Source organism: Nothoprocta perdicaria, unplaced genomic scaffold (assembly GCF_003342845.1).
Source record: "Nothoprocta perdicaria isolate Ctin4 unplaced genomic scaffold, notPer1 scaffold_99, whole genome shotgun sequence".
Taxonomy (NCBI): domain Eukaryota; kingdom Metazoa; phylum Chordata; class Aves; order Tinamiformes; family Tinamidae; genus Nothoprocta; species Nothoprocta perdicaria.
In genome coordinates this window covers 494,532-560,111 of record NW_020456298.1, presented here as the reverse complement: position 1 = coordinate 560,111, position 65,580 = coordinate 494,532, and the positions used below count along the sequence as shown (strand labels likewise).

General features: G+C 41.7%; 2 protein-coding genes across 2 annotated transcripts; one reads left to right on the top strand and one right to left on the bottom strand.

Annotated features, from left to right (window-relative positions):
- Positions 1-4,991: 4,991 nt before the first annotated feature.
- On the bottom strand, positions 4,992-47,650 carry FAM120B (family with sequence similarity 120B). Its single transcript, XM_026053394.1, has 10 exons — positions 46,627-47,650; positions 43,608-43,788; positions 37,729-37,827; positions 31,881-32,053; positions 29,952-30,044; positions 15,426-15,632; positions 11,512-11,620; positions 9,650-9,763; positions 7,855-7,912; positions 4,992-6,170 (listed from the first exon to the last, which is right to left on the bottom strand). Exons 1-10 carry the CDS (start codon positions 47,644-47,646, stop codon positions 6,158-6,160), a joined length of 2,067 nt encoding a protein of 688 aa, XP_025909179.1. The 5' UTR covers positions 47,647-47,650; the 3' UTR covers positions 4,992-6,157.
- A 9,252-nt stretch (positions 47,651-56,902) lies between these two features.
- Positions 56,903-64,819, top strand: DLL1 (delta like canonical Notch ligand 1). Its single transcript, XM_026053410.1, has 11 exons — positions 56,903-57,020; positions 57,217-57,531; positions 57,766-57,826; positions 58,055-58,312; positions 60,787-60,847; positions 61,322-61,452; positions 61,597-61,766; positions 61,929-62,145; positions 62,925-63,717; positions 63,821-63,938; positions 64,471-64,819. Exons 1-11 carry the CDS (start codon positions 56,961-56,963, stop codon positions 64,474-64,476), a joined length of 2,190 nt encoding a protein of 729 aa, XP_025909195.1. The 5' UTR covers positions 56,903-56,960; the 3' UTR covers positions 64,477-64,819.
- The last annotated feature ends 761 nt before the right edge of the window (positions 64,820-65,580 follow it).

The window sequence follows — 65,580 nt, the reverse complement described above, 5'->3', positions numbered from 1 at the left end:
AAAAAAAAAAAAAAAAAAAAAGAATAGTGCCATAAGAAATTTGCAATACAATGCCCAAGCCTCCTTTGCACCCCACAGTAATTTGTTCTTATTCCTGTTATTATCCCCTCGGGCACTAATGGTCACTTTATTAATTAGTTGAAAATTGCATTCTAGGTCAAATGGCAGCTTTTTTTTCCCCTCCCATTGTTGCAAATTGCTAGTGGTATGGCCCAGTAAATGGCAGTGTTACTGCAAAATGGGAAAGATCCCTTGCTTTTCAAGATAAAGCGCATGCACCAGCTGCGCTTTCCAGGGCATTTCTAAGCACAGCATTTCCCCAGGCCTGCTTTTAAGCAGATAGAAATTAAACTCAACTCACTGTCATTGTTAAGATTTCTAATCATAGGCTGTTACTGTATTTGCTCTCGCTCTGCTCTCCCTTCCCCCCRAGCCCTGTATTTTTATTTTAACCAAGGCTGCTTTGTAAGGTGCATCTCTGCAGTGCTAAACCCATTTTTTTTTCAGGAAAGGAGGCAATGTTTTAGGTGCCTTCATTTCCCTCACTCTAATACAAAAACTTCAAGGGCATCTGCTTTAGCAAAAGAGGACAGACACTCAGCAGTTTCTGGGAAATAAGGCCCTGTTTGAGACATCTGAAGTCAGAGACTCRAAAAATCACAAATCACTCTTGAAAATATTTCTTGGCTAGTGAATGTAGAAATTAAGCAAACCACAGTCTCAGAAAACAAACTTGGAAACCTACAGATTTTGCAAAAGCTTTCCGCAAAGCCAACTCCTACAGAAGACAATAGGTGTCAAGCCTTTACACCAGAGGAAGAGCCCACCAGAAGCGAACATCAAAGCAGCCTATTTCCCATTAACTGCTACTGTGCTGGACGCAATCTGTCATGCAAGTTTGTGTTCCAGCAGCCAGGAAACCGATGAGAAGTCAGAAGGGCTGGGCTAATTCCCAGCACCATCRGGCTAACAAATCCAAAGGAAGCAGTTAATGTGAAGTAAGTCAGTTGTGCAAACTGTCCAAGGGAAAACATAGCCCTTAAGTTCTATTTTTTCAAGCAGTTCTGGCCTCCCAGGCTCTGAATTGTCTTTTGTAAAGTTACACACAAACTGCCTTATCTCCTTGCCCAGTGTACCCAGCTTAAAACCAGAATAGACCAGAGAGAAAAAACAAGTGAGAAAACATCAGCATGGGAAAAGCCGAAGCCTCTTGCCGAAGTGCTTCAAACCCTCCACCCTCACATACCCAGCAGTGCTTCCATGTCGTGCTGAAACGCTTCCCTCCCTAATGACAGCCCCACACTCAGCACGTGGAAGGGCAGGCGCGTCTTGGCCTGCCGCAGCCTGGACACGCGTCCTCCCAGCGAGGCGCTCCAGCCTGGCTCCAGTGAGCACTGCTGGGGATATTAACTGCCCTCGGTCGCTGCACTTGTGCAGCACAAGCATCAGAAGGYGATCGTTATTTTTCAGAAGGTGATCTTCATTTTTTCCTTTCAGATCCTAATTTCTAAACCATCAGCCTCGCTCACTTGGGCCAATACAATACAGGTGCTGTTCAACAGGGAGGGAGACAGGGAGGGAGAAGGCAGATCAAGCAACAAAATGTGAGTGTAAATAAACACATAAACACAAATTCAGGATTTCTTTCCTATTCACAACAAGTAAGTGTTAGGACACAGAAGCTGGCTTCTATTAGCACTTCATATTTTTTTTCTTTGATGCTATTTTTTAACTTGCTTAGAGCAAAAGCTTCTTGTAGCAGTATTTGCTGCCAGGAATTAATGTAATACACACGGATGCAAAGGAGTAAAAGAGGTCTGTCCTTAGAATAACAGGCTGATGAATTCAGCAATTATGAATGACTTATTTCAGGAAACAYTTCAAAATGTAAACTTCACCTAATGCATAAACCAAAGTAACCGACTAGACTTGGGGAATCACACTGAGTTGCAAAATCAGCCTGGATATGCAGGGAGTCATACTGTAGCCAYGATAGAAGTTCAGCACATTTCAGATGTTTTCTGAATTGTTGTCAACAGACAGAACTTTTGTTTGGGATGCACAGGCCTTCTTTTTAATACTGTGTGCTCCTGTGCATCAGCTATGTAGCTCCCCTCTCATTTCTGTTTGGAAGTGCAAAGTCACTAGTGGATTTCATGGAGCCTTGGCCATTTTTTTTTTTTTTTTTTTTTTTGTTCTCAAATCAGCAACTAGTCCCACAAGCCACATTTGCATTTACGCTGTTCATATTTACTATTGCACATAGAGCCAACCCCCCCGACTGTGCTGCCTGGACCTTAGGCTCCAGTGTCAGGGAGCAGCAAGGCTGGGCTGCACCGCAAGGGAAGGCAAGCCAGGAGCTGGGGGTGACACTGCAAGCGTGGCAGTGGCCTYGCTGACCCTCGTGCTGCCCCACAGCACCTGAACAAGGGCAGAGCAGGGCTTGYGAGGGCAACCAGGCTCAGACAACAACCCAGTGACCTCCTGAGAAGTCCATAGTGATGAGACACATCCAAGGTTAAGAGAGGAAGTAAGGACAGCAAAGCACAGGCAGGATCAGCAAAGCGTGAGGCTGGACCCAGGCATATCTGCACAGCTCGGGAAAGGACCACAGGCAAGGACTTGGGCTTGTATGAAACTCCTGAGCACAGCGGCCTCCTGCGAGGCTCCACAGCTCTCTCGCACAGCTAATTCTTACACACCAGCTGGAAACAAGGTCACCCAGCTGCAGGCTGCCAGCCCCCGGCGGCCGGGGCCAGCCCCCAGCGACACTCTCGCTCCGCAGCCACCCACGTGGCGCTCGGCCCCTCTGCACCTGGAGCTCCGGGACGCACTGCAGCTTGCACAGCTACCAGCACCCAGCCTGCCCCACGCAGTCTCAGCCACTCTCACTGACCTACATTCGGGAGCAGACCCCAGACCACCAGCACTTATCTAAGAGGGCGGCCACACCAGACTCTCGCGTATTGTCACAGCATCCCTATTTTCTCACAGGCATTGTGATATGCCTATGTGGTCAAACAAGGCAAGCTTTTCTCTTATTTGCTAAGCTGATCATACTCTTATATCACCAAAAGATGTTTCCTCAGAATGAACGTAGCTCTCTGTAATACAACAGCATCTGCGCTCTCTCCTCCCAAGCAAGCAAGGTATTCCAGCCTGCCTCCTACCTTAAATGAGAAGAAGGGACTCAATATTTAAATATGAACAACTAAACTTTTGATGTGATTCCCCAACATTTAATTAAAGGCTGCCTCTGCAAAATTACAGCATATTTGCTTATCCTTAAAGCTTTGCCCAGAAAACACGGTATATAACAATTTGCTTTAGCACTGCAGTTCCCTTCTGCCTGAGGGCAGCCCTTGTTAATGTAACAAAGCAATTGAAACTGTAATTCTCCATTTTCTAAAACATACATAATTCACACCTTTTGCTGTGTACACTGTCACAAGCATCATAATATTAACTCAACATCTTCTGCTGCCCTCAGATGTCCAGAATGATGGTATCACAATTGAGCAAAGTAATGTACGATATGAATCATACCTGAAGGTAAAAAGGGAGCACCAACAAATGTCTTCCCATGGGTTTCACTCCTAATGATCCAGTCACTATTTCTGTTAAAGACACAGTTGATTAAATTATTGATGTTAATGAAAGTTCATTAACCCCTTTCCTGAAAAGCAGCTGATAAATAACAGCACAATTTGCTGTGTCTAAAGGAGACAGTCAGCTGTAAAGACAAGCAGGAATATGAATGTTTTCCTTGCATTTTTCCCCTCACAAAATTAGGATCGTTCATGTCAAATCCATGTGTCTCTTTTTCCTCCTCTCTAATAGGATTTCCTTAATTTGTGGGCTACAGGGATATTTAGAATCCATACAAGACTGCAATATTCAAGGTCATTTTCTTATATGCAACTTACTTCTAGAGTCTGTAAGTTTAGTTGACTAACTTTGACTAACTTAAAAGTCCAACAGGACAGGAAAATAGCACCTCCATGTTTCAGTTTCATACTTCTGTGTTCACTCTCTGATTCCTGTCAGGAAACAAACAAACAAAAAAAAAAACGCTTTGGCTTGGAAATAACAGTAATAGCAGCTTCTGCTTATGATCTAGCATAATTATTACCAATAATTCACAACATACCACAACTACCATAGCAAAACTCCTACTCTAACTGTATTGAATTTTGGTTGTTCAGGTCAACAGAAATCTTTCCCCATATCAGAACCCAAACTGGGAATGACCAACAGATCTTGGCACAAAACTACATACTTTTAAAATGCACTATTACATATAATAAGATTCCTGAAACTAGAGAACTTTCATAAAACTCAGATCACATTATTCCAAAAGGGCTTGAAAAAAAAAGTTTGTACAGCCACAGTCAGTGACAAATCACTGGAAAAAGGAAGCAGGAGTGTCCCTATCATGAGCCGATCCCTAGAATGCAAATCAGATACTGTGTTCTGTAATAGTTTTGTCTATTTGATTTTTAATGGAATCAGAAATGCTGTGTTCTTGCCAGTTTATGTGATTAGCTGAATTACTGCTATATGCAGAGTAGGATAGAATATATTTATTGGGTCATAGACAAAATAATACATATTAAGAAATTAGAGTATCATGTAGTATGTACGATAATACAAATGTTCAATGTTCAACAACACTATTCACATTGATATAACATATAAACTAAATAGAAAAAGATCTATTGTCAATTGACTTAAGAGTTATCTGCATAACATTCAAGAAACAAAATTAACTAAACATGAATGGACTAATCCCAACAAAATTTAAATGACTTTACCAGCAGGATCAATTTAAGTTGTACAGTAGCTATAGTATTCCTTTTGAAAATAAATTTCAAAATTAGATCTAAACTTTCCCTGTGGGGCATAAAAATAACATGTATTCATGCTAATCACTTCTAAAAACAGATTTACTTTTGACTGTAAACATGTGCTATTCTAAAAATACACATATCTCCAAATTAAGACTGTGTGATGAGTAATACAATAGTGAAAATTAATGCAGGAAATATGTTACTACCTTACCCGTACACTGTGCATTTACTTCTATCTTTAAGACTATCTTACAAGTATAGAGTGAAATCATAATCCTACTAACATTTACGAATGATTCACCATTGATGTCAATGGAGAGAGGAAATAAAAGAAATCACCCTTGTGCTTCAAATAACTGCCATTAAAAAAAACGCTATCAAAATGCCTCCTAGTTTCCTCTTGATTTACAATTTCATCCAAAATTATACTGGTTAGAGGCTCATGTCAAAGCCTTTAGTTTGAGGCTAAAGACACATTTAAGGTCTGACATATATATTAAATGTTTAGGAAATGTCATATGGAGGGCAATTCTAGACGTTCTGAAAAAGGATTTGATTCAGCTTTGAATGTGAATGGCCCCTAACCTATTGAACATTACAACCGTAGCAGTTTTGTCAATAAAACAAAAAAAATCTGAAAATTTACTGAATGTTTTAGCTACACTTTTATCATTTTCTGAGGCTTATAATGGGGGAAATAGTAAACCTGAGGACATTTTTTTTTTTTGACCCTGAAGGAATGTGAACACTTAATGCAAACTGTACAATGTAATAGAAAAGTATCATTACATGTACAGGACAGATGGATATACACCCTCTCACAGCACAGGATGACCTTTAGGTTTACCAGAAGGTTCTTTTTTTTTTTTTTTAACCAACTTTCAGTAATAGAACCACATGACTTAATCGAATTTCTGTAGTTTTCTTTGACACACACAATTTCTCTCTTAATTTTGATCGTATTTATTTTATAATTGATTTTCCTAATTGTGTCAACAAGTTCTTTTGTAAAGGGCTCAAAACAAACATATCCAGAACTTTAACTAATCAGTAACTATTTCATAAAATTCCATACATTTATTTCTGTAAGCAATAGAATAGAAACAAAAAGGACACAAACTAAAATCTAATTAAAAACAGAGTCATTATAAGTTTCTGAGGAGTCTTCCCAGAACTGTTCTTAAAATACTGATGAAGTTTTTACGATCTTCAGCATACAGCACTTCATAAAAATATATCTTGTTTTCTTATTCATTTTCATTATCTTGTTTTCTTATTCATTTTCATTGACTTTCAGTAATGAGTAGTCATCTGGGCCATCTAAAACACAAAAAAAGCTGTGAGGAGCCAAATATGATGCACAAACATCACACAAAATTCTAGAAATAAAAAAACAATACTCAAATGCTTATGAAACCAAAGAAAATGTAATACTCTTGACATGCACCAATATCTTTTACAGTAATCATTAGCTAGAAATATGATGTATTTTACAATACCTGAAGTTTTGATATCATGAGTAGATACTCTTTTTCTGGAAGGGTCTACTTTAAACTGAAGTTATAGCCTGATGCAGGGTGAGATACTGTGGCCTGTGCTATGTTGACAGTTCAACAATCATAATGATGCGTATTGGATTTATTGATCTATATGCGAGTTCTGTAGAGCAACACTTATACTTGAAACCTTAAACAGGGAAAAATTTCTAGATTTTTATTTTAATGAAAGCATAAGTCCTATAGCAACTGCTATTTCTGTTAACAAGGGTCATGAAGTAGTTTTCATATAAGGATCTAATTTTCTAATGCTCATAAAAATAAATAATTTATCAGCAACACAATAAGAAACACAAGCCAGATATAGTTGTTGCATCAAGCGAATCTAATATGATAACTGCAAAAACTATATGGACAAGATACTAAACAGTGTCATTCAGAACAAAAAGAAAAATAACCCAGGACAGCTGACTTTCTAAGATAATAAACGTTATGACTATGGTGCAACTATTATATATGGGACAATTATTTTTCTCAATAACTAAAGATGTTTTTATGAAAATCTGCAAACTTTATCAGACTTAAAAACTGTATCTTAACATTTTTCCCCTTTCTTTGGATATCCCCTCATTTTTATCCTTGGGCTTTTTTTGTGTGTAGGAACAAGACATCATGCTTATTTTTAATTTTATCCCATACTTCCCGTAAAAAGAAAAGGGGTTATTATATAACTTAATGTACGGGAAAATGTTAAAGTACAAATCTAAAGATAGGACAATTCCAAAGCACATAAACAGACAAAAAACATCAGTTTTGTAAACATCCACTTGAGCCAACTCAATCCAAAGATTACTAGAAAGCTAAGAAAATCATGAAGGAAAGGCTGAAGATGATATAAATGGAGACAATTAGGTTGTTGAGATAGAGACCACTGAGGAGATAACCACAGTCCTAAGTGCGTCATCCATCTTCTAGGTGACCTAAGTGTTGTTGACACTTGATTTTTTTTTCTGGATGCAATTTATATACTTCACAATTTAAAATGGGACTTTTACAAAACAACTGCCTAACCTACTGTTTGAAGACAGCAATTAGGCCACCTTCCTCTAATTATTTTTAACAATGCATATGCAAAGAGAAGACGTTAAGAAAGAGGCTATAACCTCTAAAGCAAAGTTTCTTAAAAAAACCCACAAGTACTGTACAAGTGCAAAATGTATAAAATTATAAACTCAGGATTATATAATGATATGATACTCTGGACTTCCCAGTACCAATGGGACAATATAATCTTGTAGATACATACTATGCCGTATCTGGTTCCCTTAAGTTTTAGTGATTTTGATCTCATATCAAACATACTTCTAAAATGACAAGGGATTAATCAGCTAAATATGTGGCTCAGTTAGCAATGTTTCTGAGAAGTGGTTGTTAGAGACAAAAAAAATAATCTAAGTGGTAACTGTTCCATCATCTCAATTTGCTAGATCTACAGATATGTTCTTTACCGAGGAGGAAGCTCGAATCTTCTCCTCCGCCCTGGATGTCCCCATCTATATTCTCTACCTGGAGGGAATAGGATATTTTCAATTAACATTAAAACAAAAATATCAATTTAATCATGATAGCATACAAGATAAAATTCATTTATTTATGACAAATGATTATTGGTATATAACTAAGACTCTTATTTTGAAACATAGGAGGATGAAGTCCGTGATGGAGTTGCTCTTCTTAAAGTACTTGGGACATTTTAACACTTAATTCTAGTCCAACTGATGGCTTAAGACACTGAATCAGACAAGTCATACACCACAGTCACTAAATCAGGCTGTGTAAATTTGAGAAAGAAAAATAAACCATTTAGAACCTAATATAAGGTTAAGCAAACACATACTTTGTAGAGATTTAATTTTCTTAGATGGATTATATTTTTAATACTCTCAACCCCAAAACACAACAGCTCCTACATCAAAGTATAAAGCTGTCAAACACTTTTCTGTTTCCCCATTGCACTGTTTATGATCCTGACAGTAGATGACTTCTAGCAGAAATACCTCTAGCTCCCTGAGAGCTCTTACTCATTACGTCTTCACCCCTACTCTTTGTGTCCCTTGTACTTACAGTCCTGGTATCTACTTTATCACAGGAATATTAATAATGACATATCCTTGCCAATACCTTTTACTATTTCTAACATATTAAGATATCTATGATCTTAATCATCAATGCAGTCATTATAAGCAGTTCCATAAATTCTCTGCCACCTCCTTCCCTTATCTTCAGCTGACACAGTGCTCTTTTAGGTGGGTTTGCCAATGCCAGTATGAGAATCACTGCCCAAATCAGAGAAAAATTTATATAAAGTAGGACAATGCATAGCTAAGGTTAGACTTAGATATTTTTTATTTTCATTTTTTTTCTCTCTTTTGTACATTGGTTTAAATACACACAGTAATACATCTGATAACAAAAAGTCTCGATGAAACGAGTTACAGAAGAACATCTTTTTCAAAAATAACTTCTATAGTTCTTAGTGGTCAGTTTAGTTATTTGTGAACTGAAGTAACAATGTGATTCAAAACAACATCTGTGGTATCAAATGCTAATTATTGAAATTTCACCTAGGAATAGGCTATATAGCCCTATCTACACTGAGCAACAAAAGTATACCACTTAACCTGTGTTCAAACGTATTTTGAAATCAGTTTAGTTTGATTTGAAGGGAATTCAAACTGTGGTGAAAGCAGATTTTAAATACCATTTTACTTCCTAATTACTGTTTAAATATTGTTTAAAAACAATAAATTCAACAAAATACTGGATAAATATTCAATAAATTCAATTAAAAATATGTATAATCTTTGAATGATAACGATGATAGTCCTCAACATGGGCCAGCTGGGGAACATATCTAAGGCATACACTTACTCACTGTAACAACATGCAAACAATGTTTTGGAAGGTACACCTAATATGTGAAAAATGAAGTGGCCTTTCCACCATGCAGTATTTCCTCTTGATCTAAGTGAATGTTCTCAAGTCAACAGGCAGCACTTAACACTAGAATCCCTTACCTAACATTTTTAAAACGCGTTAAGCAGTAAGCTGGGATCGAAGTTTCTGCTAACAGCAGTACACAACTATAATGGACACAAAACAAGTTTTGCTTCTGAGTTCCGTGGCTACAGGATAACCTCATACATACAGATGGAAACTGCAGAAAGAAACAGAGCTACTGTGGGGCTGATATAAGCAATTCCAAAGGTATATGCATGTTCTTTTATTTATTTATTTTTTTACCTTGAGGTTGAGGGCCTCTCCATGTGAACCCCCTCATCTGATTAGGATACGGAGGAACAAAAGATGTCCTGTGTGTTTGCTGGAACCTGGGATTGAGCTCTCTTTGTTGTGTTCCTGAAAAAGAATATTTACTGACTCTGACCGTGTATAGGATAAAATGAAGAAAAAGAGCGGGAATTTTCTTCCTTGATAAACATCATTTCTTAGATTTATGCCAAAATACTTATGTGAAATTATGACTTCTACAAACTACAGCTTGCTTAATAAGTATGGTTCTTGTGCTCATTTCCATCTGTGCTCATCAGAAGTACAAGCTGTTAACAAATGTATTTAGAAACCAAATGGAAATCTTGTGACACAGATTTGGAGATTACAAGCATTTAAAAGAAATGGAAATCTTTGTCCAAATTTGAGCCACAAATCACAATGAAAAAGGTTAAGTATAGCTCTAAAGCAAATGCTAACAGGGTCTGGTACCATAAATCACCATTAGGTACTTCTAGGACTTGGCATGGCCTAGTACCACATCCAAAGTATTGCTGCCACGTGATGCACAGCACTGAATAAGCAGAAAATCATTCTGCCCGTTGTAATTTGCTCAAGTAATTCTGAGTGGGTAATTTTTATCTTGAAGGCTGCATAGCAGATCAAGTATTAAGCAGGCAATAAGCATAGAATCCATGCAAACACACTGCCATGTGACATTGAGCTAATTCACCCATAATGTAATCATCTGCTTACGCCTGAACCAGATCAAATTTGTAGTGTTAGGTGATCCTGTTGAGCACAGATCTGTAATTAACGAAGGCAGAACCAGAGGTTCGCTAATGGTAGAGAATTAAACTATACAACAATATAAACAAATAAAAGGGCCCATGGTCAGGCTACCTTATAGTCTTTCCTTTAAAAGTTACCAAAAACTTTCCCTTCTCATAAAAACAACATTCAGGTTTAAAAAGGGAGTTAGTGGTCCTTTCCATACACTTCTCTGCAAACACTAGCAAAAGCTGATAGCATCATTAAGTTTTTCTTAATAAAGAAAGTCCAGCAAACTACACCCGCATTTTCTTATCTATAGTTCAGTAACAAATAGGCAGGAAGTAGCAACAGCTTTTTAAAACAGTAATGATAGCATTTCAAAATCTATTAATTGTAATTAAAATGATGCCAATTTACAGCCTCTGAACTGAGATTCGATGTGAATTACTCCGAAGCCACAAAAGCCTCAAATGTCAGGCTGATATGTGAACGATGCTGCAAGCCTTTTAGAGGTCTTTTCCCTCAAAGTCAGGCTGAACTGGTGGGAAGACTAGGACCTTCAGAAAACCAACTGTTACTGTTGGAAAAAATAAGCAAGTCTTAAGCAAAAAGACCTTCTCTATCTTGCCTATATTTTCAACTGTATCAGTCATCCTTATAAAGAATCATAGAATCACAGACTCTCCCTTCAGTGCCTTACTCAGGCCTTAAACTACCATGGCTAAAACTGCTCCCCTGAGGGAAAGGAAAAAAAAAAAAAAACAGTCATCCATATGTCTGAGTCTGATACAGAATAACTTTAGTTACTAAATAAATAACAACAATGTATCTGTCAGTGCACAGCATTTTATTTACTGCACACATCTCAGTAAAAAGGTAGCTAGACAAAAAAAAAATATTTTATCCAAACTCGGGTAGTCGAAATCATGAAAATTCCTGAAAAATAATATATATTTTTTAGATCTCTCCTTTGGTTTCTTGGAGAAATATCTTACGATTTAAGTCAGCTTGACAATCTCCCTGGGGAAACGCTACTGCTGTTAAAGGATAATTGAACTCATCAATATTCTGGCTTTACTGAGGAAAATTACCATGATGCCAACCTGTGATAATTCCATTCCCTCTCCGTCTGCTCTGGATTATTCTGTTCTTCGCCTTGCAAGCCTTGCAAACAAGTGACTTGAGATTCTGGAAGGGTGCGTGCAATGACTCCTGCAGACAGTTAGGTTAGAATCAATGACTTTTTTGCCTTTCTCTCTTCAGGTGTAGCACAAATCAATCACATTTACAATTTAATACAAGAATGTTCTTAGCCCAGGCTCAAACATGCTTAAAAGTGCTAAATCTGGTTTGCATTTTTTAAGGAAACCAAACATTTTGTATCAAAAGAGGATTCTTGAAGGGGTGAATAGGTGTACAGAGGGAATGTATTTTGTGTTTCCCTCTTAGTGGTTTGCTTTTCTGCTCTGCTCACATCCACAAATCACTTGCTTCCCTGTTATATAACCTTGCATCTGCAGATATACCTAGCTAGACTTTTATCAGCAATACCTCAGGTAGAGATGGTTTAAGCCTTCAGACAAGGAGTGATGAACTGATGGAAAAAGCTCCAGTGAAAATCAAAGTATCTTAATTTCGTACATCACAAATGAACCTTAGCACACAATAGCAATAAATCAGCCATAATTCCAGGTATTTGTTGACTAATAAAGCATAACCTAGTCTAATGTCAGGTAGAAGAATTAAATAAAAATGTTTCTTGTATGAAGAAAAGTTCTACTTTTGTCAAAATGATAAGCTGAAGCTACTTAAAGATATTAAGAGATCTGGCAACATCCCCAAACTGCACTACTTTCAAGGAGCTTTGAATTTTTTTGAGCAGTGCCATAATACACAATTATCACAAAGTTGAACCAACTTTTACCACCATGTTAATACTTTTTTATAACCGAGACTTGGGAGAGAGGGAGAAAAGATTGCATAATATGGTAAAGGACGTACAGATGTCAAAACTGCAGCAAATAGACAGGTTTCTTAGATAGAAGTAAAGTCTGAATTCCTGAAACATTCATTAAATTTCCTAGTACAATTTTTGAGTTAACAAACTAACTTCCTTAGAGACAGGACTTTATGCAACTCATGGATGATTTTTCTTTTTCACACAAACTGAGTACAGTCTGTGACAAACTCCCACAAACACCAATGGGAAAATCCTTTCATTATATTTTTGTCAGAATAAATTCAGACTGTGTTTATGAAGACTGGAAGAAAGATACGATCAAAAAAGGGTAAAAACATGGCACCTATGCTTATCCTATTAAGTAATTTGTTTTTATTTTAAAAAATGGATCACGAACATACCCCATTAGTGAGAAGCACAATAAAAGGCTAATTAAGTGATAATATCATTGCCTCATTGCCTTATGAGACTATTATATCCAATTTGCTGTTTGGATAAACAAACTAATATGATTACTCTTATGGAAAACAGAGAACTAACATAATATGAGCTTAATACGTTAAAAAAGGCGAGATGCCTCTATTTTTGATGCTTATCTGAGGCCTTCCATTTTTTATCTTGAGTGACTGCTAGGGCTACGTGGAGCTGAGTTACACAAAAACTTGCTGACGAATACATCAACTGCACGTAATTCATATGTATCTTTTGGTACAAGGATCATTGTGAAATAAACCCTAAAATGATTTAATTGCTGGTATACATACAAGTATCTAACTATCTGAATATCTAAGTATCTCTACTATACTTTTCATAAAGATATTTAGCATATTTAAACCCATCATTATTAAAACAGTAATGATTCTGATATCTCCTGCATTCACTGACATAGTATATAACACTGTATAGATCCTATGCACATAGGGGAAAAATCTTAGAAGCCATCAGGAAACAGCGAAAGGAGCAACGTTTTTCTAATGTTTCTGATAACAGAACATCCCATATAGAACAACTTTGTTTTTCTGGATACACTACTGCAGCCATCAGCAGATTAGATTTATGATGCTCAAGAACAGATCATTAACAAAGAAGTGGTGAAAGATCTTGGCTTCCAGTGCTACGTTAAGCTCTGCCAATAACTATTAATTGTATTTATTAAAGTTGAACTTACAATAGTAGAAGCAACAAATTGCACATCCTTGTTGCTTTGACAGGTTCCAAAACAGATTCTTGCCTTTCAAACTGATAAGCTGGAAAGCTGTTTTATTAGTCTGGGAGCTCTCTCTGCCATGTATGTACCATAAACCATAACTAAAAAAGAAGAAATATTCAGCTACTCTAAAAATTCACAGGGCTAGACAGTATTTTTTCCACAGCAGAACAGTTTGTCTTGGGTTTGTTTAGACTGGAATATCAGGCTTTTTAAAATCCTAACTTAGATATATTAGCTGGTCAAGTAAATCTTCAGCCATGTTCCAGGGATCTAAGCATCTTCCTTCAACTCCCTTATAACACATGTTAAAAGGTAACTTTAACTTCACCATATGAAGATTTTCAAGTGTCAGCTAAAAAATGCTAGATAACATTTAAGAAAACCTCCTGGCCAATATCAATTTTATTCAGATACAGGCACATACTTTAGAAGTAATTCTCTAACCTGGATTCTACACTAATTGAAAAGAAGTAGCTGTTGCACATGGACATACACGGTTTTCTATTCTTCCATTTATTCTTTACACTGTCTATTATTCTGCTCAAGCCCTACATGAAAACCTGTATGAACCAATTGCCCAACCCAAAATCTAGAGAAATGAACAGAACGATCAATGGGAACTACAGAATTTGGGTAGGAGCTACGGTTCTAATCATGTGATTGACTCAATATGGAAAGGATTATCCTCCTCTTCCATGCTGGAAACACACACATTCCACCCACCCACATGCATTCCCCTCATCACTGATTCAGGATGGAATCCAATTGGACACAAAAGCAGAAAAGGAAATCATTATACAAAAATCGGTATTAAATGCATGAGATCAAAATCTTTCAAAAATAATAACATTGTTTTCTCTGTAATCACTACATTTGAACGTGAGGCGATATGTGTAACAAGTTGAAACATGTTTAAGGTAAATTCTTCAATAATTAAGCGGTGCAGAGTGCTGCCTTCAGGAGACTCACGAATCCAAGGCCTCACGCGCTTTCTACACGGCTGAGCACGGCACTACCCACACTCCTTTCAGCATGTCCTGTGCTGGTGAGGCACAAGCCTGCTCAGGAGGCTTCCCACATGTGTTAATCCCGACTTTGCATCCTGCCTCTGAGCTTGGATGTGACGCTGTCCTCATGCAGCTACCTCGTGTCCGGGCCAGACCTGGCTCTGGCCTAGAAAGACCCCGACAGTATCTGTCTGCCCTTGCCTGCACACGCGGGCTTTAATCACACTGATTTAAGTAATATAGGATACCGACTGTGCAAATTGCCAACTTCTGGAAAATTGCAGCCGAGTAAATACTAAAACACATGGAGAGATGCTCTATGAGATTTTAAAATATACCTATATATATATGTATATATATATGTATGTATACATGCTTCACTCTGATTTCCAGTTCCTCTTGGAATTCATTTATCTCAAACTTTAGGTTCCTTAATACACTTAAACACACACTCAAGCACTTTAAAATTTTCACTCAGGATGTTTGCTTAAAGAAATTCTTAAGATTTTGCCAAAAATTTTGTGGAAGAGAATTTCATTATCTTATTTATTCAGTATCTTCATATCAGAAAACTGTTATATTCACTGTATTTTTTGTAATGGACTGTTTAATATTTCCTTTTACTATTATTTTCAAAGTAGTGCAAATCAAAATAAAGGTAAAAAAATAACATCATAGTCTCAACTTTTTTGTTGGTTTTTTTTTTGTTATTTATTTTTCAGAGGGGGCTAGGAAAAATGAAATAGGAATAAGAAAGAGAAGAAAATGAAATAAAGTCTGTAACAGACAGGTATTTCTTTCCAAGAATACAAAAGTAGTTAGGGGGATATGATTACTCACATTGCCTTCCAAAAGCTCTTCCAAAGAGCACCCTCGGTGTGACTGCTGATACTTTTCTTGAAAAAGTTTCCCATCAAACATTTTCCATGGCATCAAATCCTCCATTCTGAAGGGAAAGCCGCAGGCACTATTGGCGAAGAGTAAAGTTGTAAGGCCACGAATCAAAACAGCGCCAAGATGCACAGCCCTCGAGTCCACTTGCGCCAGCTGTCAACACGAAAGAAGAAATCCACACCACAAATCAATGAATATAAGTGACCTTACCATGTTACTGAGTCATGCAGGGAACAGAACAAACACTAAACAGACCCRAAACAGTAAGAATGATGCTCACGGGGCATCTTGTATAGATGTCCTCTATTTCACAGCTCTAAAGCGCTTTGTAGAATCTGTCAATGGATTCTGTGCCAAATTTATTTATTAAAGTAATTACAAGTTTGTTTTAACAAATACRGCGCCACATTCAAATTTTTTAAGACAGATACACTTAGAATGAAAACTCAAAGACAAAAGGAAAACTTATTCTCTGTAATATTTCTCAAACATTAAATTAAGTTCACTACAAGGAATTCCGTTAGTGGAATGTAAAACATTAACTGGGAGTATAAAGTGTTATATATAAARCTATCCATTGACCTTCCACAGTTGCATAACTGGGAAATGTTACAGCACTTAGAGATCATTTAAATTGTAAGTTCTGACAGAACAAAGTTCATTGTGCCCAGGTTTCAGAAGTATTTTAGATATTCTAAATTTTTCCTTGACTGCAATCTAAAGGCCAAATTATTTCCCTTCAACATGGATTTCTTCAGAAGAAATACTGGAATGGTATGACAAAAGCCAGAAAATACAAAATGAGAATCTCAACAGGACAATTAAAACTTGCAGCCAAAATAAACTTGATGGGTGATTTAAAAATCCTGCTGTGACAGGATACGGCCAGCTATAAAACCCTGAATYCAGCGCAGTTGGTGTAAGCAGCACCCAGCTCCTCACGGGGGAATGCCTCGTCCACAGCCTGCACCCCTGCACTCTGTCAGGGCCAGAAGGACCTCCTTACACCACTGCCATCAACACAGTCATCTGTGGCAGCTGCTGCAAAGCTTTGCTTACAGCATGAATTATTTCAGAAGTGGAATGGCATCCAAAATAGTCCAGCATAGAAAGGGAAAAAAGATTTCTCAAGTTTGCTTTAGCCCTGGAGAGATGCATATTACTTATTAGGAATGCAAGAGAAACAGTYGGAAATATTTATTTCTTGTGTGATGAAAGGTTTCCCCTGAAACCCTTACAGGTATGCACATACAGGTACACACAGTTATGCACATACAGCATTGTTGCTGTATTTCATGGTAATAACATACAACATGAAATACTGTTCTAGTGGATCAGAACAACTTTTTTCCCCTTTGGTTCACATAAGAAAACCAGGAGAGCTTTCTTTCAGTTAGAACCTCTACAGTTCAGGACTTCATTTTCTTTCTCATTACACAACAATTAGGGGAAAGAAACTGGTTCCTGCGATAGGGTTCCCCTAACCACAGGCAAAGGGGAAGGGGAAACCTTGCCCCCCCACCATTTGAAACAAAAATACTTGCAGCACGGGGTCAGGCTAAGGGTTTTAGGAAGTTACTACTTCCTTTGAATGCAAATCATCATTTTACGCAGATTCAAAAATTCATTGCTCTAGCAAGTGGAGCAGGTTTTTATAAACTGTCACCTAATGATGCTGAAAAGTACTTAATTACAGAATGTGGTTTACGTGAAGCAGTATTATTTGTACCAGGGAGACTACCGGAGTGCACAGAACCAGTTATTATGTTGCAGCCGAGAGATACTTACACTGCATTTACTAGCTGGCTTCTGATCACTTCATCAAATGTCAGGCCCAGATAAGAAAACTCGCTCATGTCATTACAAGCTTTCAAATTAAATCTGCTTGCTTTGTGGTCTCGAGACTAAGGCTTTATGGGAGGAACTACCAAGAGTAAGTATTGACAGGAATATTCAGAACTGCCTTTTTTGTAAACTAATTCAGCTAAAGAATTCTTTCAGAGCTTATACACCCAGGTCTCCTTTGTAATGAGCAATTTGAACTTCAAGTATCTTCAATAAAATATCTCCCTGCACTCCGACAATTAAAAAAATCAAGCTAAATTTTGCTTTTAAGATATAAACTAAACAGAAATGTTGAACTAAAATTACCAGTAGAGTCCAAGAGTGAACATTGCATACCAACCTGCTAAGGAAAGCTTGCCAAAACTGGCATCAACGTGACCTCTACTACCAACATTCTTACACATCAGTCCAAAAAACAGAATGAAATTCTCAAAGTACAAAGTAGTATTGTCTCTCACTGAATTATCAGTTTGTACTAATAATGTTAAAGAATGTCATGGCTGAAAACAGACTTTCGTAAATAATAACTATAGCAGTTATTCTCAGCTGCTGAAAACAAAATAGTAATTGCTGTTCATCTGCATAAGCAATCTGCAACCTTCTAATTTAACTAACTGCTCCATTCAGTAATGACTACTGATTTATACCTTTCTGTCYTGCCCCGATAAAAATATACTGTTACTGTTTTTTTTTGTTGTTGTTGTTTTTTAATTGTTTAATCCCATTGATACCAATGATGTAAAACAACTGTTGGAACAGATTAATAATACTAGATGAAGGTCTGGATGCTATCTGGGCCACAAATCTTTACAGAGTTCTGTTCTTAAAGCTCTGTGCCTACCTCCAACACAAACATGTGCTTCATCCAATTTTTTCAACGATGTTACTCTTATTAGTGCAAAGCAAATGCATTGATATTTGCAGAACAAGAGTCTAAATGAAAATCTGAAGAATATTGCTTTTTTGCACAAAATAGCAAATACACAAGACAACCTTGAGGTTGCAATCTGAACACTCTTCAAGCTGGAGATCAGCGTAGTACCTTCACTATCGACGCTAACGCCTRCTGCTGCCTAAGTGAAATGAAAACTGAGCTACCAACACAATCCTAGTGTTACTCTTTCAACTATGGTGGTGACGAACTGTTTTAAAAGGCAAAAGAATGTTTTACAGCTATAAGGTCTCATTTTTTAGGAATAGTAATCTGGAAGTTAGTTGAGCAGCACATGAAGAAGTGAGAGGCTTGTGGATTTTTAATGGAAATCAATATTGGCTAGAGTGAGGCAAGAGCTATCAACAGCTACTTCTTTATTTTAATATGACAGGAAATAAATTCACTAAAGAGCAGTTTCTACTTTCCATGCCTGGCAATGATAAACAGAGAAAATGAAAGYACAGTGAGCCTGCAGCAAAGAGCCAGTGCACATGGCAAACCATGGACTTGCTCTGCCATGGGAATGCTCACAACTGCTTGGTGTCTGCAATGCAAAGATGTCACGATGAGGATAAATGGAAAATTCCCAAAGARAAGGCAGCCTGCCTTCCAGGGCATTACACCCTGGAGATTACTCCTTGTTGGAAACTGTATCTGGTCTTTTTCCTATTTTTATAAATTTGGGACCTAGTGAATCATGTGAGATACGTTCCTGTGATCCTGCTGCTGCTGCTGCTACCACCAGCTGATGACATTTGTACAAGGGAGGCAGGGAGTGCGTGAGAACTGCTCCTCCTGCACCAGCTGCTGGTACAGAGCTCCTGCCCACAGCAGCTTCCCACCCTCCCAGGCTTTGGGAAAAAAGATTACTTGTCCTATCTGACAACATTAGCTGGAGATGAGAACTCCGAAGTTCATGGTCCCCTACAATCATTATGAGGGAGGTTGCTGATATGGTCYTTAGAAGGCCTGAGTTGAACTGGGTAACCGTACTTGGGACAGCAGTGTTAAAATACCCACATTGCTAATGGGTATTGCTAAATAAACTGCTATGTATTTTAATGTTAAAATACATCGCTAATGTGAAACATTTTGGAGAACAATTTGAGACATGCCTTCGCTAGAAGAGACATCATCATAGGTTTTCTCACACCGTGCCTTTTCTGCTCTATGAACAAAGAGCTTTACCTTGGGCAACATCAGTTCAGGCTGATCTTTGTGTTCATGTTCACTGATCTCAGAAAGATGCTTCGCAAGTGGGAAAGTGCTCACAGGGAACAGTTTGCACGTCTGGACCCACAGGCTGTACCTTGCTGAAGAATATTTACTTGCAGGAAAAAAAATGACATATCTTGAGTATGAAATGCAAATCTCTAGTTCCAATCATGTGTAATAAAATACTTAAAAACATTTATAGAATGAAAACATATCTTTACATTTTAAATATTTTTTTTTTCTTTTTTTTTTTAGTTCTCTGGCATCTCTTCGCAGATTTACAACTGATTTTGTAATAGAAGTGCAAACTCTATCCTATGCACTCGGAATATACCCTTCGACTCATTACTCTGTCAAGTTTTGAGGGTTTAAATTCAAAAGGATGAACAGGCTTTACCATACTCAGAATGTATGGGCAAGCGGTGTGCAAGTGGCTCACATTCTGCCCTTCTAGACAAGAAGGTAAATGTATGATGATATATATTCCTTTACSTATACTACTTTATGCCTCATCCACATCTTGATGTTGAAATATCAAACATTATATTTCATTTAATAACTGACTCCTTTAGCAGGATTTTTAACTGCATTCTGGGGACATACTTGAACAGTATTTTTTTTTACATTGAAGTTTTCTACTCACATTGAAAGTTTTGTATTTCTTTCTTTTATAAAAAGGAAAACACAGSAGTCAAGGGTGGGTTAGCTCTTGCTAAATGCTGGTTAAAATTAATCAATTGAAGAAGGATAATTAAAGCCAGTGAAATCTGATCCAAACCATAAACTGCTGGAATTCAAGTGATGGTGATCAAAATCTGAGTACTTTCCTAGCTGAACTGGTTCCTTTTAGCTCCATTTGAACTCAGTCAGTATATTATTAGTACACTTCTGCTACTACTACTTCATATAACACCTCCCTCAACCCACCTCTATCTTAGRTGATCAAATATTTAACTATGGACAATATAGGCTTGAGCAATAAAGGCAGCAGGTAGATGCTATCTTAGCAACTTGTCATTAAAACTGCAAGTTTTAGCTTTGCCCTTCATGGAGATTGCTGGAACAGGTAAGCCATGCTGCATTTCAAAGAGATGAACTGTCAATTGATGACAACTTCACCAATGTTAAATTCTCTACAGTGGAAAGGATCACAAAATATTTCTTCTCAACCAAAAGAGAGAGTCCTTTCCTGAATTCTACATCTCTTTGCTTTCAGCCATTAGTATAAATATCCTGGTATAAGCTGTCAAATATGGTGTAAACCAGGGGCACTGGAACTATATGCTTTGCTCTTGAGTGAAGGCAAGCTAAAATGGGGCAGATATCAGTCTATACCAGAGGTTTATACTGCTCCAATCACTGCTGTGGACATTCACCTGTAGCCACCTTGTCTCTAAAATTCTATTGCAAACTACGAATCACTCTGACAACAAAATAAAAGTTGTTCTAAAGAACTTTGATCTAAATATCTGCAAAACTTTGTAATCAGTGAACCTATTAGGAAAAACCAACAATTCAATACATACATGCTAAATTTTCTTAAAACTCCTACACAGTTGCACTCTTTCAGAAATCAAGTGACCTCAGCCTGCTGGAGCAGTACTTTTCATGACATCAAATTATTACCAGAGTAGTCACACAGGTTCTCTAATTTTACCTCACAGTCGATCTACTCMAGCTTCCTGAGTAGCTCCCTAAATAAATGCACCTTGCTTACATGATGGCTTGAGTTTCTGGGATTTTTTTTTTTATTTTTTTTCGGTGAGCTAAGGCTTCCTACATTTATTATTCAATGGAAGCGCATTAAGATTGGAGACCCACATGCATTCTTAGCAATAAGCAGTGAAAAACTACTCCTTCATAACACTAGCTCCTCACTTATTGAAAGCTAGCATTATGTATAAAACAATGCTATTCAATATCTTTTCTAACCAGGAGTATTTGAAATTCCAACGGCTGTTTGTAATCCTGTCTGCTCGATGGCTGCATCAGAGAAATGAAAATTGTGGCAGCAGTGGTGATGATTTTAAGGAATATTATCCTACAAAGATAGGCTGGTAAAACTGTAACTTTAGTTGGCATCAGTCAACTTTACGCAACAGCTTGCTGGCTGTGCAGCATTTCAGCTACTTCCTTGACCTGTCAATTTGAGGGAGGGGAGGAAAGCCAGTATTTTGAAAACATGATTAAGGTTTATTCTGATAAAAGACTATAGCTTAAGTTAAGCCCTTCCTGCTTAAACAAGATGAGTGCAGAGGATTGAAAAGAGGAGGCAGTTCTGTGAGGGCATCTGCAGCAACAGAAACTAGAAAAACAAGTTCCTAAGTGTTTCTAATGCCTCACAGTAAATATTTAACAATAAACAGCTCAACTGTTTGGTGTTTATATGTTGGGGAAGGTTTATTTACTGCGTTTTATCAGAGTTTGACGTAAAATGATACTTGTGTGTAATAACACTGTTATTTATTTTAAACCATAAACCTCAATGAAGTGAACCTAAACAAAGCCTCAAACATTGCTTTTTCCTTGAAGCATCTTGCAAAATAATAACCTAAAATAGTACTGCTAATTAATCCACAACCAGGCAAACATTTCATTCAACTACAAATTTGGCTTTTGGATTCTTGTTTCATTCTCAAAAATATCTATCAGAGCTCGTAATTATATCTGCAACAATACTTAGCATATATGTGATTTCTGTGATATCACCAGATAACAAAATGAGACACTCTCAAAACTCAGATATCTGTAAACAGTTATACAATGGATATCACAGTAGAACTTGCAGAAAAGATCAAAATAATCATAAATTTTCTTGTTTTAAGCATAATTTTACCATTGTTCAACTCCCATATAAAATGATTACCAGCCTAATGACAAGYCATAAAGCATGTGTCATTTATACATCTTTTGCATAAATCTGGAGTTCTATTSATCAGACTAGTCATCTGATTAACTGTGATCCACCCAGCCATATACTTTCTATAAAGGTAAATTGGTTCATTAAGTTTTTATTRTCTTTATATACACCCCTCTGCTTTTGGTGACATATTTGAATCCTGCCACTTTCCTCTCCTGGATAATGTTGAACTTACTTGGTAGCAGAATTTAACTCTCTTGGCTGTTTTCTTCTTTTCCACGACACATTAGTTAAAAGTAATGAAATTACTGAAGCCTATAGAAGGCTTTCTAACTCTCACTACATACTTCAATATTCTACTACACGCTGACTAGATCCTTAAGCAAAACCAATAAAAGCAGAGGTTTCCTCAGTCGTTATCTGAATCTTGAACATCCTCCTGATGCACAATCCTTACCCCCTCCTTATCCCAGCCTTTTTCCCTGTGTTTAACCAGAGGCCTACTCCCTGGCACCGTTTTAGGAGTCATCAGCACAACTGGGTCACCAGCACAACTGCTCACCACTGTGCCAATGCAGCGTGCTCATTCACAGCAGCACGCTGTGCTGGYAAGTGATGCCTGCTCAGGCACGCAGCTGCTCAGGGTGCCGCTCTCTGGTCCATTTTTTTTTTTTTTTTTCAGTGTATTGTGAAGCCTTTGCATGGATTAAGGCACCATCACAATTATCAGGAAATTCTGAATGACTGCCAAAATTGTCCAGGGTTTCATTAACCAAGCTTAAAGCGTATGTTCCTTCCCCTCAGTCAGGCTAGATGTTTATGATCTAGTTTACCATCCCAATGTATAACTATCCTTCTCCAAGCTGGTTTAGGTACAACTTTCTAAGGGTCTGTTCTACTTCCCAAAGAAATCGACAGAAAGTCCAGAAAACTTGAGCAGAATGTAGATGAGGCACAGTTTGATATGTCTGCAGCTCTACAGCTTCATGAAGCCTTATGACAACTGCTGCTACCTTGATGTCTGTTAAACCAGCTCTTCAAATGAAACTGTCACTGAACCAAGACAGTTACCAAAGGGCTTTCCACAAGATCCAGTGCTGCATGCCAGAAGAATCAAAGCCTTTTGGATTATTTTAATTTTTGTGCTGCAAAGCAGCACCCCAATATGACTATTTTTACTAAGGTTCCCCTTCTATATCATATGGTCCAAGGTAAACAATTCTAGCTAYGGGATTTTCCAGGTGTTAAGTACATGAGTTCAGGAAGACAGGGAGGAGTGCTCTGCTTCTGCTTCAGGCAATACTGGGGTCCAAGACAAGTTGAACCATGAATGAACCTTACAGTATCTTAGATAATCTCTCAGAGGAACTGCCTGCCTCCAATTTATGACGTTATGTTCAAGATACTAGGAATCACAGGCATTTTGTAATTAAGCTGCAATGAAGTATCTGCTTCCAGATGACCAAATTCTTTTTGGTCATCGAGAAGAGAAGAATCTTCAGTAGTTCAGTGCGCGCAGATTTTGTGCAAGAACTACCTGCAAATAAATGATTTAAGGAAACCAACATTATTTATGTGAGATATTCTACATTTTCTTGTATTGCTACAATGTGAGAGCAAATAGAGTACAGAAATGTAAACAGTTAAGTGAGAGTAGCTTAGTCATTTTAAAAGTGCTCTCCACTTAACACAGAAAAGAGCACTGTCTAAAAGCAAGCACACACTCTGAAATCATTAGAACTTTGAGGTCTTCGCACTTCAGCCAGCACTGGATTCTGGAGGAGCTTTGCTGGTGAAATAAATATTTCACTTAAGCTCCAGCTGGAGGAAGTGATCCACTGCCATTTTAAATCAAAAGGAACCTATTTCTTTGGCACAAGAGGTGATACCAAAATAAACTTCTTGCAGTACCATACAGTTTCAGTTGTGTTATTGAAATGTAGCTTGCCATTGTTGGTAGTCTAAAGTATGCCTTTGCTCTATTAAGTTTTATTGCACAAAGGCAACATGTATAATTTTGCTAAAAGAAAAAATGTAGATTGAGGATTTTTTTCTAAAGCTTATTGACATAGTTCTTTTTATTAAATTGAGTAGTAAAGCTCTCATTGATTTCAATAGGAACTTACAGAACTTTACCTCTAGTACAATTTTTTTCTGCTGAGATGTATTTCCACATCATATATATGTAAAATAAATAGAAACCTATTGCAAAATGGCAAAAGATGCTTAAATATGCATTAATTGCCCTAGCTAAAGCACTATATCAATTGCCACTGAGGAACTGAATTATCCTTATTTAAAATATATCATGTGAATGCCTAACAACCTTCTTGGATTTACCATACCTTTTTAATTAATGTGCATATGCTTCTTATTAGAGCCCTATTCCATGTCCTAGCACTGAGGTCTGGTGTCTCCCTAGACATGTTGAATAAATTTCAATACATTTAGCTATAACTGATATTTAGCTTGCTCACTCCCACTAGATTTGTGGAGGTAATGCATGAATACCTTTACATATGTGGTCTTTATTGTCCCTGTGTTTTGTTTCATCACCTATATCAAAAAAACACAGACAGAACTCCTTAAAGAGTGATGATGTCTTGGGCTGCTAAGATGCAATGCTGGTAAGGGCTATATGAAATAGCTGCACATATAAATGTGTATTTTTTCTCTGAAGACAGCTTCATTTCTTCATAACATGTTGCTTTAACCATGTCTCAACTACTATTCAGTAAATGCCATATAAAATCATCACAAAATAAAGGTGCAGGAGAGAATATACGTGCAATAAAACTCTTATTTGAATGCTAAGAATATATTACAAAATGTATAGAGTGCTTCTGATTTAAGAGCTTCTGTTATTAATTGAAACTATGGGTTTGCATGAGTGTTATATGTGAGAACTAGAACAGGAGAAACAAGTGAACAATTTGTCCAAAGCAAGAGGAAGTAACAGGAGCGCAAATCATCATTTTGATTCAACTCCTGGACAACGATGATGCCCCTCAAGGATACACTTGGAGGGAAAGGGAATGAACCAGCTCCTGGTCACMCTTGCTGTCTCCAACACCTTCAGGTCGAGCACTTCTGCTGCAGCCCTTGGACTAGACCAGCACATCCTAGGAAGCACCACATGCCTACAGGGGCTGGTTTTCCTTCCTTCTCCACCCAGTCACCCCTGGAGGGCTCATCAGGCCGTGTCAGAGCAGGCCGGTGCTTCCCCAAGYTGCGCGGAGCCACCTGCCCGGCCAGCGCTGGGTGCCGGCAGCCGGTGCCGGGCAGGTGTCCACGCGATGCCGCTTCCGCCGGCGCCGCCGCTCCGGGGCCGCCGCGGGCGCCGCAGGTGCGGCCTGTGCCTCCTCCCAGCCCAGGAACCGCCGGCTGCTCGCAGCATGGGGACACGTGCACTTTGACCAGCGCAAAACCTGCCAGGAAAGTGGCAGCTGGTGCCAGAAACCAGTAACTGCCCTCTCTGAAAAAACCCGTCCCTGACTTTTTCAATGTTGTCAGTTTGTCGAATCAATATTTTGGGAGGGTTTTATTGCTCTTGCCAGCAAGAGCTACATTTCATTTTCTGCGATACTACTGAGTATGGATTAAAAAGTAACAGTAACTGTGTTATCTGAAATTGTAGATTGTCTTTTACCATAAACACCCTAAAAATTCTTTAAACTACCTAAGGGCTGATAGTAGTTGACAACCGACACGCTGCTGCTATTTCCTTGCTGTTGTGCACCTGGCTAACAGTAAGCTACGTAGCAGAGAAGAGCAAAAYTCTCAGGAAGGCAGAGAAACACAGATAAGAAAAAATGCAAGATCATCTCTCACAAAAAGGAAGACAAATTCCCCATTTTAACAAGCTTGCTCAAAAGAATTTCATCCATAAGCAAATTGCATATATGAATAGTTCTGAGAAGAAACATCGTTCTCAGAAGGTAGAAGGGAGATTACCATGCTGGGCTAACAGCTGTGGATTATGATCCTCCAGCTTCTGTCAAATATAAAGAATGTCCAGGGAAATGCTCTTTATTAATACCAGCAAACATACCAAAGTAGGAGAAGAAGAAAATAAGGAGAGAAAAGAACAATCATCTTGACTGAAAATTGGATATGTTGGCCTAAGGATATTTCACATGTTGTAAACCAACAAACTAGGGAAAGTGAAGCCAGTTGGCCATGCAAACAGATAAAATAAAACTCTTTAGAATTTCAAAAGATCAYGTTGAAAATGGTAAGAAATCTAGAAATGGGACTTTCAACAAATTCTGTAAACAGTAACTTAAGCTCCTGAGATACAACCATACTTGCACGATTATTAGACCTGTKCAAGTGAATGCAAGACAATTCCCAGTTAATAGGTTAGGAGACCCATATCCACCRTTTCCAAGTCACTGGAGACGGTACTAGGCAGTTCACTGAAGCAGGCACGTAGGTCCAGAGACCAAAATACACGAAAAAAAGAGAGCACAGAAGACTGAATGTAATCAGTCTTAATGTAGAGATATAATATAAGCAGGTTCATAAAACAAAACCATTCTCTGAAATTCTTCACTGGAATGTCAAAGATTTTGAACCACTTTAGCAAGACTGAATGGTCTCTGGGCCTTGCTATCTTCATTTGATGCAACTTACCCTCATTAATCATTTAATATTCTCTTTTGAAATTTTAAAAACAAAGCTTATATAGTTCCTTTAAGACTTCATTGTTTTTATGTGGACTAATTAATTCAATGCCATTTTAAAGAGATGAAAGGAAAGCTCTATTTCTTAGGTGGAAGAGGGTCTCAACTAATCTCAGCTTGAAATCACCGCTCACACTACTGCACTTTTGTTCCACATTAGCCCAAAATACCAAAAAAATCTAAAGGCTGAAGAGGAGACTGCCAAGACCAGTAAACCACTGCAACCCCTCCCCACTTACAATATCACCTCTCATTTTAAAAATACTTCTGACAGAACCAAAGTTGTGAGGATATAAAGCCCTAATTCAGGGACGTATTTGGAAATGTATCAGAATTCCACCTCAGTTAACACCAAAGTGGATCATAGAAGCAGGTTCTAAATAAGTAACAGCGGTTTTATCCTGGAGATCTTTACAATATTTATATTTGTATTTTATGTTTTGCTCAATTAGAATTCAGGCATATATTTCTTAGTCACTCAGACACAATAAAGATACATTGAGTTGGCTTGATTTTTCCTGGGGAGAAAGTACTTTTTTAAAATATGTTTTAAAAAATGTAGATATCTTGAAAGGCTATTTAGAGTTTGTCTGAAAAGAATCACATCTAATGGTGTTGACAAATGTGGTTTGGCTTGCCAAATAGATTGGAAGACCGAAAATCTGGTATGTTCAGAATCAGGGTGGCTCTTGTCCTTTTCTGTTTGGGTATCAATGGAAAAAATGAGTTTAAAAGTACAAAATACACTTAATATTCTCCTGCAATTTGAGAGACCCTAACTTGGACACAGATTACTGTAAAATATACTGGGTTTTTTGTTTGCTTTTGTTTTTATTTTTTTCATGAATGCAGCTAAATATCCCTTTGAAAAATTATTCACAGAAAAGTATCTTGTGTAACAGTGTGATATAATAGCATTACCAAGTTTTTGCTTCCATGGCACTGCACAGGAGAAAATATTAGGAGCTCACATAGCACAGAAATTTTTGCTAAAGCTATTTCTGCTTGTTAAGGTAGCTTGCTGCGYGTTTTCTAATTATTTCCAAAGCTGATTAAGTAATATTTGTTAATGTTTTCTGTGAAAGCTTATTCACAATGGTGTTGTGAAGACTCTCTTGGGCTTGTCTTTTAAGATCTGCACTGACTGTGCTCATTTTGAATCAGTAATCCTTTCTAAATAATTGTTTTTAATAAAAGCACTTGAGGAACTGAAGGAGCACATTTGCAGTGTTTGACATTCTTACACCTCATATACAGCCAAACGGTTCCTTTACAAGTGGTACAAAGGGTGTAATTACTCCAAAGCAGATATTTTGGCACAACTAGATATTTTATAGCAGAGCTATAAAGAGCTTACAAATAGTTACAGCACCATAAATTCCAGCAGAAATACACAGACATGGGCATAAGTCCACCCATGCATCTGCTACCTCTGTGAAACATCATTTTGATTGTAGTATCAAATATCCTTCACTAAAGTAAATCAGAACTCTGAAAACTAGAAGAAAATACATAGCAGGAAAAGTATTTAAACAGGTTTTGATTCATATTTTCTCACATACATTTTACTTTTAAACGCTTTTAAAATAAACTGAAGAGGATGCAATTGTTATCTGACAATTTCCATGTATTTTTCCTCTTCAACCATATTTTCTCGGTTCATCTTTGGCCACAACTTTCAGAAAATRTGACTCATGGCTTTCCATTTCCAATATTTTTTTTTCACATATTTATATATGTGGAGAAGTATTAGAWGAAACGTATTTCTTTACATAATTCATTGCAACTTCTCCTGGACAGTATTTTACATGCATTACAGGTGAAAGATGATCTACAACCGTACTTGTAAACAACCAGGGCCAGCACAACATGTGAAACAACACAGCAAGCATGACTGCTGGTGCCTCCTTTTCTCTACAATGGCTGCAAAATTAGACTGATGGCGCTCTGGGCTTTTTGCCAAAACCACTCACCAGATTAAAATAGAAAGAAGGGAAAGAGGCAACCTGGGGTCCAAAATTTAATTCTGACCTTATGTAAAAGCTCTATGGGAGGCTTGTGCAAAGCAGAATGTTTATATACCATATAAGGGGGGCACAAGGAAACAAGAAAAAAAATAGAGAAAAAGAATGTATAAAAGCTGTTGTATATCATGTGCACTTTTGTATTTTGAAACCGTCGATTTGGAAAAATAATCAAATCTGCATGTACAAACAGTATGTTATTCTCAGAAAATAAATATTTAATTTGCATTTTAGTTTTACATCCACAGCCTACTTGCTTTCAGCCTGAGACAAATCATAGTTTTTATAGCTTTAACCCATTTTATTCAAACCGTGGATATTTCTATTTCAAAAATTTGTGAGTTGATGGATCTCATTAACYATGAAATATGGATCAGAAAGCAGACTTGGAAGTGAAGAACAGAGAGATCTCTTTGCCATATGAGAAGAACAAACTCTAYTTGCTTTTTCTCTCATACTTCACAGTGGTAGTCAAATTTTCTTCTGCTRAAACACATTTGCTAATGGACTCTTCTTCAGAATCACAGGGAAASTATTTTGATCAAATCGCAGTATTCATAATGCAATTGTTTACAAGTAAGCTTTTTTCTTCTCAGGAAAAATGAATAAAAAAAATACCGCAAGATGGGATTCAGCATTAAAATTTTCCATTGGATAGTCAGGAAGAAATATGAGATTGTAATTCTCTCACCTTAGGACTTCAACCACTAGAAAACAGCCTTTCAATTTTAATTTCTTACATAACTAACACACAAAATTCATGCAAGCTGTAACACATTAAGAGCCCATATATTTACTTTGACCCTCAATTCCCATAACTGAAGAAGAATTCCCCAAAAGAAAACTGTATTTTATTTAAGCCCAAATTACCATGAACATTTCATATTACTGAATTATTCCAGTCAATACCTGCAAACCTGCCAGTTGAGCAGCTGCCTTCCCTTTGAGACACAGAATGAGTGCCACAAATGCATTTAAGTCCTCCAGAGAAAGGCTGTTGACCTAAAACAGAGATGAAAAATAATATCACCTTCAAGCTATGAGGARCAACTTTCTGAAAACTGGCCTCTCTTGAGGAACGCTGCATTTAAATCAATGACTTCATAGGATTACAGATCATAACTGTCATCACACTATGGCAGTTATTTCAAATGTTTACATAATATCCACTGAAAACTTAAAAAGTATTCTGAAATATTTCAATTATTTACCTTTGTATTTTAAAACAAATATCAGGATTAAAAAAACATATTTGGAGCATTTTAGTTGCTTTAGCTTACATACCGATGACGGAAGACTTCAAAATCATGAAGAACACAAACCTAAAGTGCTCAAGGGAGAAAACATGGAGGAAAATGCTAAATCTATTAAACAGGATTCAAATACTTTTCTCAGAAAAGGCAGTATAGGGGCATTTACTACATCTGTGAAATAGTACTCCTAGATCCTATACATCCAAATTGTAACTTCAGGAAAAAGTGCCTCTACCAGCTGAGCTGATTCCCCAACCGTACCAAGCCAGTTCTCATCATTTGCTTCCTCCGTAAGGGCACAAGTACCATAAACCACGCACGTGCAGCAAGCCTGAATATCGGCTACAACTGCTGCGGCTACACAGGGAGCTCTAACTGAGATCCAGACTGGCACTACAATTCAGTATCACTTGAAAGTTGAAGCTAGGTTTACTTAGTAAAAGTGTGAAAATGAGTATTGTGAGACTATACTCTGGTTAAAAGTCTATCTGAAACTCCGTACTGTCTTCCTTTCAATAGTTTGATTTTCAGGAAATGTTAAGCATATCCCATTACAATCTCTTTAAGATTTTTTTTCCCCAAAGGATAAAATAAAATACAAAGTTGTAGGAAAAAAAAGGAGAGGAAAAGACACTGACAYAAACCACCACCACCACCAAAAACAATGAGAAGCCATTTTTAACAGCTTAATTTCTTTGCTTTCTTAGAAAAGAATACCCCATTCCTTCCTCCTCAAGAAAAAAACTGTTCAGAATATATATTTTTTCCCCTTAGGCCTTGAAGCTGATCCCCTTGCTGTACAATATTTCCCTCTAGTAACCAAGAGCATGAGCATCAAGAGCTCATCAAATCATATCAACGCATTATAATCTCATCCTCAGGCATGAAAACMTACTTGTGCAATCACCACTTGAAAGGTGCAAGTATAGCCCATGTATAAAATAACTAAGAAAAATACAAGTAAATTTTTTTTTCTGTATTTTTCTGTATTTTATCTTGCATTTCTTTTTACCAAGATTGAAGTAGTCCGTAAGCTGCCAAATGTCTGTAATTATAACAGACCTACTACTTAATGATTGCCTATTACTCAGAACTTAATGAGCGCAGCCATATCCTCAATTCCGGCTTGACACCGAGTAGCTTCACAAGGTGGTGTRAAAACATAGTGAGAACTGACTAAATATTTATACTGTCTGTTTGCACAGTCTACAGAGTCACCTGTGAGGTCGAGGGGCAGGGAAGGGGGAGGAAGCTCTTCTTTTAATTATATGAAGCTAACACAGAAAGAGAAGCTTTAATTTGTAGACAGGTGCCCAAAGCAGGGGCAAATCTCTCAATTGCTACTGTCTGCTCAACAGCCCAAGAGGCTCTGTCATGAGCAGGAGGTACTACTAAAAAATTACAAATCTTTTTTTGAATTGGATGATGCATGTTAAATTGAGTTATTAAAAATACTGTAATGCAGTACTATTATATTCAATCAGTTATGCCTACACTGAAGATTAAGAGCCAAATTGGCAATAGATCAGTAAATGGCAGTTTTCTAGAGGCAGAGGGCTACAGAGAGTGTAACAGTTCAAGTTACCTGCGCAAAAAGATATGCCAGCAAGCAGCAGAATCCCGCAAGAGATCCTTCCACAGCTTGGAGCTCTTCCATCATGTCCTGAAGGTGAAAGCATGCCAGAAATGTGCTATATCGCTGCTTTTCCACATCAGGTCCTTTGGCAAACCACAGTGTTTTCAAACTAGGTGTTCCACCTAGAAAAGAAATCCTTTATTGGAAGCAGCTAGATAAAAACATGCCTCCCTCATTAAAATCTGAAAGGAAACAATGAGTCTGCTCTTGGAACTTGTAAGGACCACAAAGTGAAAATGAAATGAATATGACCAAAACTGCCACTCAGGAAAAAATTAAATAACAAAAGGCCTCTAATCCAAACAAGTTGTATTGACTACGGTCATGTCTAACACAGTAGGCTGAATTCAGTTGTTAAAACACCATAGACCACTTCAAGAAAAAGGGATTCACTCCTTGCAAGATTTAAGCTTGTCTAAAATTGCATCCTTCCCCCTGAGGACTCAGAACATTATTAAAGGAAAAAATAAAATGCATCTGTATCTTCACCCTTCCTCCTACTGCAAACATTCAGGTTCATTGAAAGGTGCTGGCATTGGCTCCTCTTCATTGCTTATTTTAAGGAATAAACCGGCCACTTAGGGCATTTGCTGGCAAAGCCAGGGCTTGCACTCGCTCTCCACAGAGCGCTCTGCAAGCATGACTCCTCTGCAGGAGGCTCACTAGCAAATCTGGGAACAAAAGTCAAGGCTATCCAGTATTCTGCATTCCCTGGGCTACAGAATGAAACATTATTGCAAACACTTGCAAAAGAACTGTCATCAGCTACAATATAATATATCTCCGAGGCTCTGCTACAGAGAGGTTGGCCCATGTGTCTAAACCTAAGTCTTCATACTTACTCCATGTTGCCATCTCCCAACTTGTGACATGTGTTGTGTGTGAACAAATATAAGATTTGCTCCCCATCTAAATTACACTTAATCCTTTATCAAAATAAACACTCACGAGAGTGAAGTAACAGAACAGCTAGCCAGTTAGTCTTAAGAATCCCCATTAAAGACAGGATCCAAGTGCAGAGCACTGCTGCTTCTGGAGTTAAATAAGAAGAGGTGTGAATTTTAAATGTGGACCAATTAAGCTACATTTGTTAACACCTTCTCTCTCTCTCTTTTTCTTTTTTTTTTTTTTTTTTTTTTTTTTTTTTGGTGACAGGCAGCAGCTGTAGTCCACAGTTAGGACCACTTGGTGATAATAAATGGTAGGAGTGACAAGGCGTTGAGATCAACAGAGATGATGTTTATCTAGCATAGAAAGCCCATTAACCAAATGGTTCTGTTTTACCAGGTTACCAAAGGGAGAAACTGAAAAGTTTTCTAGCGTTTTCTTTCTGCATTTCCACAGTGGATTGTTTTTTTATTATTTTTACTGCTAACTTTTCCACTAAAAGTTGCAACTATGTAAAGAATTACTTGCAGTCCTACCAAAGAATCTCAAAGCTTGCAGGGAAACATACAGATTTATTTATATATATATATATATATATATATATAAATTTATAAAAATTTATAAACAAATACTGGTAGATTGATTTTGATTAGAAGTGCAGCCTAGAAATATCACAGATACTGGTGATAGGGCTAGTACAGTAGCAGAGTACTGGTTTGGGTACTGATAATTACTGCATTAGGGGAAAAATTTTTTTAAAAAAATAGACTGAGTCCCCAGGGGGAAAGCAAAGCAAACAGGCATAAAAATAAAACAAAGACAACTTTCCCTAGCAAGGCTAAGCAACTTTAAAAGTGTGAGACAATTTTTATAAGCCTAAAAGCAATTAATTTTGATGTCTACCGCTTTCCAGAAGGTTCCAGATTAGACACAGAAGATACTCCATGAATCAGATAAAGTTTTCTCTTCCATCTGTACAATTTTTTCTTTGAAGAAACTACATCCAGGTGTAATACCTAATAACTCAAATTCTTCTTTCTTCAGTGTAATACTAACTGCAGCAATAACACAGGCAATCTTGTTGGACAAAAAATAAACTTTTTTTTTCAAACACATAGTATCACTTTCACTAGTTTTTCTTCCAGTTAACCCTCAGACACGCACAATGAAAATGTACGTGTCTACATAGAGAGAGCTTCACAGAAAATTCAAGCAATCTCTTCTATAAACAGTTTTTTATACTTTCAGAAACAACACCTCCCTGTGCTTGGGAAAGAGAGGTACCAAAAAAATTAAGAGCTATCTGCTCCGGGAAAGAAAACTCGACACCGTCTCCTTTCGGTAGGCATGTTCCAAAGGCAGTATTTTCACACAAGGATTTCAGTGCATTCTACAAGCAATTAGATTCCGAGAGCTGGCTGCTATATTAACCCTTAAATGAAAGATAAATACAATGAAGAATCAAATACACTGAACAACCTTCCAGGACCATAAGCACGGCCAACAACAGAGCTGCAATTCAGACACAATAGGCCCACAAAGAGTTCTCTGCTYCAGTTCTGGTTACATCCATACTATATATTTTGCTATACTGTATACAGCAATTATAAAACAGAGACACAGGACAAAACGCTTCATCTCTACTCTCATCTACATTTCTCTTTCAGAGATTACTCTTGGAAACATTATCTATCCTATCTAGGTTATCTATCCTATCCTAGCAACCAGGAGCTCCTATGAATTACAGAGAGAGAGCAGAACACCACACACACAATATGCACAAAACTGGGCAAAAACCATATTCAGGAGTATGTGAGTAGTCCTTACACTCTCCTAGGAGGGCTTCACAAACCGCCCAAGGATATGTCAAGAGGTAGAGTTTCTATAACTCCCCCCAGATAGACAGCCAGCAAGTGGAAAAAAAAATCACCAATTAATTTTTTTTCTACTAATGTATATATTTAAACACATGATCATATGGAAAATGTCCTGCTAAACAAGAGCATTTCAAGTCAATATATAAATATTGACTTAACTTGGTCAACTACATTACCTGACTTATCAATATGCAGTGTACGCAAAAAGATTGTTGATATCTGAAGTAATGATTACTGAATTTTCATTTGACAACAGTCATAACCATAGAATCATCACAGTTGGAAAAGATCATTAAGATCATAAAATCCACCACCAGGCCTCCTAAAATAAAACTCATTCTTTAGTATTAACACGTTAGCAATCTTGCCCAATCTTAAAGATGTCATGAACTCAAACACCAATTAAATGTGAATGTCAGAGAAACATTCAGAAGATAGTAAGTTTAAAATGAGTGCACCCAGGAAATGTCCCTGTAAAATACAGTCATTAGAAGCCTGAAAGTATAYCCAGATTCCTGCAGTACAAGGAGATTTGCAAGCACTTCCAGCTACAATATCCTACATGTTTTCAGAATTAATATGAAAAGCAGAATCCATGCATAAAACTTCCTCCTGCTTCATAACAAACCACACACATGCTAAAACTATCAGACCAAAGAAATCAGCTATTATCACAAGATAAGGATGTTAGATAGGATTTTCTTAGATCACAAATCTTCTAACAAATTCATTTCTCAGAGATGTTTTTATCAATTTTTTTCTTAATCAACATCAGGATCACACTCATTTCAATGAAAGGGAACATTCCAGAAAGGGTAAGAAAGAGAAAGCGCCTGTGGGCACTAATTCAGAACACAGTGTCTTGAGAAAAATGTGTATGTATAATACACACATTATTTTAAACCACCAGTTGTAGCCTTCAGGATTCAATGTTCTTTAATAATAATAATAACATCCAGTTTATCACCTGTGAGCTTTTTAGATGTAAGACAGTTCTACTGTTTTTTAACACACACATACACAGACACACACACACAAAGTGCACATCTCAGTGAACAATATTTTTTAAGAGCAATGATAAATTTCTAATCTTTATAGTCATGTAGACTGCATTTCAAAATTCACATCTCATACACTTTCTTCAGATGTTTTAATTCAAACCAGCTTCAGTGTCTAGATTTTCATTATATTCTCAGCATATTTCTTAAATAATATGATGACGGAGTTACCATTTTTTCTTCAAAAGATAAAAAGGACTTTCCTAGATTAATTGAGCCCGTGATTTTTTTAATTGTCATTACAATGATACAATTCTTTGAGTAACCTGAACCTGACTGATGTTTTTGAACTCTTAATTTCCTATCATCKTCTTTAAATTTAGCTCTAAGTAAGATTCCTGTCTGAAAAATGTGATGCACGGCGGAGAACCTTATTTGGCGAATTACAAAGTCATGCAGTGGAAAATAAAAGATGCATGAGCGAATGTAAGGCATACAAATATGGGCTGAAAAATTTTAGAAAAATATTTGTTCGCTGAAGGAATGACAACAGAGCGCTAAAAATACACACTAGAAGTCCTCCTCCCCTTTTTTAATAGTCTGCTAGAACAGCCTTTCAATATTTAGTAAAGATTATGGCTGAGAAGGTGCTGTTTTATAAACTCCTGTTCTGTAGTTGCTGTAAACAAATACACACTCAGTGATTTTAAATTCACTTTATTGTCAATAGGAAGGTGGGGTCTCTGCACAGCATGACTGCAGAGCAGAATCGGAGGATATGAGAAGTAAATTCCTATACTGAAAAGGAGAAATTTACCTACGAAGGTAAATTTCATATAGGTAAATTTCATAGGTATTACCTGTGAAGGAAAAATTCACAACATGGAAACTGAAATGTAACTGMACCAGGGGGACCACGAGGAGTACGCGGGATGCTCACAGCTGGGCAGGGCTTTGAGTATCTACTGAAGTGATAACTCCATATTATTCCTGCTGCTCTCTCGAGGCAAGCTGAGCTCAGCTTCAAAGTAGATTAGCTATGTTTACCCCTCCTGTAACCAACCCCCTGCTCTTTAAGTACATCACCTGAGCAGGAGTGCTTGGAACAGCATTTGAGGCTACATTTGGGGTAATTTTGTATTTTATTGTAACACACTTAGGTATGGCTTATGCTTTGTTGCACTTTTTCTTTTGTTTGTTTCATAAATGCAAGTTGTCATATACCACAGCACTATATACTGAAATAAAATACTTCCTCAGGAGAGACCAATATATTTTTACCCTACATATTGRCATGCATTTGGGAAACTTCACAGCAATTTCATGGTATCATCAAATCATTTAGCTAATCACCCTCCCCATAAAGTAATAGAATGAAACTACTCTGTATGTTATGAAAGCAAGTTTGCACATTGTTTACATAACTCAATTCTTTCCAAACACAGCTCCCTTTGAAAGGACTTTAAAAAACACTGCTAAAGAGCAGCATCCCTTCCTTCGTGCTTGAATTTGAACACTCTCACTGAACATGTAAGCTTCAAACATTAAGATATACATATAATCTTAAGATAATCATATAATCTTACATCAAGAAATGCAGTTTACTATAACCCCAGAAAATGAGAATTAAATAAGCTTTAAATCAATTTCTCTGAAGTACAAGTACTGCTATCAAAATGGATTTTCTCAAACAGCACAATAGAAGAATTTTATAYGGCCCTGCACACCACTTAGCCTGGCCTTGGGACAGTGTTTAGAACACTTAAAAAATTGTTTGCTTTTTAGAACTTATGTTTGAATTAGCATTGGGTTTAACGAGACACACTAATAGCTCAGTTCAAAGCAGAATCCTATTACAAATACACAGGGCAATTAGCTGCAATTGCAGACAGACAGGCCGAAATTCCAAYTTCAGCTCCTTGTTCTCCACAGTCATTTTGGATTCTGTATCAAATGCTTAATGATGGATTTTATATGCCAGTTTTGGTGACATCATTGAATCAGTTAAGATTTCAGCACCTATTTTATTTCTACCTGGAACAGGGGGCTGTATAGGTTGTACCAGCTCTGGTTGATGTAGAGGATTTCCAAAATAGACAAACCACTCTTTCACCACCAAAGGATGGGCTCCATCTGAAAAAAAAAAAAAAAAAAAAAAAAGGAAGAATTGGGTCAATAAATCAAACACACCTATTGACATCAGTATAAAAGTTGGAAGCTCTAGTGGTCAGAATTCTGAAGTAATAGAAAGCACTTCATAATGACTTGTTTGCTTAGCTTCTTTAAAAACAAACCAAGAAAAATTAGTTTTAGTATCTTTATAACAAATCATCAGAGCAAATGAACAGGGTTTGAATTATGTACTGTAAACATGAGTTTTGGGGTTGGAAACTGTGGCCAAAAACATAAGCACAAGAGGCTGTGGAAAGCATTCTAAAATGGCTTTCAGCCAGTTTTAAGCCCTCCCATTCTGAGGCAGCTTTCAGGCAGCTGCAGAGGTATTTGTTGTAGCTTAGGGACCTGCATGAGTTACCTCAGTTTCCAGGGTGTCCCACTGCCRCATACACAGCCAGTTTTCAATACATCCTCCTCCCAAATTGCCCTGATATTTCCTATGTCAGGGTTTGAGACAAAATCTTTACTGGAGGCCTTGATGGCTATCTACTTTGAAGTCAACAGCAACAGTCATCCCACAGTCAGATGTGGAGCTTTTAGAGCCCTTTTTACTTCGTTCCAGACCTTTTATCTGGCACAAACGGATTGTTTATGCATAATAGCTCAAGTGTCTCCCTACCTCTCCCTCCCCTCCCCCCAAGCAAACATTAAGGTATCTATTAACTCAGAAGTTTTGCTACCTGAGCCACACTCTCCCCATTCCATATTGACTTTCAAGCTCAGTTCCTAGCAAACTCTGAAGGAGGTTGTGTACCTTGATTCTCCAGAGGTTCCATTATAACAATCTGTCTGTAGCAAGAGGACATGCCAAGGATGAAGCAATAGCAAATTATTAAATTTGATCTATATTGCATGACGAAGGCCCAATCATGTTCTCAGTCCCTCATATRAAATAGCTTTATATTAGAGTTTTCTTCCTTTCTTTATTCATTCCAACACACTGGTATATCTAGTCTAATTATCTTGATAGGTTGGCCTGTTTTACTAGATATTACAAATACACTCAGGGCAGAAATGGTTACATGTCCTCTTGACTAGTGCATCTAACCACTTCATGTTTTAAAAATTCCAAATGAAAATATCCTCAGTGCACTTCAAAAACTTAAGAATTTTGGAAATGAACTCTATTCAATGYGAAGTAGTTAGCCCATAAGGAGAGGCCTCCCATAACACAATGCAGAAACAGAGAGCAGCCGTTGCTACAAATGGTGCTTCTGCATTGAGCAGATTTTGCTTTTTTGATGACCATATCACAGAACCTTAAATTTCCACCCCCTCATATAACCAGTATGAAGAAAACAGACTCAGACATTCCTTGGCACTTGGAATAGTGTTTTCAGATCTTTTCTAAACAAATTTAAAGCATGGGTGTTTTTTCCTTTTTTTTTCTTCCCTTATTCCTTTCCAGATTCACAGAACTGCATCCCCAGTTCTCTCTGGCGATGGCCCACAGTGCTGAAGCTTCTGATTTTAAGACATGAGGGCTTCAGTTGAACTAACATGTTCACAGGCACCTACCTTTTACCATCAGTCCCCATCACCACGCACTATAATGCACAAGCATTTCTGATTCCAATACTCTCCCCTTCTACCATCAAACTTTTGGTCACATCAATTTCCCGATCCCATTCATTATCAGCTGTTCAAATTTCTGCTGAAATAAATGAGCGACTGGTGTGCTATGGTACRGGGGCAGAAATTCCTTAGATGAGGTGCTAGTGTCAGGGATAAAAGGAAGGGAAAAATAACAGAACGTCATCTATTTTACAGCCCTATGCCTCTCTCCTTTCTTACCCATGGACCTGAAGCACAAACTCCTAATAAAGGTGAGGAACTGAAGAGCCACCAGCTGTTCTGTGAGGGACAGGACTTCACCTGGCTTTCCATGCTTCACTGTTTCAGAACTGCTGACATCAAGAATAAAATGAAAAATGTCTTCACTGAAAAAACAAACAGACTTGAAATGGCACATTCCAAAAGACGAAAAGTCTTCCTTCTTGATTATAACCCATTGCCTACCATAATGTTATTCGATTAACAAGAACTTCCAGTGTAACAACCCAAAGTCACTTTCAGAAAGATTTCTGATGTTTTAGCATCCTGTTTTAAGRTTACGTGAATTTATTTGCCTTGTTCAACTAGTTAGCTCGCTCAGCCCCCCACACTTCATTTTGGCTTCTTAAGGAAGCAAGGCTTATACAGTTAGGAGATGTCTATTATTTAATTCATGAATTCACTGCCCTTTTTCAACTAAATCGGACAGAAGATGTTTCAAATATTTTAGTTACAGAACATTCAAGAAACTGGTGACTCAGCTGAGAGAAGGAGCCTATTAAAACCCTGACTGAAGGAAAAGCAGGGAAGCTAAGTTGTTGTTTTCTCTGGTAGCATCAGGTGGCAAATGAATAAAGAGTTGTGAAAAAAATAAAGCTGAACGTAGAGTGAGATAGGACTTGGGGAGAGGAGGGGCAACATGGAGGCACACTTGTAAATTCAGTATATTGCAACTCAATATACTGCTGGAAGAAGGTTTTATGAACATGAGGAGGATGCTAGGAAGGGGCATGGGAATGGAAGTGCTTTGCTGTGAGGAAACTAGTGGGGAGGAAGTCAGTCTTAATTGCTTCTACAGCTTACAGAACAACTTACTAAAATGTCAGTTGCTCCCAAATGCCAATGAAACAGTATTTTTACATTGCCCATTGAAAAATAAAACACTGAATACAGTATAGTAAAAATTTAACAGGAAACTCTAGCATTACCATTTTCATCTATATGAATGTTAGTACAGGATGCTGCACCAACATCAGCTGAGAGCTTTTCACAATCAGAATCCATTCTTACAAAAGTCTATGACTATTCATATAAGAAATTGCATAAATTTCTGAAAGCTAGGCCCTGCAAAATGACAGCACATTAACGCAGCAACAACAAAATGCAGACATGATTATTAAACGCCAACTCTCCCTACCTAGAAACAGGTCTGAAAAAAATCTTAGTTGCCTTTTTCAAAGTTTTTCCCATGCTGTACATGCAGAACAGTCCCACTGAAACTCAGAGATAGCTCTTTGTTCACACACCCTCCCAACAATCTGTCAGTGAGCAGGGCTTAGCAAATTCTAACAGTGTGTGAAGCACTAAACTCAGACTGTTGGAAACCACACTCTTATCTGCCCCTCTGCATAAGCCTATACCCTCTAGGTAGTGCTAGCCCTGCCGAGCAGTCACCAGTGACACTTGGCAAAAGTTCTGCTAATGGGCTGTTTTTGACAGTATCAAAGTGAGGGTCAGTCTGGGCTGCTAATTGTAGAACTAGGCGTGATTCCAGGACTTCCAGGAGCTGGCCCCACGTTCAGGCTATATTACATAACCTCCTAATTGGCAAGAGCAAGGCAGGTGCAGGTATTTCCATGGGCTGAGCTAGTTCCAAAGCCTGTGACTTTGCTCCGAACTCCTCGTTACACACACAAAAGAAACAGCTTGTCGGCCTATCAAGATGCTACACCGGAGTATTATTCAATGCTATTTTCCCCTATTTTTTTTCCAGTAGCACTGCTATTCTAAGAACTATCCTTATATATCACTACATGCAATATTTCACTTAACAAACAAAGGTAACCCAATTAATTATAAAGATACTTTTAAAATGCATAGACAACAAATGCCATGTTATTCAAGATCACCATCAAAGCTCTATTTCTTTTGAGAGTCAAATTAAGGCTCTGACTCTAGTAGCCCATCACTGAGTATAGGTCTGCATGTACTTCAGAATATCCTGAGTCACAGCTAAAGGTCCAGCCCCTTGAACATGTTTCTCAGCAGCCCTGCACACTTAGGCAAGTACTGACTTGCTCCCTCAGGGTATCTCCACTGCTCTGCGGCTGGCCAGAGAACCAGACTGGGTAACTCATTCAGAACACACTTATCTTAATGACAGAAATATCAGGAGGGACAGAGGGGGCTCTTTTAACTCAGATCAGTTTTTCAGTTCAGGTCACTATGCAGCTGCACAAACAGCTGCACTAGCACAACTAAAGGGTAGCACAGGGGCTGAAATGAATGGCTGTGCAAGAGAAGTGCTCACACTGGCACTGCCAAGAGAAAGAAAATACTTATCAAACTATGGCTTCAGGCAAAGAACCATGGTCCAGGCAGGCGAATTCAAAGAGCATGAAGACATGCAGCTCCTACTGATCCTCATTTCCATTGGACATCCTTGAAAATCTCAAGCTAAACATTCAAATCCACCAGCTTTTTGTTTCAGGATAGAGGAAGCAGTTCTTATTATTTTTTAACTTGTTCTTAATAAAAAAAAAAAAAAAAAGTAATTACTTATTTTATAAAATGTTGCCCTTTTTACAACCCTATCATTCACAAACTGAAAAATGTTTGTGGAGAGGTCTCCAGGACAAGAATCTTCTACTTAAGGGATGTGAGGGAATTAAAAAGCTGTGCGTGATATTTAGCACAGATTGCCTGATTCCACACATACATCTGCACTGCAACCTGGCACACTGTGTACAGTCAGCCAAGTTGGTTGTAAATAAGCTATACTGGCAATTGTTTCTCCGTGACAGCAAACTCCACAAGGATCAATTTAATTGACTGACTCCTTCCACTAAGCTCTTTTTTTAACTCAAAGTAATTCTACATTATACTTGGGTCTGCAGTGTAGACGTATCATTAGGTGGGTTCTTCCCATGCTCCCCCTCACTGGATTACAAAGTAAGTCTGCTTCATCTAAAGGATGGAGAACTAGTGAAGGACAGTACTTCCTTGCAGTTTTAAGGGCAAATTCATGAGAATATGGTGTTTACTTATGAACTTTCATAATGATTGTGATTAATGACCCACCTTCTTGACCCAGAAGCAACCAGAGTAAAATACTAACCTATACACTAACAGGAAGCTATGTGGTTAAAACACTTGCTGGGTAGGTAGTCCACTACCCAGCATGGGACTTATTATTAATGTATCTGCAACTCCAATCTTCACCTGAGTACTACAAATGCTGTAATAAAAGCTCAGATCTGTAGCACTACCCTTAMCAGTGACAATAGTTAATTTAAGTTTCGGTTCTGGGTGTTCCTGAGAACATCAATGAATATCCTCCTGCTTAGAGGAATAAACAAAACCCAACTAAGTTATAATTGTCCCCAACATTTAGAAGCAGTGGGCTGAAAAATGAAAAATGACAGATGTGCATGATTACTGCTGAGCTTTTTGTTATTCTCTCCAAAAGACTTTTCAAACTCTGATTCACTTTTTCCTAATTTCTTTCCTATTATAGCACAACTTCAGTCTGCAGTGTCTGAAGGAAGTCAGACACTTTGTTACATGACCTTTCTAAATACATAATTAATATATCAGGTTTGATGGTGGTGTACTTTCATCACCCAAATGTGAAGTGATTAATAAGGAGAAAACAACATATTACAAGGAAGAAAGCTGCAATATTTTTTTTAATTTTTCAAATCAGTCCAAGAGCCATTCTGGCTAAAATAACATTTAATGACTGGCAGTCTTAAGAACATAAAATCTGTCTGTGTGTTTGCATAAAGAATTCTCTCTCTTTACACAGAACAAAATAAGCACAAAAACATATCCTGTTACAGCATTGGTTCCCATCACTGGATTAAGAAATTGCAGATGTAGCCACTCGAACCATGGAATTCAAGATTTTACATTTCCAAATTCAAAATGGGCTTGAGGAARGGGGTAAGTGGTCTAGTCCTTACCTTTTCCAGATTCCAGCAAGACAGAATAAATATGCTGACGTGCAGGGCGGAAGATAAGCGCCTGTCCAGGAATCTCTGTGTCACAATCATCTTCCAAAGAGTTGCTGCACTCGGTCACTCCATTACTTAGGATATTGAAGACTAAGTAATTTTCAGATTGGATGTGCTGTTCTTTAGCTAACTTTAAAGAAGGAAAAAGCCATTGACCTTCAAAATTAAGAATGATCAAAATGTAAGACAATTAATTAATTTTTAGAGGTCACAGTACCTCCTAGGTGACCTAGGTGAAAATATTGAGGGAATGGTCTGGCAAATGAGAACAATGCTTTTTCAAAAAAGAGGAATCTAGCATATTTTCAGACATGTAGCTTTTTGAGGATGGCAATCCTCAGATAACCCATCATTACCTTTCTCCTGTCGCCTCACTGAGTTCCTAAATCTGTTTAGTGATGACACCTTTTTTGAGAAGCATGCTTACTACAAATTTCAAAGTCAACCATAGGAAAAAGAGCTATCCTCCTTTACCCTCACTGAAAATTTATCTTTTTTCCTTTCAAAAGTGCATGCACACACTTTGTCTTGAACATGTGGGCAAAGGCACGACCAACCCAATTTTTTCACTTTATTGCAGGACCATCTGCATAGGACATCACTATTTCTTTTCTGACAGTAATGGACTCTGTGTAGTTTACACTGTGGTGAAACCAAAATACTTTACCTTCACTACCCTTTCGCTTTGCAATATCTTTTTCCCAAGAAAATACAGCAGAGATGGTTTCTGCTCCATACCCCTGGACTAACACTAACAGAGTGTTCAAAGAGCTGACTGGAGGCAGTCCCAACTCCACAAAGAGGGGACTAATAAATTCTCCTCTACTTGTGACGTATCATGAGCAAGTGTTCAAGCTTTTCTGCTCCAGATTTCCTATATATGTTGCGCTATCTCTATTTTTGTGTTGTGTCATCTATAGAGCTATCTCAAATTCTTTCATGGGGGATCAGGACACTATTGCTCTGAGCCAAACTCACAGTTTTTGCAAAATTCCTAGTATCTGCAAGCCTGYGAACTCAGGGATCCATGTGAAAGTCGCAGTCAGCCATGGGGTCATTTCTGATCAGAACTAATTCTATTGAAATGTCACATGAACAAAACATGAGAAAACATCTCATGCAAGTATAAATTTAGCAATAGGCTCCTGCATATAGTGCACATCAACATAGTATTCTCTTACAGAAGCTAGTTAATAACTGCTCTGGAAAAAATACTTCAGGATGGTATCAAGCAATATCATCTCCCAATACACTTTTATTTAATACAAAAATTAATAATTCTTTAGTTTTAAGCATGATTGGAACAAAGTATGGAATTATTTCAGCCAAACCACATTCAAGGGTATTAATGCATTTGAAATTGCTAGTTTCTCACAATTTACCAATAATTTACACATCCTAATACAATGTAAAGATGTTAGTTTCAAAATGAGAGCTGTGTTCAGTGATGTATTGCAAAAAATATTTCTGATTTACATATATATATATATATATATATATACACAGACATTATGTTCTGAGGCTTTTTTTTTCCCCTGAGAAAAGGAGCAACATGAGGCAACACTCTCAAGACTGGAACTGAGCTATAAATGTCACCTATGTGCATTTTAGATAATGTGTAAGGTAAGTAGAGCTGAGTACATGCTTTAAAATATGAGATGCAACATAGACATTACAAATATTTAAATATCCGTAACAAAAAAYAAAAGGATATTTAATAAATCTACAAAATAGATGGTAATTTCTTTGGCCAAAGAACTGACTTATTATAGGATTTATGCAGCAATGCTGAGACCACGGTCTTTAGTGAAACTTCTAGACTGTAATAAACCATCTAAACTGTAATAAAATTATAGTTATTATAGTACTTTCTCAGCATGATGTTAGAAAAATGTAACCCTTCAAATGAAAGATAAAACCCAGGAATAATGACTACTTGTCATAAGGACTGTAAGGCACGCTCTCTTAAGAGTTAGCATGTTAACACTATTGTCCTGGCCATAATCCAACATACTAATTATATTCTGCCTATCTTTTCCTTGCACCTAAGTCACAAATAGAATTCTTCAACCCCTTATTAAAATGTAAGGCTTTTGTTTTTTTAATGGTGTCTTCTGTTTAAGTAGCACAGTCAAAAATTGCATATATCTATGTACGGTTAATACCCAAAGATGCCTGCAGTTTACCTGAAAGTTTAGCACTGCATAGTTTTCAAACTACACTTTAAAATGTTTTAGTCTTCTTAGGCAGGAAAACATGACATATAGGATTATATCAGTGTAGTGTAAAGAGGAAATAGGAAAATAATRTTAAAGATTCAGGGACGCTAAGAGACAGACAAAAAAGGCTCTGCTTGAAGCTTCTTTGTACCTAACAAAGAGGGATGAATAGATGACTAAGACAAGGACCAAAAGACCCTTCCTCCAAATACCTTTAAAAGTAAATTTCAACGTGTTTTCTTAAGTTCCATGACCTTGCAATATTTTACTCTTGACTTAATGCTCCTATAAAAATTAACCCTGACAGAAGGTAGCTCATTTGGTATAAATACTAGCCCATGTCCAACAAGCAGCATTTTCTACTAGTCACATAGTTACCCTGCTAACTCAACTACACGGACCAGGTGCATAGAAGCAGACCAGTCATCAGCTGAATCTGACCTGTGGATTCTCAAAACAGAACTAAGTAGCTAAAGCTACTGCACTTTGCAATACATGGGAGGTACAGGTAAGTGCCCACTGTGCCCCACACTTCAGCTGCTGGCCCGTTATTTGATCCGCCTCATGTTTCAAAAGCAGTGGAACCACCAGGGCTTCATTTGCCCTACTACATCGTACCACAGCTGTACTTAACACACAATAGATTCTACTCAAGCAAATTTAAATGAGCAGTTCAGTATATTCACTATCAATTTTCATTAAACAGTCTTTGCAATAAAGCAATCATTGAGCTTTAGGAGGCAAAGTACCTGATATATTTCCTTATCTGGACACATGGCTGTTTCTTGTGGACTGGAGAACATCTGGGTATTTGTTACATGGTGAGGAATCCACGGAGACTGCTGCCCAGGCAAAAGATAGGACTCCATTCCCCTGTACAGTAACGTCTTGTCTGATCCCAAGGGTAGCATCTTTTCCAAGTCTTTCAGGCTGCCGTATGAGCATGGAATCTTTGAGATGTAATTTGCTACTGCAATAAGTACATTAGCTCTTCTGCTGTAGCTTTTATTCCTAGGGGGGCACGTGGCTAAACATTTATGCCAAAAGCCTTCCAACAAGCTTTCTGGGACAATGTCATTGCCAAGCAAGCAGGCAAACAAGGGGAGGTGAGTCACTGTAATACCCAATGCTCGGCAGAGGTCTTCTCTGGAGTACATCACAGTGACCAGCCTGTCCAAATAGAGCTTYTCAATTGAAAAGTAGGGGGAGGTATCGTAGATGAGGTAGTCGCTGTCTTGCCCGAGGATCCCCAAGCAGTTATGTTGCAATGCRTAAGCAGCCACCTCAAAGTCTGCCTCTTGCAAGGTGCATACTGTTTTTTGGCCGAGTGACTTTAGGGCATAACGTGTAAAAGTAGGTAAAGCGGAAGGAATAACAAACATTTCTCTGCCTGGTTGTTTCCTATGAGTTTTGATAAACTGAAATAGTCTGGATATTTCCTTTCTGTTCTGCACCCTCCTTTTGATCCACTCATCCCTCTTTTTCTCTTCTACCACACCATCAAAGTAGAATACCAACTTGATACCAGCTGCCTTAAAAGCCTCAATAAAATTCTCTAAGTTAGCAAGATACTCCTGCCACTGGCCCCCACACACCCAAGATTCTGGTGTGTACCAGTGTCTAACACAACTCATGGCATCTACTACAATAACAGGAGGGAAATCAGGATGATTGGCGCGGTGTCTTTCTGCCAGCTCTTTCAGATTTACCCTTACGCATGCATCAGGGCAAACGTTTGTCACAAATCCCTGCAAACCTTTAATGCCCATGGTTGATCTCTGAAACTCTCAGCGACCTGAAAAAAAAAAAAAAGAAAAATAAGATCAGCATTCTAAAATATAAGACTGAGCAAGGCAATGTAATTTTCTGTTTAAAAAAAAAGGGAAAAAAAAAAAAGCAGTTTGGAAATGGAAACAGTTAATTTTCTGTTTTTGCTCATGTCTTGCTGTGTTATTTAAACTGTCCCTAATACGGCTTTTAAACTGTCTGAACCAGTTTTCTACCCTTCAGCAAACTGGACATAAAGCCTGCTCACTTTGCAAAGCACTTTGCCTTCCACCTCTGCTTTTTACATTAAGTGAAAACTGCAATTGTCAAAAAGGATTTCACAGGTATATTTTTTATAAATTTAGAGTTAAACATATGAAAAGTGACCATTTATAGGAAAACATGTATATATAATTTAAAAATTTACAACATCTTAGCTGATAACATGCAACAGAAGATTTAACAACTTGATTTTCACAGTAAATGTATACAAGTACCTTTAACCAAAGTCAGTGAAAATGCATAATGAGTAACTCTGAAAATCATCCGGGCACACCGAGTGTTCAAATGGCCCAGTTGCCATCTGAGTTTACGGTCAGCAATCCATTAATATGGCACCAGCTGCAGTATTTCTACTCCTATACAATTTTTAGTGCCAATTCTGCTTTGAAAAAATAAACTGAATCCTATTTATTATCTTGTCATCTGAATGCCTAGAAGTTTGACATAGCTTCATGTTAAATGTCCTTTCTCTTTACTATGGCAGCAATATCCTCTCCTACAATACTATTCTATTTTAAAGGACTTTCCACTCAAAACTGGAGGTAACAACATAATTTCCTCATGCAATGAGACAAACTTTGTTTGCTTTTCATTTTAATGTTACACAAATATCTTCCTCACTTAAACAGTTAAGAAGTTCACCATGTTTTAATTAAACAAGTACATTTTTTTCTGTTTTTCACACTGCTGTTTTCTGATATTTCAATTACAGGCCATCTTGGGAGTGTCACATTACAGCATACATGCCTGGGTTATAGAAATAGGAAGTCAGATTCACAACAGTATCGTGAATTGACAACTCTGAGAGGTATTTTTGAGTTCTTCCTTGGAGTTTTAAATATCTAAGACCCTTCCCAGTCTGTTTTCGAATACTCTTTAGTTGAAAGCAGCATGAAATACATGAATATAAACACAAAATAAAGTTGGGAGTACACAAGTAGACATTAATGTAATAAAAACAGAAATAAATGGAACTGCTTCATGACAACAGTGGCAGGGCAGTAACGGGAGCTGTCTCTGTACAATGCTACTTCCAGCACTGCACGAGTGACCTTTCACTTCCAGCCCCTTGCTGCCCCAGGAGAGCTGCACCCTCTGATCCCAGCTTGAGCGCGGGTTCTGTTMCTGCTTTTTATCACCTTCCACAGAGAAGCTGCAATTGGTGTGAACATCTTTACCTTCCAAACACTCACATGTGCAGACACACTGAGGGATGGGGGATCGCTGCACACRTACAGCAGGCCAAAGCTGGTGCTGTTTCTGTGGCATATATTGCGTGTCTGCAATCAGCTACAATTCAGCTATGATTGAGCGCAGATTCTGCCCCAGCAGCTTCACATCCAGAGGAGGAAGCGCAGTAAATTATTTACCAGCTACMCTGTAGCGTGACAGAAGCACTCTCCGGCCCTGGGACACCTGTATCTGAACCATTCCTCTTGCCTACCCATTTAAGCAAGCCTATGACACAAACCTTAGCAGGAAAAATAATCCATTACCAGTGCTAGTTCAGCTTGATAGAAAGTTGCAGGGCTTAGCATGTAAGCAAACAGCTTGGCTGCCACAAGCATTTTAATCCTATTATCATAGCCATATTATACGTAGATATAAGAAAAAAAAAAGACATTTTATATCGTGCCATTCATTTTGCTTCTCTACAAAACTGTAACCCCTACATTACACAAATCTCTGTCCAATCAGCCACAGATGAAGAACAGAAAAATAAGTCAGATATAACGACTTGAAATAAATAGCTTAATAAAGCTGGCAAACTAAGGATTTAAAAGGTTTGTGCTGGAGTAATAAGTTTCTAATAAAAGTCCCCAATTCTTCACAGTGAAAAGCATGTGTATTTCATGCAGTGGGTGAATAATTTAAGACTGGGGAATCTTATTCTTTACACCAAGATTATTTGCATAGAACGGAGATGTCAGGTTACCCGAAGATCCCAACGGCATAACCATCAAGTAGGTGCCTCCGCAAGGAGCGGGGAAAAAAATGCCCACGAACTGAAATAATGAGAAACGCCTTCCCTCCAACTTTTACACACACACAGGTGTGTATTGAGACAGGGGCCCCGGCCGTGGCTAGCGAGGTGTCACCGGAGAGCCGCGCGACGCCGCTGCTCCCGCGGAAGGGCCGTTGCGTGGGGACAGAGGCGCGCAGCGCAGCGCCGGGGAGCGGGGTGCGGCCGTGGGGCTCCGTGCGCAGCAGCCCYGGCCACCGCGGCCGCGGAGCCGCCGCCGTCGCCCCCACTCCCTGCTCGCAGRGCCCTCCGGAGCACCCCGCGCCTCCCACGTGCGCGCGCACCGCGCGGCCGTTAAACGCCCGCGCGCCCCCGCCTAACGGCACCCCCAGCACTGACCCGGGCCGCCGCTTCCGCTTCCCCGGGGCGGGGCTGCGCGTGCGCTCGGCGCGCGCCTGCGGGGCGGTGGCTGCGCGCGCCGCAGCGGCCGTTGGGACCTGCAACGGTCGCCGCCGGGCGCCGCGCGCGCGGGCCGCCCTGGAGGGCTGCCCTCTCCGGGGAGGCGGGCGCCGTGGCGCACTAGAGGGGCTGTACATAGAGGGGCTGTATTATTAAATAAATAATAAATAAATAAACCAGCGGCTGCTCAGGTGCGCCGCCGCCCCTTAACGTTACATGCGTGGTGCGTTACGTGGGGGTCCCTCGTGCCGGCCCCGTTTCCCGGGAGCCGCCGGCGGGGCCATTCACGGGACAATAGCGGGAGAGGGAAGAAAGGGCCCGGCGTGTTTGAACGGCCTCTGCCTCCCCTCACAGCCTGGTGTCCGCGCGCATTGTGCCGGCCACAATGGCACCAAAGGGCCCATTGTGCCCGGAAACAAATCAAAACAGAACAAGGGATGATCAGATGAAAGAGTCGCGCACCAAAATTGTTTGGGGAGCGGGGCGGGGGCGGAGAGGATATCTCGGTCTTACATCTGAGATTTATGTTACCTTTCGGCCGCGTGGCCTATTGACCGGTGTTTATAACCGCGCTGCTAGCGCTCGGTAAACAAAGCGCCCCGCGGGGCTCCCCGCGCGCGCGGGGCCGCGCACCCCAAAGGCGCGGCGTGTCCCCCGCGTGGGCGCCGCTCCGCGCGCGCCCCGCGCCCGGCCCGCGGCAACAGGTGGGGACCCGGCTCACCGCACGTATTTCCCGCGGCGGGGGGACAGGGGGCGCTTTGGGGCGCCGCGGGAAGGATTAGATCAGATGCTGTTGCTGGTGAAAAATTAAACAGAGCGGTGCTCCTGGGAGCGCAGATTAATATATTTGGTGACTCGGCGTACACAAAGGCTCGCCATTGTAGCCGGGTCTGAATGCCTGTGAATAGGACGGAGCATATGTGGCCTGTCACCGCAGGTGCCCACATCTGTTCGTCTCCGGGCAGATGCTCTCAGAAAAGAGGAGCGCGTTTCCAAAAGCGCAGGCCCGCCCCGTCCATACCCATCCTCTTTCTCATAATCACCTTCTGCAAAGGAGTTTCTACCCCTTTTCCCCCTGAGGGGGGGTGCCCCTGCACATCTGAGGCACGGAGAGGGGCAGAAGGGAAGAAAAAGACGAGGCAAATCGGAGGTGGCTCCGAGAGCCCTGGAAACGCAGCGTCAACAGCACCATCCTGCCAGAGGTAATTTCCAGCAGGTTGGGCGCTGCAGAGAGCTGCACAAAGAGCCCCGGCGCACGGAGCAGCGCAGCCCTGCACTGCACTGTGCAGCACTGCACTGCACAACACTGCACTGCACTCTGCAGCACTGCACTGCACAACACTGCACTGCACAGCGCAGCAGTACGCTAGCAAAAAGTGGGCTGTGCAGATACCGTTAGGAGTTCACTCTGTCTTAGGACTATGATTAATTAAAGCGGTCAATGGAGAAGGGGTGTCTTCGCCGTAGAAACTGGCGAACGTAAGCGGTGTCGCTGCTGAAGTTGGTTTTCCGCAAAGGGAGTATTTCCAGCTACCCGCCAAAATCTAGCAGGAGTGCAAAACATCTTTTAAATTATTATTATTTTTTCCCGATAAATGGTGTAACAGATGTTTGTTTCCTCATGTTCACGAATTCAGAGAGGTCACCCCCTCCCTGCGCTGTGCTGTGAGGCTGTGCTGGGAGTCGGAGGGGACAGACGGGGTGCTGGAGCACGAGATGCCTCTTGCGATGACAAGTTGTGTCGGGCTGGAGCGATTTCAGAAGGTCACCTCGTGCTCCTCAGGCAAAGGCGACCGGTGCTTTATAGCGGAGCAGGAGCGTGATAGTGTCGGGGAAACAAGTTTGGAGCTAAGAGGGGAGGAGAGGGCCGACAACACACACACGTGCACACAGACACACACACGCGTGGGCCGTTTTACCCACGGCAATTCCACGTCGGAAGCAGCCGAGCAGCGGCGCAAACGCGCGTGCGGRCGCAGGGGAAGGGAAGGGAGCGCGGGGCTCTGCGGGGCGCTGCGGGGAGCTGCGGGGCGCTGCGGGGCGCTCGCTTTTCCCCCCTGCTCGCACCGGGGCCGCTGGCCGAGCGGGCCGGGCCGGCCTGGCGAGCAGCTGGCCGCGGTAATCTCGCGGCGAGACAAAGGCGGGCCCCGCCGGTGCGGGGATCACAGGTAAACACGGGCCATTGTCATGAAAATGAGGGGCGAGGGTAGGGCTGGAGCAGATGATTTGCGATTTGGGAAAAAAAAAAAAAAAAAAAAAAAAAAAAAAAGGAGGTGGGTGTGTGGTGGGGGGAGGCCCGGAGCTGCTTATCTATCATCTGGCCTCTCTGTGTGCCAGCTGAGCCACGCGACTGCCCTTTCTTATTCTAATCAGCACATGCCTTTGCAACTCGGCGCTAACCTGCGCGCTAAACTGGTTAATCCCGCGCCCCGCGCGCGCGGGAGCCCCCTGCGCGCCCCACGCCCGCGCGCGGCTCTGCCCGCACCGCCCCGCGGCCGCTGCGCGGGGCACGGGCGGCCCCCCGGGAACCCGCCTCGCTCGGGGCGCCCCTCGCGCCCGCGGGGCGAGCGCGGGGCGGGATGAGCGCAGGGAGCTGCGCGGGGCGGGTTGAGAGCAGGGGGATGCGCGGGGCGGGTTGAGCGCGGGATAAGCGCAAGGGGCTGTGCGGGGCAGGATGAGCGCGGGGCAAGATGAGCGCTGGGCGGGATGAGCGCAGGTCACTGCGCGGGGCGGGATCAGTGCGGGGTGCTGCGCGGGGCGGGATGAGCGCAGGGAGATGCACGGGGCGGGATGAGCGCGGGGTGCTGCGCGGGGCGGGATGAGCGCAAGGAGATGCACGGGGCGGGATGAGCGCGGGGCGGGATGAGCTCAGGGCGCTGCGCGGGGCGCTGCGCGGACGCGGTTAGGGCGGCGGGGGCGGCGCGGTGCGGAGACACGCGGCTGGGAGCGAGAAAAAGCGCCATTTGGTTGTGAGCAGATGGCTGGCTGGGGGGCTGATCGCGTCTAAAGGCGTGTCATCCCCCTTCAGCGAGAGTCCCTAAGGGCTCCCCTTGTCTTCAAAATCAATGAAAATTAAAGTGCAGAGAATGGATGAATAGTTAGACCTCGAGTCCCTCCTTTGTTCGCCTCAGCTACTGGTGGGCAGGAGTTAAACTACAACAGCCTCCTATAGAAACACTTAAGTTAAACAGTCTCCCCGTTAGCCCGGCATCTGAAAGAGAGAGGGAGAGGGGGGGAAAAAAGCAGAAAAGGGAGCTTTCTGCTTGATTTCCCCAATACAGAATCGCGTGGCATAAATTAAGCCCGAGAAGAATGAGCGCCGTGGGCAGGATCCTGCCGGCTCTCACGGCGCCTTTCAGTCACGCTCAGCAGCGGTAATCGAGAAATCTGTGCCACGTCAATTTAACAAATACCCGGTACCGAAGGGGAGTTGTTAAGGATTTGGGGCAAGTTTTTTTTTTTTTTTTTTCCTTCGGGTCCTTCCACCCCCAAGGTTAAAGCCCTCGCACGTGTAACTTCTATTTCCATTTTTTTAAGCAAGGGGATGCTAATGGGGCCAACTCTCCCGTAGATTAAAAGATCCATGGTGCTACATCACTCCGCACCTCCAACGACGGGCGACCCCCGAGTTTCAATACAGACATTGCCGCCCCCGCTCCCGGCACCGCTTCCTTGCTCAACGCTATGGGAAGCGCTCCCCGCCTCGTTCCCGCTCCTCTCGCTCTCCGCGGCTCGGAGGATAACGCGGGGTTTGCCGAGCAGCCGCAGAGCCCCGCGGAGGGAGGATGTCGACGCTAGGGGGCAAGAGCCCTTTGCAGTTGAGGCTCGCGGCGCCGCTGCGCGCGGGCTGCGCGCCCCGCTCGCCCAGATGCCCAACGCGCGTTCCCGCACAGTTTGCTCAAGCATCGAGGGATGGGCAAGGAGAGAAGAAAAAAAATTAAAAAAAAAAAAAAAAAGAAAAAGGAGGGAAGGACACCTGGATACATCGCTCTCGTTCGGCCGAAGTTGCGTGTCGAGGCGGTGCGCGCAGGGCGGTGAAATGTTGCGGGCAGCCGAGCGGCCGGGGTGCCCGGCCGGGCCCGGGGAGGCCGCCCCGGCCCGCAGGGAGGGAATGCGCGCAGCTCCCGTCCTGCGGCAGCTAGGGCGAGCCGCGCTGAATGAACTCATTAGTGATTTTCTTTTAATTGGTATTGCCCAATGCCTTTACTTTAAGAAGCCTTTAAGATTTTTTTTTTCCAGCGCATTGTAAGATAATTTGTGATCAAGACATCTGCTTCAATGAAAGTCACATTTTGCCATGCAAATGCGCGTTTCAACCCAATGAAGTCGCCATAATAAGGCTTTTAGTACGGCATACCTACAGTGAGGTTATTGTAGCCAAATCCTCTCCTTTCGCACACAGGCTTAATCTGTGCTGAAACGAGCTGTTACAATTAAAATGACATTTACAGAGACAGTTACACCTTGCATCCTAATGAATCCGCCCGCGCCTACCCAAGGTGTTTAACAGAGGGCCCGAGCGAAGTGGCCAACCCCGCTCCGAGAGACACGCCAGGGCCGCCCGCAAACTTTCATCCCCCGCTTCCATCCATCATTAAGGAACCGCTCAAACGGCGATCATCCCTTACTCCTCCTCCACCACACCAGTACATTCCTTTCCATTTTTTTTAACATCAAAACAAAAGTTCTAGTGTCTGATGGGTACGTAAAAAAATAATAAGGTGACGGTTGGTGTAATTTTTTTTTTTTTTTAATGGACGGGGGAAGTGCTGGAAGGGATTTCTTTAAAAAAATGCGCGGACATTGTTGTAGAGGCAGCAGCGTGCGCCGAGGGGAGCTCTTTCTCTCCCTCGCATTGTGCGGGGAGCAGGTGCTGTCTACATTACCATACAGCTGAGAGCACAAAGAGCCAACTGATTCAGCCCTCGCACAATAACAAACGGCCTTAATGACAGCCACGCGAACGACACACACCAAACTCACTTTTTTTTTTTTTTTTTAACTAGGCTGAAGGAGGGGGAAAGAAAAAAAAAAAAAAGGAGGGAGAGCAGAGAGGTTGTTGGAGATGATGATAATAATCATACGGGAGCGCGGGGCCCGGCGGAGCGGGTGGCTCCGGGCAGAGGGGGTGCGCGGCGGAGCCTCCCGCAGCGGCCCCGGCCCCGCAGCGGCCCCGGGGGTGCCCGGGCACACGCGGCCCCGGCCCCGCTCGTGCCCGGGCGGCGGCTGCGAGCGGCGCCCGGGGATGCGGGAGGCGCGGGCTCCGCGCTCGCACGGAGCCGCCCGCGTTTCCCGCCGCCCCCGCCACGCGGGTCACGCCGCGGGAAAGGCGGTGTGGATTTAAAGGGATCGGCTTTCCCTCGCTGCCGCGAGCCGGCTCGACGGCGGCCGCGGGAAGGCGCGCGGTGAGCGGCTCCCGTWCGCGGGTGCGCGGGGCCCGCGGGCGCGGCGGCGCCTCCGCCCCGGAGCGCGTCGCGCTGCCTCTCGCCGGGGCGCGGGGGGTGTCCCCCTCTGCCCGGCGCGCACGGGGGATTCTCGCGGTTACCAAATTTGCAGGAATGTAAATGAGCGCGTTTTGTGAGCGCCCAGGGGAGGGGGAGGAGGGTTGCACATTTTACAGCTCACTGACCATTTGGCGATCCATTGAGAGGAGGGTTTGGAAAAGTGGCTCCTTTGTGGCAGCCCCGGCCAGATTGGGGGGCTGCTCATTTGCATCTCATTAGGCATGCGGGCGGCCGGCAGGATATAAGGGCGGCCGGCGCGCGGCGAGAGGCAGATCCGCAGCGCGTCGCCCTCGCAGGGAGCCGCCGAGGCGAGGCGAGGCGAGGCGCGGCGCGGCCCCCCCGCCGCCCCACACCGCACACGCTCCGCGCGCGCCCAGCCAGGCACGAGCGCTGTTTCTGTTGGCCGGGATTCCTCTAAAAACAAAAGTAAGCCCACGGCGACGAGAGACAGCTGCGCTTCTTTCGGAAAAAAGAAAAGAAACAGAAGAAGAAGAAGAAAAAAAAAAAAAAGGAAAAGGGAGATCAAGTCTCCAACGTGACCCGCGAGCCGCTCTGCTGCCGCTTGACACCTACCAGCCCCGACGTGCGCAGGGCGCGCGGAGCCGCGCGGAGCCGCTCCCTGCACCGGGAATTATCGCCGCCGCCGCCTCGTCTGCAGGGATTCGCTGATCTTTAATCTTCCTTCGGAAGCCTCTTCTCTGCCTCTGTTGGGAATTAAGTTGTTTTTATTTTTTTTTTTTTTACTTTTTTTTTTTTTTTTTTTTTTTTTTTTTTTTTTTTTTCCTGGCGAAAAGGAGGATCATCCTGGATTGGGAAAGAAAAATATTTTAGCAGATAACCTTCACCATTTTTTTCTTCTGCCATCCAAAAGAGCTGTCAGTCACTGAGAGGCTGCACCTAGGGACCTCGGCAGGGAAAAAAAAAAAAAAGTCAGAGACACTCCTGAAAGAAGGAAGCGGTGACACTAACTCTTCCAGCTCTGCTGGGACAGGCGGCTTTGGCCGCTTGATTTTTTTTCCCTTTTTTCCCGAGAGACACTTTCCCCTTTTCCTCTCGGAAGAGAGACAAGGGGGAGGCAAGCGAGGACACCCGAGCCTGCCCCTCCAAAATGGGAGGCCGGTTCCTGCTGACGCTCGCCCTGGTCTCGGTGCTGCTCTGCCGCTGCCAGGTGGGTACCTGGGGGCCGCCGCTGCCCGTAGGGGTCCCCGCTGTGCCCGGGAGCACGCAGGGGTCCGCCGGAGTTGCCGTGGGCCTACAGGCGGCGTGGGGAGGAGCGGGCTGGCGTGGGGTGGAGGGTGCATGGGGCTGGGGGCGGCTGGGGCTGCTCGGCGGGGCTGACGGCCCCGACCCCTGCCCCCCCGCAGGTCGCCTGTTCCGGGGTCTTCGAGCTGAAGCTGCAGGAGTTTGTCAACAAGAAGGGGCTGCTGAGCAACCGCAACTGCTGCCGCGGGGGCGGCCCCGGCGGCGCGGGGCTGCAGCAGTGCGACTGCAAGACCTTCTTCCGCGTGTGCCTCAAGCACTACCAGGCGAGCGTGTCCCCCGAGCCGCCCTGCACCTACGGCAGCGCCATCACGCCCGTGCTCGGCGCCAACTCCTTCAGCGTCCCCGACGGAGCGGGCGGCGCCGACCCCGCCGCCTTCAGCAACCCCATCCGCTTCCCCTTCGGCTTCACCTGGCCCGTAAGTGGTGGCGGCCCCAAGCCCCGCCGGCGCTCCGCGGGCTGGACCGGGCCGGGGCTCCGCGGGTTGGACCGGCCTGGGGCTGGGTCAGGACCGGGGCTCCCGCGGGTTGGACCGGGCCGGCGCTCCGCGGGCCGGACCGGGCCGGGGTTCCCGCGGGTTGGGCCGGGCCGGGCCGGCCCGGGCGCCGCCGCTCACGCCGCCGCGGGCGCTGCCCGCCCCGTCTCTCCGCAGGGCACCTTCTCGCTCATCATCGAAGCGCTGCACACGGACTCGCCGGACGACCTCACCACAGGTAACTGTCCCAATATGGAGCCTTTCCCCGGAGGAGCCTGGCCCTGCGGCTCTGCCGTCCCGCTCTGCACTATCCTCATCCCTGCTCCTTCTTGGGAGACCTCGGGAAGGGGCCAACCTGCCAACCTAGCAGTCCTGCCTCTGCAGCTCCCCTCCCACCGCGCGTCCTCCCCTGCCGCTGCCCGCTGCGGGTCCCCTGACCGCGCTGCCCCTCTCCATCTCCTCGCAGAAAACCCCGAGCGCCTCATCAGCCGCCTGGCCACGCAGAGGCACCTGGCCGTGGGCGAGGAGTGGTCCCAGGACCTGCACAGCAGCGGCCGCACTGACCTCAAGTACTCCTACCGCTTCGTGTGCGACGAGCACTACTACGGGGAGGGCTGCTCCGTCTTCTGCCGCCCCCGGGAYGATGCCTTTGGTCACTTCACCTGCGGGGAGCGTGGCGAGAAGGTCTGCAACCCGGGCTGGAAAGGCCAGTACTGCACTGAGCGTGAGTGTCACCTTCTTGTCTCCTCGGGTACCGTTTCAGTCATCCTGTGCCGCTTGCTCTGCCATGAACTTCCACAAGAGTGGGGGAACTGAGTTAGGCTACGTGGAGGTCTGGTACTGAGTATAGGCCTTACTGCTGTGGGAGTCAGGAGGTCCTCAGAGTCRCCCTAGAAAGTTAACAGCCCCATCTCAAGCTAATAAAATGGCAGTGTCAGCGTTACACTCTCATTCCCTTACTGTAATCATCAAACCTGAGAGCAAAATGTTCAAGAGATGCTTGAGGATGTTTTAAAATACACCAGTTCTAACACCTTGCCCCAGCCCTCCCACCATGGTGCATCAGTATCACGTGTGGTGGRATACATGGCTTTGGGAAAGGAAGCCAGGCTTTGGCAACATCCATCCTGCCTCTGTGCGAATGGCAGGCTTGTTGTGGTCTGATATCTTGCTAGCTTGTATTGAAACAAGTATGGGGAGATCCAAGGTAGTCTCTATGGGCAATAGATTGTGTATTTCTGTTTTAGGGTACTCATAAACCTGCCCCTGACAGATACTCTTGCACCTGAAGTTGCAGGAATACTGACCTTCTTCCTCACCTCACTTCTGTGATGACAGTGCCTTGATGATTACTACTAATAAAGTAGCAAGAGATGGAAATTTTAGAGTAAATCCGAGCTTGAAGTTGTTTGGGAAAGGGGCGTGTTGGTACTCAGGGAAAGRAGGAATAATGAGCAGATAACAGATAAGATAGCCCCAGATGCCAGCTACACCCAGTTTTGCACCGGATCCTGTGCCCCCTTTGCGGGCACATGGTGATGGGTGTACAAGCACACACAAACACACACACCCAGAGCTCCCGCTGTAGCCTGTGGTGGCATTCCCTGTTTGTGAGGATACACTCATCTGGAGCAGCTGGCAGATCACTTGCCTGCCGTGTGAGTGATGCCCTCCCATCATCAAAGGTCCAGGGAGGAAGGCAGAAAGCTGTTGCAATCAGAAAAGCTGTTGCCTCTCTGTTTTTTGTTTGTGTTTTTCTAAAACCCACCTACGTTGTGGTCASAGGCGGGCTGCAATCAAACAGGCCCAGATTGATTATTCACACTGTTAGTGACTGCTGAGATGCTTTTAGCAGTTCATGGCACAGTGTTGCACCATAATCAGCAGGCAGAGAGGCTTGCATTTCCTTTGACAGTGTTTTACATAGGAGCTACAACCTTTCCCATGATCAAAAGTGCCTCTCCCAGTTGTGTCAAGGGGTGGGGAAAAAGGAAGCATTTTGATAGTGAGCTCTTTTGGGGCTGTCAGCACTTTTGGATGCCCGTGCACTGCTGCTCTTCCCATAGCAAAGCAGAACATTTCCCACCTTTCCTGACTCGTTCCATATGCCCTTCTTTCTCCCTTATGCCCCAGAAAAGCAGTTTGCAGTAACAGTGCAGACCTCGTAGGCGACAGGGATGTGTGTGTGTGTGCAGAAAGAATGTCTTCCTGTGAGCAAGCAGAGCTCCAGCCCCAGATTGCTTCCCATCTACTTGCCCCCAGCTCTAATCTTTCCAACTTGGAGGCGATCTGATTATCAGCGCTGATTCTCTTCTTTTTTTTTTTTTTCTGTCTTTCTTTTTTTTTTTCCCTTTCCTTCCCCCCCGCCTTCCCCTCGCATGCCATTGTCTCCGGCTGGCTTTGTTGCATTAAAACTTCGCAGTGCCTGCTTAATGAGTTCCATAACCAGGCGAAGTAATGAGCAGAAGTCCCTTTTTTCCCCGTTCCCTCATCCTCCCTCCCGCTGGCCCAGCTTTACCTCTTTACCACGTCCCATCCGTACCCACCCRCCCCTTTGCCGAGCAGGGCGGGGAGGCGAGAAGCGGCAGAGGGGGGGCAAGGAGGGAGGAAGAACTTTAGACTTATTTATTTGAATAAGAAAAAAAGTTTTTGCAGCGAAATCACGCGCGTGCCATAGATTAGCCGTGGGCCGGGATAGGCTGCCCGGGAGCCGGCGGCGGCCCCATTGGCTCCGGGGCCACGGGTATTGTTGCAGCGGGGCAGCTGCTGGGAGAGAATAGACAATAGAGCAGCTGTCTTGCACTGGCACCCTGCACACCAGCTGTCCACTCTTATCTGCACACACACTTTCGGGGGATATTAAGAGGTGGAGCTGTGTGCATAGAATTGGAAAAAAGGACTTCTGACCCTCGCTGGGAAGGGAAGGGAAGGGACGGGGGGCGGGGGCGAGGGGCTGTGGGGAAGGCAGCGATTGTGTGAGCCCTCTTTTGTCTGTGTGCAACTGTATTAAGAAGAATGCTCATCCCCGGCGATAAGTAAAGTGCCCAGTTACTAGGCGAGATCAATACTCCTGCAGACCCGGGAGATTAACTCAGCTGCTGCTGCCYGGGCGCAAGGTGCTCTCCGGGGTGGCCTTGGAGGAGGGAGGTGCGTGGCCCTGCTGCTCACTCCCGTCTCACCCTCTCCGTTCGTTTGCAGCGATCTGTTTGCCCGGATGTGACGAGCAGCACGGCTTCTGCGACAAACCCGGGGAATGCAAGTAAGTTTTCCGCTCCCCTTCCGCCCCCTTCTTTGATGCTGATGCCCTGGTGTTGGAGAAGCCATTGGTCATTCAAAGGGCAGTTTAAGGGCCTTTCTTCGTCTTAGAAGGTAATTTGAGAAATCTAGGTGATGCTAGATCAAAGTATTAATCTACAAGCCAAACACGGATGCCATTAATATTCACCTAATGAGTTTAGAGTACCATGCATAAGGTTAGCTGTTTGTTATTAGAGTAAACAAATTAACTACCTGGAACCATGGCCCTATCTAAGGAAGGGGAAGAAATAGCTGGAGCTGATGAAAGCYGATGCTACAGTTGGACTTGGTGACTTTCTCACATGAAGGATCACTGAAGGCTTTTAGGAAACCTGACCCCTGGCATTAGAGCGTTCATGGAGTTGGYGATAGAGTTTCCAACTGTGAGAAGTCTAAATCTGATGGGACTTTGTTGTTGGTTTTTTTTTTCCTTCAGATGCAGAGTGGGTTGGCAGGGGCGATACTGTGATGAGTGCATCCGATACCCAGGCTGCCTTCATGGTACCTGTCAGCAGCCGTGGCAGTGCAACTGCCAAGAGGGCTGGGGTGGCCTTTTCTGCAACCAGGGTAAGTGCTCCTYAGCCCCTGCCTCAGCATGTGTTTGAGAACGCAGAAAATGAGCAGCTATTTCCAGCTCATCTCTGCTATGCTGGCCTTGTAAAGTAGCGAGTGTCTTGATGGATCTCTCTTTTCAAAAAAATTCTTTTTCAGACCTTAACTACTGCACCCACCACAAGCCATGCAAAAATGGTGCCACTTGCACCAACACCGGCCAGGGGAGTTACACTTGTTCTTGCAGACCTGGGTACACAGGCTCCAGCTGCGAGATTGAAATCAATGAATGTGATGCCAACCCTTGCAAGAACGGTGGGAGCTGCACTGTAAGTTTGAGTTCCTCATGTCCTATGAAACCCTGTTGGAGGGGAAATGTCAATTTCACTGATTTTTTCAAAATCCCTTTTGGGAATTTTGTGACAACTTCAGTTAAACATTTCAAGCAAACAAAAAAAAGCCTAACTAAAATTCTGTTTTCTTCCCAACAGGATCTTGAGAACAGCTACTCCTGTACCTGCCCCCCGGGCTTCTACGGTAAAAACTGTGAGCTGAGCGCAATGACTTGTGCAGATGGACCCTGCTTCAATGGTGGGAGATGCACGGACAACCCTGATGGGGGATACAGCTGCCGCTGCCCGCTAGGTTATTCTGGATTCAACTGTGAAAAGAAAATCGATTACTGCAGCTCTAGCCCTTGTGCTAATGGTAAGGCCAAACATGCTAAAGCGACCTTTTAGAAGGAGACTGTCAGTTACTCAGGCTTCTGATTTGGAGTTCATATCACGATGCAGTTAGAAATCATGGCCTGTGTTATGTCCACAGTTGACTTGATGGCGGAATTGTACTTAAAAAGTCATGGCACGCTATGGCTCGCAGCTACAAGTCGCATTTTCTAAAGGGGTGACTGTGGCCAGGTCACTTGGCATGGAGCCTTGTGCATAAACATGTGGAGGCTTTCTTCCAAGTGGTTTATAAAAACTGTTTGAGGTCTGTGGATGGAAATATCTTACCAATCCTAAATATGGTTACTGACAACTTAGTGCTAGCAATCATCTTGTTTTGACAAAACTAGTAAAAACTTTCCTTAGTATGATGCTTTACATTCATTGCCACTCTAACTGCAGTGTGAGACTATGATACTGAGCTGGACTAGCTTCATTGTGGAAGTGCTGAGTAAAATGTCAAAAAGCAAGTAGGATAGGGAAAGAAAGGTAAATATTACTAAGAAAATAAGCCCTTAAAAATAGGCATACTTTTTTTTTTTTTTTTTTTTTTTTTTTTTTTTTTTATGGTGGAACAAACCTAGCAAAGAAAACTTTCTCAATTGAAATCTTTCTCAAAAAGAAAGGTTTTTGCAAATGCTGGTTGTGATGATCACCTGGAGAACATTACTCAGAGCGTACTGGGTGTTTGCAGCAGAAGCTCCAAGGTTGGGCAGCCCAATTGTACACAGCTCAGTGCTTGTCTCATTTAATGTGTTGCAGGAGCCCAGTGTGTTGATCTTGGGAACTCTTACATATGCCAGTGCCAGGCTGGCTTTGCTGGAAGACACTGTGATGATAACGTGGACGACTGCGCCTCCTTTCCGTGTGTGAACGGAGGAACCTGCCAGGACGGCATTAATGACTATTCCTGCACCTGCCCGCCGGGATACAACGGGAAGAACTGCAGCACCCCAGTGAGCAGATGTGAACATAACCCTTGTCACAATGGGGCGACGTGCCACGAAAGAAACAACCGCTATGTGTGTGAGTGTGCCCGAGGGTATGGCGGACTCAACTGCCAGTTTTTGCTCCCCGAGCAGCCTCAGGGACCGGTAATTGTCGACTTCACTGAGAAGTACACAGAAGGCCAGAACTCCCAGTTCCCCTGGATCGCGGTGTGTGCCGGAATTATTCTGGTCCTGATGCTATTGCTGGGGTGTGCTGCTGTTGTTGTCTGCATCAGACTCAAAATGCAAAAGAGGCACCACCAGCCTGACGCATGTAGGAGTGAAACTGAGACCATGAACAACCTGGCAAACTGCCAGCGTGAGAAGGACATTTCCATAAGTGTCATTGGTGCCACTCAGATTAAAAACACAAACAAGAAAGTAGACTTTCACAGTGATAACTCCGATAAAAATGGCTACAAAGTTAGATACCCATCAGTGGATTACAATTTGGTGCATGAACTCAAGAATGAGGACTCTGTTAAAGAGGAGCACAGCAAATGTGAAGCCAAGTGTGAAACATATGATTCAGAGGCAGAGGAGAAAAGTGCAGTACAACTAAAGAGGTATCCTTCGTATCCAAGTGCAGGGGGAACAGCTTTACTCTGAAAGGTGTCTTGTAGGTAGCATCAGCAGCATCTGATCTGTTTTGTCTGTTTTTGTCTTCAGTAGTGATACTTCTGAAAGAAAACGACCAGATTCAGTATATTCCGCTTCAAAGGACACAAAGTACCAGTCGGTGTATGTCATATCAGAAGAGAAAGATGAGTGCATCATAGCAACTGAGGTCAGTATATCTCCTGGTGGTCATACAAGCAGAGAAAAGTCTCGGTACATGATTCCTGTCTAACACATATGAGGGCAGCTAAGCTGTTTTTCATGATGCCACGCTGATTCTTGAAATCTGGTCCCCTTGAGTTTATTGTTTATTGTTTATTATTTATTATTTATTATTTATTATTTATTATTTATTATTTATTATTTATTATTTATTATTTATTATTTATTACTTATTACTTATTATTTATTATTTATTATTCATTATTCATTATTTTTATTGAGGTGATAAAAACCTCTGTTTTATTAAGACTATCTCAGTTATGCAAGCCACATGCTTCAGCAGATGTCACAGGTACAGCAACTCTTGCAGATGAGCATACACTGAGGGTACCACTGTGATCCTTGTTCCTTAGTATGTTAAACATGGAGTTTGTTCTTGCCTGGCATGAAGATAGACTTCTGGTCCTTTTGAGCCTTACAGCCACTTTTTTACTTTCTGTTAATCTCTTCTGGTCTCTGCTCTTGTTTTCTCTGAACAGGTGTAAAACAGAAGTGATATGGCAAACTGTTCAGAACAATTTCAAGGAGACGTGCCCCAATGAATGCTGCTGAAAGAGGAATGGGAGATAGATTCCTTCACTGACTGCTGCTGAGAAACTAAATTCAGGCTTGAGCTGGTTCTCTACTGAAGTTAGCAAAGTGACTGCAAAATAAAGAAACAAGACGGACACAAGGCAAGGGTCTGTGTTCAAGGATTACTGTTGCACTGCCTTTTATGAATTTTATCATTGCACTATGGTCAGTTGCTTTTCTATATATATTTAAATGAATGGACTTACTTACTACATAAGAAGCATGCACTGCCTGAAGTGTATATTTTGAATTCTTATGAGCCAGTCTTTTCTTGAATTAGAGACACAAACACTGCCTTTATTGTCTTTTTTGATACTAAAATGTGTTTTTACTAGGTGAGAAAAAGTGTGTTATTTTTTTGAATCTGTAAAAATATTTTCATGATAATTGTAAATCTTGAGTATTTTGTGATGTTCATTTTTTATAATTTAAATTTTTTGGTAAATATGTACAAAGGCACTTCGGGTCTATGTGACTATATTTTTTTGTATATAAATGTATTTATGGAATATTGTGCAAATGTTATTTGAGTTTTTTTTACTGTTTTGTTAATGAAGAAATTCATTTTTAAAATATTTTTCCAAAATAAATATTATTAATGATAACCAGACTGCAGTGTTTATTCCACAACCAGTAGACTGGATGAATGGCCTGGACCTTGAAACTGGGCATCTAGCAGGCATCTGCTGGCTACTGGGAGATGGGGTGGGACTGAGTTCTATCACAAGGWGTGGAGAATAAGCTCGGTGTGGACCAATTCTCTTTCAAAATTTCTGACTTTTGACCCCGTGGTTGTGCTCACTCTTGTCTCAAAGGTGAATTTCTGTCACAACCCTGGGTGAAGTTTGTTCAGTCACGTTGGCCTGTGCATGTACGAACAGATATGGTGCCACTTCCTRAGAAAGAGCAGGCCGAGTGTGCGCCATTTCAGTGCATGCCCAGGGCCTGTGCTGACACAGCTCTTCACTTCTTGAAAACTCCAACACTGGCCTGGATTTTGGGGCAYTGCAGGCATG